The sequence below is a fragment of the Lampetra planeri genome, chromosome 1 (genome assembly GCF_965212315.1).
Source record: "Lampetra planeri chromosome 1, kcLamPlan1.2.h2, whole genome shotgun sequence".
NCBI lineage: Eukaryota > Metazoa > Chordata > Hyperoartia > Petromyzontiformes > Petromyzontidae > Lampetra > Lampetra planeri.
The window spans coordinates 20,396,168-20,468,023 of NC_136107.1; the positions used below are offsets into that span (position 1 = coordinate 20,396,168).

The 71,856-nt window shown below is 48.5% G+C and overlaps 3 protein-coding genes across 3 annotated transcripts; 2 read left to right on the plus strand and 1 right to left on the minus strand.

Moving 5' to 3' along the window:
• Positions 1-2,558: 2,558 nt before the first annotated feature.
• Positions 2,559-30,050, minus strand: LOC144719945 (polypeptide N-acetylgalactosaminyltransferase 3-like). Its single transcript, XM_078596316.1, has 11 exons — positions 28,833-30,050; positions 25,021-25,277; positions 23,160-23,332; positions 21,188-21,340; positions 13,882-14,116; positions 11,938-12,055; positions 9,942-10,142; positions 8,045-8,176; positions 6,875-6,976; positions 3,654-3,806; positions 2,559-2,792 (listed from the first exon to the last, which is right to left on the minus strand). Exons 1-11 carry the CDS (start codon positions 29,166-29,168, stop codon positions 2,679-2,681), a joined length of 1,974 nt encoding a protein of 657 aa, XP_078452442.1. The 5' UTR covers positions 29,169-30,050; the 3' UTR covers positions 2,559-2,678.
• A 5,068-nt stretch (positions 30,051-35,118) lies between these two features.
• Positions 35,119-44,251, plus strand: LOC144719954 (Golgi reassembly-stacking protein 2-like). The gene is made up of 10 exons (XM_078596329.1): positions 35,119-35,288; positions 36,341-36,421; positions 36,972-37,175; positions 38,967-39,053; positions 39,540-39,670; positions 39,842-39,956; positions 40,466-40,637; positions 40,947-41,000; positions 41,145-41,234; positions 42,274-44,251. The coding sequence occupies exons 1-10, from the start codon at positions 35,226-35,228 to the stop codon at positions 42,618-42,620; spliced, it is 1,344 nt and encodes a 447-aa protein (XP_078452455.1). The 5' UTR covers positions 35,119-35,225; the 3' UTR covers positions 42,621-44,251.
• A 2,366-nt stretch (positions 44,252-46,617) lies between these two features.
• On the plus strand, positions 46,618-58,592 carry LOC144723474 (uncharacterized). The gene is made up of 3 exons (XM_078602262.1): positions 46,618-47,805; positions 53,387-53,549; positions 58,547-58,592. The coding sequence occupies exons 1-3, from the start codon at positions 46,908-46,910 to the stop codon at positions 58,590-58,592; spliced, it is 1,107 nt and encodes a 368-aa protein (XP_078458388.1). The 5' UTR covers positions 46,618-46,907.
• The last annotated feature ends 13,264 nt before the right edge of the window (positions 58,593-71,856 follow it).

Here is a 71,856-nt window from a genome sequence, read left to right on the forward strand (position 1 = left end):
GTCATCCAGGACAGACCGTAACACAACGCATAACGACGACGCAATGCCCCGATCCACAAACACGAAGGAGACATCGCAGCGATGCACTCCGCTGCTCCTGACGCCTCAATGTGAAATTGTAGTTGTTGCTCTGCATCTATATCAGCAGCCATACGAAAGAGAGACAGCTTGCTAACCTAAGCCACTACTGCCTAAATCACCCAAAGTACCTTCCACTCACGTTTTATGCCAGCAAACAGGCCCTGTAGCGTAGAAGAACTCAGAGGGGAGGGTGGAGGGGAGGCACGACACAGTGACTGTTAAACAAACGTTAAGCAATTATTCAACACTAAACAGAATGAGTAACAATAAGATCTGCTTTTTTCCACGTGTATGTATGTTGAACTTCTTTTGCACCGTGCGTAGCCAACCGTGCTAATCAGAGGGTTCGGGGGAAGGACAACGAAACATAAATGAGGAGCAGTTTAAGAAAAGCTTCCACTGCTGCTAAATATTACACCACGATTTGACTTGATAATGTTCCTCCCCACCAACTCAAGTCCCGATCCCCCTTCTGGGATCGCGCTGCTGCCGTCACCATCCTAGAATCTCACCCAGATCTTGAAAAACGCTGCGGAGTGGAACAGCGTGGACGTCCAGCAGAAACGCCTTGTTCGAGACACAAACATTGCATCTCCTGGCTTTCACATTCCTCTTCCTCGAAGACACTGGCGTATCCATCAACCGCATCAGATTTAAGACGAACCACATAAGTGTGACTGTGTCCATGGACCACAAAAACTATGGACCGTCAAGTAAACCACTATAGTCTGCGCTACTTCAACGGAGGAGCGATAGCAAAACTACACTCTCTCTCTCTCATGAAGCCCCTCTTATCGTGGTGAGCAGAGCTAAGACACTGGAATTTGGCTCCTGAATGTCCAGTATTACCACACGCAAGAATATCATTTAAATTATTAATTCGTTTATTATTATGTTCATGTTAGAATATTTCAAATCGCAAGATATGATGGCTGCTTGGGTGATTGACCATCGCGAACAATCAGTGCCGGATTAAGCGAGTGCGTGGCCTGTAGCATATGTTATAAAGGAGCCCTGAATAAAAAAAAACACCTAAATATGATTTAAGTTGCATAGTAAGGTAATTGTATTTTTTCATTTGCTATATACTGTAGCTGGATGATACGACAAATCGCTCATCTTAAACACTCAGCCGTTTATAAAAGTTGAAGGCAGTATAATACTATAGTAATAGAGCAAGTGCAGAATCACTGAGCCGGAATTGATAGCTTGAAAGCATTTAGCGCGAGCCCTTGAAAGTGTGGGGCCCGTAGCATATGTTACTTTTGCCACTAAGATAATCCGGCACGGATAATAATGATAGTGAATGATAGGAAAGAATACAATATGAATGGCCCATGAGGCCTGAAGTTATTCATTCATTCAGTCACACTGCAAAAAGATCCACATTCATGACAACAGCAGACTCGCACACAAACCGAGGAATATCAATCTGTCTTTATTGCTGTGCAACATTTTTGTTCGATTACGATTCGTATTTACACAATGTAACACATTGGCGTTATCATTTTAAAAAATATATATACTTCTCTAAGGAATTTAGCTTCGACTCTATCATGTAAACCATACTGGATTTTCATTGTGTAACGTGTGAAGAGACGGCCGACATTCAAGTCGAAACAAAAGGGATAAAAGAAACCGGTCCTGTGATTTTTGAAGGAGCTCACACCCCTTGCCGTGGGCGCGATCAATGCATAATATGTAAGACGTCAGATTCTAGCATTTATAAAAGCAAATTTCATAGACAACCGCCTACGCGCTATGCTATAACCGTGCTACACTATCTCAGAATTCGTGTGTCAGTTGTTAAAAGAGTCCTAGGGCGGCAAGCACTATTCCGATGCTTCGTTTTCACGAAAGTTGCAGCACACGATTGGATGTTGGACATCAGTAAGCAGTTGGTGGTTTCTTCCCTCCTCACGACGTGACAGTGGGTCCATAGAGTGGCCTCTACCAGCTGATGAATCTATCTATTATGGTGAATTTAGTTTAATTGTGGATGTGGTGTGCCCGGTGCGGAAGCGAACGACCCGGTTTTAATCCTTTCTTAGGGTCTGAGATTTGCAAGGATTCCGGTAGATGTCCCATTTCAGATTATCGAGCGAGAGGTACATGGGCCCTGGTGCAATTGCTACTGCCTGCACACTCGATAGCCACAACAACCGCTCTGTCCGCACGCACGGCTTGCACAACACCAGCACGTTTCGATTTAAAGCTTTCGTGACTGCAGGGATTCATCTTCTTGGTTCTTTTGGTAAAGTCACGTAGAAGGGAAATAATAAAATAATAAAAATAAAACATGATAAAATAATTTTCACGACGTTTCGGCCACAACGCAAGCAGCCGTCCTCAGGTGAAGACCAGGTCTGTCGGGGAGACAGCGTCAGACCTGTTCTCCACCTGAGGACGGCTTCTTGCGTTGTGGCCGAAACGTCGTGAGAATTATTTTATTATGTTTTATTTGTATTATTTTATTATTTTCCTTCTACGTGACTTTACCAAAAGAACCAAGAAGATGAACACCAGCACGCTTCCTCTGAAGGCCCCGGGTAGATGGGAAGATGTAAGGTTTTGTAGAGGCGGCCCTGTTTCTCCCACTACTGCAAGACCCACCGCTGAAGGGCATCATGGGGGTTGCACGGCACCAGCGACGGGTGCTCCCCACGTGCTGTCAGGCACAGGTCCGTCAGCGGGTTGTAGATGAGTTTGTTCTGCACACAAAAAAACAACAGAGCAACGCGAAGTAGAAAGTAACGTTCGCGGGGAGTAATAAAGTGGTAACGGCGTCAGTGCTTGGATGGGTGACCACCATGAAACAGGTTGTTATAGGCTGTGGAGATGTGTGGTCGGAGAACAGAGGGCATTGCAGAAATATTCAGTGTTGTACTGCACTTCTTTGCTATGCGCCTCACCTTCACCAACCTACACAGACCAATGTGATAAAGTATGGTCAAATTGACACCCCCACGATCCGCAGGGTGTGGGGGAGGCCTTCAACAAGCAGGAGTGGGTTGACAAAATATCCGTACACGTACACATTGTCATCGTGATTACACAACCGTGAACAAGACTCACAATATGGAAATTCTATTCGTGTTCAACTTTGGCCTCTTGATTTGTGGACATGTTGCGATGTGTGTGTGCTTGCGATAGGTGCACCCAATCATGCGTGTCAGAACCAATTACGATCAAATTTAGCATGGAAGTCATACGTCAGCTCATTTCTTTATAACTGCATTTTGTGTTTAGTTTGTTGTCCCCCCACCCCCACATCCAATTAGCACGGTCGACTATGTACGCTTGTGAAAGGTATTCAACATACATACATAGTCATAAAGCCATGGTTTTACTGTGGCGATGATGATTTTCATCACAATAACAGCCACCGCAGTATTTATTTGTTTACTCAGAAAAGCCGAACAAATTCTCTCGACCCTTTCAGGATGGGGGCAGCTATGCCGTATTCCTCGGACCGCCCCGTGGGTTTGCCCCATAGCGTGCGACGCCGTCATAAGCGTGCTGGCTACATGGGGGGGGGGGGGGTGAAGGCCGACACGGTGTGCCCCCGGTACCTGCCGCAGCTGCCACAGCTGCTCGCCCGGCGTCGAGCTGTTGTGTCCACGGTATCGGCACTCCTCCAGGCACACGGCCTCCAGCGTGGCGTGCACGCACAGCTCCTTCTGCACGCTGTGCCGCAGCTCCCGCTGCCACGTGTACTCGAAGTACTGCGGGGTGGCACGCGCGCAGCAAAGACAAAGATCCCACATGAGGATGCACAGACCATCGGGAAGAAAGTTCTGACGGCGAACGCCTGTGAGGGCCGACACGGTGCGCCGTAGTGGCGTGGTGTGGCCGACACCACACCTGGCCATCTCATTTGAGGCTGAGCCAGGCTAGGAGAAGCCCAGAGCCCATGTTTGTGTATTCATCACTGGCGTTGACTGTGAGCGGTAATTGAACTCAGCTCGCCCAGGTTTGTAGCACAGTGTGCGAACCAATGCATGACTGCTCCCCGAACGCACGCACACATGCACACACAAATACAAGAGAAATATCCCCTTCATAGCCTCTACAGACTGTAGGGGCAAGTGCTTTTAGTGAGCAGGTATCAAGGCTGGTACGGTACACGAGGGGGTGGGTGGCCAGTACCACGCCCGACCGCCTTTGTCTCCCCAGTGCCGATGTTTACACACCGCACATTAGGCTAATCCCAGGACCAGCACAGAGTAATCGTCACTGGTGTTGGCCGTGAACGGGAATCAAACTCCAGTCGCTGGGTTCGTATCGCAGTTCGCTAACCACTGCTCCACCGCTCACCATGCACAAACGCACGCAGAGGCAGACGACATCGCGACGGGTGGCAGCGGAGGGAACATTGTGCCCTGGACTCGCTGCAGGTTGTCACTGGAAGGTGAGACCTGTGTCTTGCTGGTGGGGCATTGATTAAATCTCACTCCTGCTGACTACGATATGCATATATATACATTTCCATTTCACGATTGTCTATTCTCGTTGGGTTTTACAAGTATCGGTGCAGCTGCACCTTTCAGCTAATTAAGTAATCAATTAATCTATTTGTATTATTATTGCACCAACGAATTTAAAAATAGAAGTATACATTTGCATATCATTTGTATAAACAAATGAACAATATCTACACGCGATCCTCAGATGTATATATACATTGAACTTCTTTCGCACCATACGTAGCCAAGCGTTCTAATCGGAAGTGCTGGGGAATGACAACAAACTAAATACAAAACGCACTTATGAAGAAATTAGTGTTTATCATCAAGTTGATTTAAAAGTTAACAGTTCCAGTGGCTTCTTAATATCAGAAACAAGAGCGTTCCAGGCGGCCACAGAAGCACATCTTTAAAAGCACGCAATGCGGTGACCGTCTTTGTTTGATGGTTAGCCAAAAGCCGCCGCTGCTGCGAGGATGACAGGATTTCACCTGATGGTTTGTGCTCTCCTTGAGGAGATCAGCGAGGCATCGTGGTTCCCGTGTGCGCTTCCAGAGCACAATTTGTTGTGGCAGCCGAGTGGCGGGGGTGGGAATTGGCGACGTCTTTTTCTTCATTGTAGCCACGTCGCGCCGGCCGTGCACCGCGGCGAGTGTCCCGTGGGTGCCCAACATCGACAATGGCTGCTGATTAATTGTTTCTACTTTTTTTTTACTTAAAGCATGTATTATCAATTTAATGTATAAATGAATGTTGTCAGCACTCCCTGGCGGTGTCTCCATTGCGAGCAATAGAAACTGACACTTTTTCTGTCGTACATTTGTAATGGGAGACGCGCGATCCAGTGGTTGCCAGAGGGTAACTGGGTACAAGGCACTATTATGTAATCACCATCCAATCCTAAGAGGGAACAACATCTTGGCCTAAGGTGACGGGCGAGAGAGATGCTTCGGGAACCATCGGGAAGGTTCCACGTGGGGGCGTGGCTAGAGGTGGAGCCTAGCTCCGTCGGGGTGAATATAAGCAGAGGCGGGGGAGGACTCGTGGTCGGTGTGGGGAGCCCGTGGCGGGTTCCTCAGCGAAGCTCGCCTCTTCTCTCGGGCGAGCCGCCAGCCAACGGCGAGACCGGGTGAGCTGAGCGAACCTCGCTGGTGCGCCAGAGAGAGAGACCCTCGCCTGCGGTGTTGTGCAAGGGAAGCTACTGGGAGATAGAGGGAGCTGTGCAGTACCTCGGTTAATGAAGAAGTACTCTATACTCTTGGGTTTTATCGGTGAAGTCACGTAGGTAAAAAATAATAATGAAATAAAATAATAATAAATGAAAATAACTAAATTAAATCACGACGTTTCGGAGGCAACACAAGTCTCCGTCTTCAGGTGGGACTGTCACAGCCAAATTGACTATTCACTTGATACAGTAAATTTGGTTGTGACGGTCCCACCTGAAGACGGAGACTTGTGTTGCCTCCGAAACGTCGTGATTTAATTTAGTTATTTTCATTTATTATTATTTTATTTCATTCTTATTTTTTACCTACGTGACTTTACCGAAAAAACCTAAGAGTTTGAATCCTTGCAGTCACGAAAGCTTCAAATCAAGAAGTACTCTGACAAGAATCGTCGTGGAAGTCGTCTATTACACATTATAATTTGTGCTTTGTTTTAGCACTTTCTAAATAAGGTTGCGAGCATTTATGAATGAACTCTGTCCATCCATCCACAATAGGAGGGGCACTATAACCATCATAAAGATGATATGTGAACCAACCTGCAGTATAATATTTATATGCCCAATAATAGGAAAGAAACTGGCGCTAACTGTCGGCACAGCAAGTCTACGTATTTGGGCTGACCGATACACACATTCACTTGACCTCGTGAGCCTTTGCGAATTCAATTTCCGAAGAGTTCCACGAACACCGCGATGGCTTTTCGCATTGTGCTGCGCTAAATTCACACCGGGGGTGTGTGAGCAGGGGGCGGGCGGGCGGGCAAGCAGCAGAGGTCGCAACCGGGTACCCGATACCCGTACCCTACCCGATACCAGGCTACCCGTACCCGGCGGGTACGGGTACGGGTAGCCGTTTGCGACCCTGGTGCGGCCGGGTACGGGTAGGCTGTGAGTCACTGGTGACTGGTGAGTAGCCGTTTGTCACTCATTTCGGGTAGGGTACGGGTACGGGTAGGGAACGGGTATCCGTACCCGGCCGGGTACGGGTACCCATTTGCGACCCTGGTGCGGCCGGGTACGGGTACGGTAAAGGAATCAAAACCCGTTTGCGATCTCTGGCAAGCAGGCAGGTAGGTGGGCAGGCGAGGGATCTCACCTGGTTTCCGCCCATCCCGTGGCAGGTGTAGAGGATGAGCGGCTTGCCCTGGGAGCTCTCACCGCCAGTGTCCAAGCACTGGCCTCTCCCTCGGTTCAGCAGCTGCACTCGAGCAGAGCCGCGCGGCACAAAGTTCACGATGAGTTGAGTAATCTGGCAGGCAATTTCTTTAAATCGCACGCACGTTACGCCTGCACCACACACATTTTACCAAGAAGCATTTGCATCCACATGTCTGCTGGTTGCTTGTTTGTGAACACAAATGCCGCTTGGATTATATTGGTCTGGGAAGCCAATAGGCCGACGGCTAAATCGTTTTAGCTGCACGTGGTGAAAACTTGTTTCATAAATTTAAACTTCATTTCCTTAGAGCTGCTTTTTGTGGTTAGTTTGTTGTTCTTCCCCCACACCTCCGATTAGCACTGTTGGCCACGTACGGTGCGAAAGAAGTTCAACATGCATACAATGGAGCAGTGGCGGCTCCTGCAAAATCTCTCAGGGGGGGCAAATGTCTGGATGATTAATAAGGATAAGGTCCACCCATGCAATGGATAAATTAACAGCTTAAGCATGTAAAGGCAACTTCACTTCTTTAATATTAATGAAAAATAAAGTGACTCTTACAATACATCTTGTTTGTTTCTATACTCACTATTAAAACAAACCACTCAAGTTTATTTTATTAAAGATTCCACTAGGTGGCGATAAATTATATTGTTGGATGAAACGTGCTTACGTATGATGACGTTAGCACGTATGATGACGTAAGCACGTTAGTGCATGCCCTCCCGGAAGCCATAGAGAATGCATTGGAGCGCCCGCCGTTCGAAAAAAAACATCTTTGAATGTAAGTCTATGGGGCCACTCGGGGCGATTCTCAGCCGGAGTGAAATCGCCCAAAAAGAGGCGGTACTCCACAGAACGTGACATGACGCTGATTGGACTATATCCAGAGGCTGACAGTGACGGCTAGCGTGACTCTGTGGTTGAATGACATTGGTGGTGCGTCGCCCAATCGCCCTAATGAAGAAACCGCCCCTGCAATGGAGGGTTATTTATGCGTGTCATTAACTCACGACGCCCCACAGCAACGCAGAATGAGTTTGTGTACAATGACGGATTTTAGTAACTCGTTACTACGTTACGTTTGCTAGCGACGTGTCTACGCACCGCTCCAAACGCCTCCGGGTTGAGGTCGGGGATGAAGGCTTCGGGGTAGACGGAGTTCAGGTACCACGTGAAGTTCCTGCACTGCAGACGCTCTCGCAGGCGCAGTCGCTCCGAGATGTCGCCAAACTCCCCCTGCGAGGGAGGGAGGGAGGTGGGGGCCGTCCAGCTGGTGTTACCTTCGCGAACGAAATGTCATGAAAATATTCACCAGAAAAGTTGATTACATTTTTTTGTCACCAATGATCATGAGTGGACAAACATCGTCATGCGAGATGACGGCTACAACTATCCACTGAAGATAAAAACAAAGTGTTATTGACTGCGATGTTATTTGAGACAGCAGTGCAGATTTAGATTTGGTTTATTTCAGCAAGAAGGGCCCAATGAGCTGATTGGTTCGATTTTATGGTCGTCCTGCGACAGTGCAGATATTATTACAAAGGACAGATCTTAGTTCCAGTCACAGTTACATATGTCGCGATGCAAACACACACGGCGTTGGGAGGCCCTCATTCAGCAGTGGACTAACAAAAGAGCTGTCCGTATGTGCATATGTTAAACTTCTTTCGCACCGTACTTAGCAAACAATACTAATCGGAGGTGTGGGGGATGGACAACAAACTAAACACAAAAAGCACTTCTAAAGAGATGCCTTTCCAATCCAGATGATTTAAAGGTGCTTAGCTCCAGTGGCTTCCTCATATTGGAAGGAAGATCATTCCAGATGGCCACAGAAGCCCATCTGAAGGCGTGCGATGCAGTGACCGTCTTTGTTTGATGACTAGCCACAGGCCGCTGCGAGTATGACCAGAGTTCGTTGGCAAATTGTTAACTACCTCGTCTGGTATGCATGAGATCATGGGTTCGATCGCAACCCTGACTGACGCCTGTTAGATGTGTAATAAGATCGCTATCTCCTGTATTATTGTGGGGGGGGGGGGGGGGGGGTGGGACATTACCTTGTACAGTCTATGGTTTATCTATAGTAGACATTACATCTGGGGTAAAGGTGATGGGGCAGATCCACCAGGGAAGCCTCTGGAACGTTCCCGACGGTTCCAGGAGGGGCGTGGCCAGAGGCGGCGCTTAACCGCCGGGGAGCGAATATAACCCGGGGGCACGGCAACGTGAGGGGTCGGGGTGTTTGAAGATCAAGAGGAGCTCCCCGTCGCTGCTGCCCCGCCACCTCCATCTGCCACGTGGCGGCTCGACCTCCGGCCGCTCAGCCGCTCCCTAGCGCGCCGTCAGCCAGCGGCGTGTTGGCGAGCGGGGTGAGCGCCACGTGGCGCGGGGCAGCGCAGCCACCCGAGCGGGTGGACATCCGCGGAGAGAGAATCGAAGCTGTACCGAAGATTTATTAATCAACAACTTAAAGTTTACACACCGTGTCGGAGCCATTCATTACAGATGGTTAGCACATAATGATGACGACGATGCAGAGAATGAGAACACAATGGAAAAATTTCGATTTAAAGCTTTCGTGACTGCAGGGATTCATCATCTTGGTTCTTTCGGTAAAGTCACGTAGAAAGGAAATAATAAAATAATAAAAATAAAACAATAAAATAATTCTCACGACGTTTCGGCCACAACGCAAGCAGCCGTCCTCAGGTGAACAAGACGCTGTCTTCCCGACAGACCTGGTTTTCACCTGAGGACGGCTGCTTGCGTTGTGGCCGAAACGTCGTGAGAATTATTTTATTATGTTTTATTTTTATTATTTTATTATTTCCCTTCTACGTGACTTTACCGAAAGAACCAAGATGATGAATCCCTGCAGTCACGAAAGCTTTAAATCGAAATACAATGGATCTTGTGCGAATTGCGCCACAGCAAACCGAGTTCATCGTTATGATTACTATCAAACATCATGACGGATGGCGCTCGCGAAGTGTACCTGGCTGGCTATGCGCGCCGCCTCGCGGTTGCGCCGGTAGAAGATGTGCCGGTACTCGTCCATCCACACCTCGGCGGCGCGCACCAGGTTGCGCGTGATGATGGAGGCGCCGGCCGGGAACGAGTGCGGGCTCTTGGTGCGGAACACGTGGCCCACCACGGAGCACGGCACGATCTCCAGCTGCCCGCCGCACTGCCACACCTTGGGACAGGCCCGCACGCACACACACACACGCTCAGTGCGACGTGGCCGGCATGGCGAGGGTTCATATTCTTAGGTTTTTTCGGTAAAGTCACGTAGGTGAAAAATTAAAATAAAATTTTCACCTACGTGACTTTACCGATTAATTTTTCACCTACGTGACTTTACCGAAAAAACCTAAGAATATGAATCCTTGCAGTCACGAAAGCTTCAAATCTAGAATGGCGAGGGTTGCCACCCGTCCTGGTGTTTTTCCCTGGATGGATATAGCTGCTGTCCCGGCTTTTGTCAGATGTGTAGTAGTAATACTAATAATAAGACAGCTCTCAAGACAATGGATTTACGTGACGTTATTCCCTCTTCTGGTATTGCGAGGTATTCTCATTCCCATGACGTGTCCTGGTTTTTGTTTGTACCTCGGAGGTTGTAAAACGCCAGACACAGTGCCACAAGAAATAACAATCCTTCCCGCCCTGCTATCACACTGTCGTGATTAATGTCTCAGCTGGTGTGCGTCACTAAAAACTCTGCCTTGGGTTTCTATCATTATTATATAATAAAACTGAATTTGCCTATCAGTCAGTCAGTCACAGCAGTTATATGATGAATTTTCCTCACTATAGGTTATAATGAGGGACTCGAGACATATATGGACCAGAAGACTGGCACAGTAATAATACTCGTGCCCCAAAGTAGGAGCTGGGTTCAATTCCCAACTATGTGCAGAGTGTGTATGTCCTCCCCGTGTTCTGCATGGGGTCCATCCGCGTTATCCGACTTCCTCCCATAGAGAAAAGAAAAGTGCTATGTAACTGGTATTGACCAAAACAATACTAATAATTTACCAGCAAAATTACTCAGTTGAGATTACAAACAGTAAAATTGACCCCTCCTGAAAAAATTATTTGGCGGGGCCTTCCTTAAAAGAGAGTCCTGCAACTCAGTCTTTCCTGGGGAAATAAGCGAAATTGTAGTGATAATAATAATACATATATACAATAATATTAATCAGGTGTTCATCACGAGCTAACCATGATCTACGACAAAGCCAAATCCTTGACGCAAACTTTTAACCATGCAAGTGTATATTACCAATGCGTTCTTTCGTTGACAAAGCGTACAAAAGTGCCTGGGTCGTAGTTTACTCAAACGGGCTTCAGACGCAGTTTTATTTACCAATGCAATTTAGTAGAAAACAATCATCCCGACGGTAGTTTCAGCTGTTCTAGCTTGTTGTATACGAGCGGCTGCCCAACGGAAGCGGTCTGGTGACTGCCCAGCACTGGTGCGTTTTTACTGTTGCCTCATGATTTATCATTTAAAAAAAACACTTGGGATGTGTCACCTGAAACTGGAATGTCCAAGACAGAAATTGTACTCCCCTAAGTCGAGTCATGAACCAGCAATGTCCGATGCCGCATTTGTCAACATTGGCACGCAGTGCGCGTGAACTGGAGCCTCATTTGTGTCGATGTCTTGTGCACTGGTGTCTGTTTGTTGGTTGCTCCTCATCAATGCAGTAAAGACATGTTTGAAACACGTTGAAGCCGTCCCCCAGCAGTATCACAACACAGCTGATTCACAGTGATGATGACAATCATGGAGTGAGTACAGTGAGTGGCCGTGCCAATGGGTAGAATTTTCACGAAGGAAATGTCGGTGTGTTCAGGAGTAATTCAGCAAAAGTACACGTGCAGTGCCAGTAATGTATCTCATTGTTCAAGTAACTTTGGAGGTGGTAAATAATAAGAAGAAGGAGAAAAGAATAAAGATGAAAGAGACACAGTGAACTCACCCGGAATGACATTTCAATGTTCTCGCCTCCCCAGATTTCCATCTGATTGTCATAGGTGCCCAGGTACTCAAAATACTCTTTGGAGATTGAAAAGAGACCCCCTGCGAAGGTCGGAGTCCTGGCGACACAGGCACAATTCCGGTGAGCGACAATCACTTTGAGCTGCCCTTGCCATGCTTTTTAACGTTTCCCAAAGTCACGGTGAAAGCACCTATGCACTGGTCTGTCTGTCTGTCCATCCGTAAACTTTACAGTACAATTGTGTCGCGACCACATTTCTCGAATCGGCATTGCACCGCCAACTACCACAAAAATACTTTGCAGGATCCTCCATAGAAAGAGTTATGAGACTCGGGGATTCTGGGGGAATTTTTGTATGATAATAATAATAAACCCAATTACAAATCGGCCCAAAAATTCGGAGAGACAACCCACAGTCAAAATGTCGATTTGCAAATATGAGGACGCATTTCACAATGACAGCGGCTGCCATACTACTAATTAAATACTTGAGAGGAGAAACACACATTGGAAAGCATCAACCATGCATTCTACAAAATCCATGCGTATGCAGGATTTGTCGAACTTGTTCACAATTAAAAGTGCACACTCGTCGTTATTTTTTTTAAATGCAAAATGTAGCATTAACGTGAGAATTATCGAGCCCCACTGCCCCACGCTGTTTACAGGCTAGGAGGTCAATGAAGTAAATACGTCTTAAAGTACTACATTTATTATCTTGGCACGGGGGGTGGGTGACCTGCCTGAAATGTTTTGATTAAATGTGTGTAGTGCCAACTACAATTGACCAATTTCAAGATGACTCACGACCTCCACCCACGGCTGCACAAAATCCATGAAAATGTCAATAACCATGGCCTCCCAGCTCTCTCCACCTTGCACCTACAAGCGGCGACTGGAGGCAATCTGACAATTTCCACTGCTGAGTTCGTAAATCTTAATTACCCAGAGTGCTAACCCGCACAAAACAACAAAAAGGCACGCAATCGCTCGAACAGCTGAGCGGGTCCTGTTGCCACTGTTTACCAAAACGCAAGGGCTATTATTCGAATCGAAGTGCCTCCTTACATGATCGTTATTTATTACAAGCACACCATGTCAGTGATCATTCGGTTGGCACTATGGAGAAACAAAAACCCACTGCGCGGGCTTGCATATGCTATGCCATTCCGTTCCCATAACCTTTTGACCGTTCGTTTCATTTTGTTCTGACAGCCCGAGAACGTCTCCCTTGTACCAAGTCCCTGCTGAAGCCTCGCGGTGGGGGGTGGGGGGGCTTAGACGACTACTGGGTGTGGGAGGTCGTGGGAGGGTCCCTGACACTGAGGATTTAATTCTCTCACTGAATATTTTTTCCAGGTCGTTGGTTAACCCAAGGTAGGCGGCGTGTCACGAGCATCCGCAGCCACAGGGAGATGTACAGTCTTTTCTCCTATAACGCGGTTGTAGTTCCTGAAGAATATTGCATTATAATAAACAATATAGGGTAAAGCACAGTCCGCGATAACACGTGCGATGCGTGCACAGGCTGAACAAAGACTGAGGTGCGTGGGTAGCATCCCGGGACATCCAGCAGCATCCCGCCTTGTGTGATGATGTTACGCCGAGGCAGCCGTACAGCCGCTTACTCGCGCGACGTAGTTCTGTTCACTCAAACGCGTTATATCCAATTCGCATCCGCATTATAAAAAAAAAACTCCGCATTATTTCCAATTAGTGTTATGAAAACACGCGTTATAATAGAACAGACTGTGGTGTGCTGGCTGTGGAAATAGTTTTCAGCTCACCGATCTGGACAAACCCGGTTTAAAAAAACTGGGACCTATGGTACAGCCCTACGGTACAGCTCGACACACTCCTGAGTGACACCCACGCCACCGCCCCCCCACCCCCACCCCCCGCCAGCGTTCACGAGGCCCTCACTTGATGGGATCCGTGGCATCCTTCCGCCGCCGGCGCTCGCTCTCCGGGAGGGCCTCCCAGCCGAACGTGAGCGTCCAGTCGAAGTTGCCGCGGCTGGGCTCGTGGCCGCGCGGGGCCGGGCGCGACACCTCGAACGAGTCCAGGTCGATGGTTACGATCTCGGGGCTGACGACGCGCCGCGGGTCCTCGGCCACACGCACCAGCAGGGCCTCCAGCCAGCCGGAGAAACACTCGCCTTGCGCCGACATGGACCGCGGAGAAAACAGGATGCGCCGAATGGAAACCACAGGGCAAGTGGCGGTGCAAAGGTTTCGAGAACGAAGTCAAAGTATAGACCCCCCACCCCGCCACCCCCCAAGTAGATCAATGGGCACCGAATTCGATATAAAACATAGGGACACTAAATCTAACTCAGATGCTTATGGTGTGAAAAGAAGCTCATTATTCTAATGATATCACACACAAAGTGCTTGCCACAAATGAACACAGTACCTTGCCGATCTCGTCAAGGAGCCTAAACCATCACGCGAATTCTGGTCATCCTCACTGCGGCTGTTGGCTAACCATCGAACACTGCAACGCGCTTTCAGATGCGCTTATGCGGCCGTCTGGAATTCTCTTCCTTTCGTTAATAGGAAGCCACTGGAGCTATGCACTTTTAAATCTAAATTGAAAACTCATCCCTTTTGGAACTACTTTTCGTGTTTAGTTTGTTGTCCTTTGCCCACACCTCAGATTAACGCCTTTGGCTACATATGGTAGGAAAGACTTTCAACATACGTACATACATAATGTTTTAAAAATGTAATTAGTCTATTAATAAATCATGAACAACCAACAATTAGGCACGATTTGATGCATGTATCGTAATCGTAAGAACCGAAAGTAATCGCTGAAGTGATGCAAAATGGAATGGAGGCTATACTCAAGTAAAGACCTCATTACTATCATGGGTGGCTCAAAAACACAACATCATCATATTAGCCGGCTACGTTTGATTATTTCATAAACGGGCCACACCCTGACTCAGTGAAATGGAAACTAGCCGGTGTATTGCTTTGGCTAAACAAACACGGCTAGGATACATTGATCAGTTCGAAAGGGAACCATTGGTTCAAATGATTTTCATTTTAGCCGGGCAGTGTCGCACAGCTGCGACCCAATGCTCTGGAGGCCAGTGCTGGCGGATCACGCAAATTTGTAAAAACTCCCCACGATGGGCTGGGTGGTGGCCGGGAGATTACAGCACAGTACGTGCATGCATCTGTGTGGAGCATTGGGTGTAGTCCTCTCACATGCGTGAGTTTTCTCTAGGCGTTCCCATTAATTAGTTGCTTGGCACTCATTAATGGAACCTGGCCAAACATGGCAATGCAGACCGCTCATCACGGACGGTGTTGCTACTCAGGCTTTTTTAAATAAAGGGCATTACTGATGCAAAATTTAATGTCTGTCATTGCACAAACACTCTGCCTGTTATTTGTATGACTAATCACAATTCCCAGCGCCTTACCAATCAACCCCCCACCCCATCCTCTGACAATTTCATGAATCCTCACAATTCACCGCCGCACTTCGATGCACAAATGGGTTATTTTTTGTTCCCCCGTAGGGAATGCAGTCACCTCCAGTGGCTAGAGGGGGAAGATGTGAACTCTTTACATACGGCGCAACAATTCAAGGCATGTAGGATGAGCTTAGGAATTAGCATTGAGGAATTGATGCATCGTTACTGCACACCATGAACCGCATTCACTGCACAAACTATGGCAGATGCGGATGATACCTGAAGCACAAATGGAAATTTAAAACTCTCCAGTGTGCGACTGTGGCCATCCAGAACAAGACTACACAACTTATAACGACGCAATGCCCGATCCACAAATATGAAGGAGACATCACAGCGATACCCCTGATGTGGTTATCTGGCTTGACCACTTGAATGTGAGATTGTCGTTCTTGCTCTGCATCTACATCAGCCGTACAAAAGAAGAAGGCTGTCCTAGTACTTCACACCGGGTGGGCTTGCTACTTTGAGGCTTTCCTCAGGCGAGAGGGGGGCTCTATCACCATCTAGTGGTATTTGAGAGCATGCACAACATTTATCTTCTTGGTTCTTTCGGTAAAGTCACGTAGAATGGAAATAATAAAATAATAAAAATAAAACATAATAAAATAAATTCTCACGACGTTTCGGCCACAACGCAAGCAGCCGAGAACAGGTCTGTCGGAAAGACAGCTGTCTTTCCGACAGACCTGTTCTCCACCTGAGGACGGCTGCTTGCGTTGTGGCCGAAACGTCGTGAGAATCTATTTTCATAATCAACGTTTTTGGGTTTAGATCGCGTTATTTATAAATGTGTCGTAACCCTCCACCACCCGACACGGCCAATCAGTAAAAAAGTGTCACGTTGACAAAGGACAAATAGTTCACTGCTTTAGCCCACCGGTGTGTTGAAGCGTGAAACCACAACATTTACAAAAACAATTTTTGTTGTGGTTTCACGCTTCAACACACCGGTGGGCTAAAGCAGTGAACTATTTGTCCTTTGTCAACGTGACACTTTTTTACTGATTGGCCGTGTCGGGTGGTGGAGGGTTACGACACATTTATAAATAACGCGATCTAAACCCAAAAACGTTGATTATTAATAATATTGGTCGCGAAAGCCTACGTGTTAAACAGAATTTATTTTATTATGTTTTAGTTTTATTATTTTATTATTTCCATTCTACGTGACTTTACCGAAAGAACCAAGAAGATGAATCCCTGCAGTCACGAAAGCTTTAAATCGAAATGCACAACATTTGTTTCGTACAAAATAAATACACTACCCCCCCGCCCCCTCCGATTCTCTCAATCATTTAGAAAAAATGTAAGCAATTATGGGAAATTATAACCCTGCAATGCATCAATGCACTCATGACAGGTCAGTGCAACTTGCCCGTTGATGCGCGCGCGTGTACGATACACACCGGATCTGATTAAAAACGGGCAAAGGGGTCGTACGAATGAATTCTAATTTTCATTCCAAATTTTTTTTGCACGTTTGTGTGTGTGTGTGGTTAAGGTTGACTAGTGGGGATCGGTAGTGTGCCGAGTTCGATTCCATGCCCACGGCCAACACCAGTGACGATTATGTGAACTGGTCCTGGGCCTCCCCTTGGTCGACTCAGCCTCAAATGAGTACCCGGTGAGGTGTGTAAACATCGCCACTGCGGAGACAATGGCGGCTAGGCGTGGTGCTGGCTACCCACCTACCACCGGAGGACCCAGAGAAAAAATCTGCGTGACGGTGGCGAGATGTTATTTATGTCGCATGGAATAGAGGAGGTTGTGGGTTCAATCCCAACCCTGACACCTGTATATTTAGAGCTAGCATGTTCCTCCGTAGTTGTGTGGATTTTTTCTTTGGGTCCACCGGGTTTTCCCTCCACATTTAGAAACACGCGTTTAGATTATTTGCTGCTATAAAATTCCACGCGAAAAGCCACTTCGTTGAGCTATCATTTCTGGGCAGGTCGCTTCTGAAATAAGCTAATAACTCAGTGGGATTTACCTGGTAAGATCAAACATTATTTCGTTATATTCGTATATTTTTAAGTGATTTGTTTACCTTTCCTATACTATACACTTTTATCGTGTTTTTGTACTGTTTGTTGTTGTAACATTCTGACCCGCCCCTTCTGGACATCTATGAAAAAGAGCTTTATAGCTCATCGGATTCCTCCATTATAAATAAACATTTTTTATTCCCATTCAGGATAGCGCTATTTAGTTTATTTTGCCTCGTACAATGTTTGAATGTGGATGAGGGTGGCCTAATTTTTGCAGTCAATTCTATGCATTTGTAATAAGAGCCTATGTCCGGCTCACGTGGTGATCGGCTCTGCCGGTCCTGCTTTACAGCCAATGGGGGGAGAGCCTGGGAGCATGGCCCTGGCGTGATCGAGGGGTGCCAGCTAGGGTGATTGGTTCTGCTGGTTTTGGCCTCAGCCAATGGGAAGACAAGTCAGGGGCGTGGTCCCGGGAGTTGATGGGGAATCTAGAAGATCCGGCGCAGGCTACCAAGGATTGGCTGGAGCGTACCACGTGACCCAGGCATTAAATAAGGGGAGAGATGAACGACACGTGGTCAGACGAAGAACGAAGGAAGAGAGGGGCCACGCGCGAGCGGGGCTCCGAGTGCCACGTGGCGGTGCGTCTCTTGTGGTCTGTCTGCCCACTTCCCGTTGCCTGCCAGCAGCGGGGCGTACTTGTGAACTGGAATAAATAAAAGGACCGATTCCACAAGTCGTCTCCAAGAGTATTATTACACATTTATTGTGTAATGCTGCGTGGGTCGCACAGCATTAGCATGCTCTCCCGCGCGCTGCCTGCCAGACAGGCAATTCTGAGCATGGGGCGCACGTGCAGCTGGTGCATTGGATCCCATTAGAAATCTACAGAGATGCTGTACAACCAAATTCAGATTTTTGACTCTGGTGTTTTCTGTGTCAGGCGCATTACATACTGTCTTGTGTTTTTTTTTGGTAAAGACAACGATTGGACTTGTACGAGTCTGTAGTTGTGTAAATGCTTCGTCGAGGTGGAGCGGTTACGCGGTGGAACCGGGCCACGTGAGTTTGATAATGGGAAATGGCTAACATGACTGGCTAGGGATATTCTATTTGGACCCCGGGGCAACCTTCACCGACCCACACGTGGATGAAGTGCAGTCAGACGACCCCCGAGACTGATAAAAAGGCTGATAATTACCCTTTAAATATATGTATTTAAAACACATACGTACTCCCAAAATACATCGCGCTTTGTGAGAATGAGCTGTTCAGATCCCCTGCATCATTGTGCACGTGAAGGACTGAGTCTACATTTAGAAAGTTTACATGTTTAAAGTTTACATTTTCTTTCCGGCCTCTCGCTCTCCTCCTCCCGTCCAAACCATCTCCTTCACTCCTCTCTATCACCTGCGTGTTCACGTTTGTCACCGTGGCGTGCGCGATGACAATCACCACCACCACGTGACTTTTCTTTCGTGTTGTGCACGCTGCATTTAGCGCCACAGCGCGTGGATTTATAGCGTTTATTCGTTTGTTTGCTGGCGACTGTGTATTTCATATCGGAATCGCCTCCAGTGCTATTGCTGCTGGCGGCAATAAAAGTTGTTTAAAAGTCAAGTCTCTCTCACCTGTTTCCTCTGCCATCAACCTAAGGTGTCACCTATTTTTATTTTTGTCTAGCCGCTGAACAAAGACGGTCACCGCATCGAGCGCTTTCAGATGCGCTACTGCGGCCGTCTGGAATGCTCTTCCTTCCGATATAATGAAGCCACTGTAGGGATGCACTTTTAAATATAGATTGAAAACGATATATTTTTAGTTTGTTGTCCTTCCCCCACAGCTCCGATTAATTATCATGGTTCGCTACGTACGGTGCGAAAGAAGTTCAACATACCTTTGACTTTTCCCTCAGTTTTTTCACCCACATCACCGCTACAACTCGCAACTGTCGCTTTCATCAGGAAAATCCGCCCTTGTCATTTAAATTTCTGCTGTCAAACCCCTGGTTCATTATTTGATCTTCACCCCTCTGCACTACTGCAATTATCTTCTACTCGGTCTCCCTGCCTCTCTCATCACTTCCCTCCAACAAATTCAAAATGCTTCTACACCAGTTATTTTCAATCTTCCCTTTAATTCTCACACTTCGCCTTCCAGTTTCTGAACGGCCTTGCCCCACCTCATCTTGCCTCTCTCATCTCCTTACAATCTCCTCTTCGTTCCCAATCGTAGAGGAGTTGTACACCCCTAGCTGCCACTGCAATTCAGTGGCCTAAATACGATGTTTCGCTCCGGATGATCGCTGCAAAGTATGATCTGTGTTTTGATTTAGTGTGCTGATCTTAAAGGTGCATTGACAAATGTTGACACTCCGATTGATGCTCCTGCTGTTGTGGAGTGACTCATGCAGCCAGCTATGGCTGCAGAGTTTGGTAGTACATGTTGTTTATGTCGTTTATTGTGAAAATTCGGTCACAGTTCCTATGATCACTGTTCCATTGCTTTTATGGCTTTATTTTGGTGATTTTTGAAAAGTTTTTCGGTTTGGCCATGTTTGTTTGTTGTAGTACAGAGTTAGACTGATGGCCTTAATCTAAGTTGTCTTGTGGTTGTTGTTGTTTGACTTGCATCCCACTGGGATTATTGCACACAGTGTTGGTGTACGGGGCTTTTTCTGCAATATTTTGCTGTCTTTTCTTGGATTTTCTGTTTGCACATAGTCACTTTAAGATGTTTTCTTGTTCATGTTTTTTTTGTTTGTTGCGGTTGCACCCGATTCAAGAGCCGAATGGCTCACAGGGCTATACCTAATAAATGAAACTTGAAACTTGAAATCGTCGGCCTGTCTCTTTCCGTCCCTCCTTCTCGCTGTGCCCAATCCCATTGTTTCGGTCCTTCTCCCTCCTTGCACCCCTCCACTGGAATAAACTTCACCTGAACATGAAAGCAGTCCCCCTCCTTAACCGCCTCCCATTCCTCTCCTAAAGCCTCACCTCTTCTCTATTGCCCATTCTCTTCCTTCCAGTCGCCCCTCCAGACCTTCCCGTCCCTCCCCTGGCCATTCGTGATCCCTAAGCACCACTCTATTGCTCTCGTTCATTCCTCAACCATTGTAGCATGCGCCTGTCACGTACATCATTCCGTGCTGTCATCGCCTTGTAAGGTATGTCGAGCGCCTTGAGTGAAAGTACTCTATGTATATATACAATTAGACAATTAGAAAGGAGTCAACTTGAGAATGTATGTATGTTGAACTTCTTTCGTACTGTACGTAGCCAACCGTGCTAATTGGAAGTGTGGGGGAAGGACAACAAACAAAAAACATAAATGAATTCGAAAGAAATGAGTTTTCAATCTAGATGATTTTAAAGTATACAGCTTCAGTGGCTCTCTAATATTAGGAGGAAGAGCGTTTCAGGCAGCAACCATCTTTGTTCGATGGCTAGACAAAAGTCGCTGCTGCGAAGATGACCGGAGTTCGCGTGATGGTTTACAGTCCTTGACGATATCAGCAAGGTATTTTGGTTCATTTGCGGCTAGCACTTACGAAAATATTCGTTCAGCGAACGGATGCCAACGCAGCTCGAAGAGCACTGGACGGGCACGGTCGGAGTTTGCATGATGGCGCACGAGTAAACGCGTACAATGATGTTACACACCTGCTCCATAACTCCTAACGCTATTGTTGTGTTGTGCGTCGCGTGTGTGCGGCAGAAACAGTGGTGGTGTCGCGGTGGCGGCTCACAGTGCGCATCCAGGAAGGTGAGGACGTCCCCGCGAGCCTCACGTGAACCCAGCAGCCGCGCGGCCGTTAAGCCGCGGCGCGGCTGCTGGCGCAACACGCGCACCAGACCGCCCAGGTGAGAGACATGTTCCTCCAGCCGCGCGCCCAGGTGCTCTGCCACACACGCATGAGCACGGAGGCACACGACAGCAGCAGCATGGTGATAATCACCGTCGTCACGATGAATAACCATCGCCAATATCATTGTCATCATCATAAGATGAAATCAATATCAATGTATGTCCATCATTGTTTGCGATTTATCATAAACTAAAACTGAACTACGTTTTTTTAACAGGTAAGGCCCACTGAGCTATATAGCTCGTTTTAAGAAGTGACCTGGCCACAAATTTTTGCTCAACGAAGTGGCTTATCATCATGTGGAAATGTATAAATGCCAAATACTCTGAACGCGTGTTGATTCTAAATGTGGATGGAAAAACAGATTACCAGGAGAAAAATCCACGCGACCACGGGAGAACATGCAAACCCCAAATATACAGGTGTCATGGTCGGGATCGAACCAACGACCTCATGTATACCAGGCGAGGTAGTTAACATCTCTCCACCGTGGCTATCTGCATCATCATTTGCATCACTATGCCAGATCAGTAACATAATTTTAGCAAATTAATCATCAAGTTGATGTTTTTCTTTTATCAACATCAATCGATTCTCACTTTCACAATAAATGCATCGAATTGTGTCTCTGAAAATGTTTTGCAGGCCTTTTTAAATCCACTGCCGGATGAAGGTCTACTCAAGCCAAGCCTGTTATATGGGTTTCTTTTTACCATACTTCACGGATTGGTGAAGGAGGTGCCAGGACCGGTTCAAACTGTCACTCGCTGCTGATACTCGGTATGCTGGGTTCAAAGCACAGCACGCTAACTAATGTGCCAACACTCCCGTAAGATGATTTATGACTGTAGTACATGACATGCAAATGATATGGTGTCATTACATTTAGGATAACGGAGTGGACAAAATGTTACAACGAGACGGATTAAATAAAAAACGAACACGTGTGAAATAAAATAAATATAAAATGAACGTGATTCTATAAACAAATCGCAACCCAAACATCAATTCATTGAATTACAGGGCGTGGTGAATCTTTACAATCAGAGATTCATTTCATCCGTGCTTGTCTGGATCAGCGGGCCAGAAATTATTTCCACCCCCGGCATACCACATCCAAAATACCTCCTGCTATGGCTGCGATTGCTCTTCACGTGCCACCTCCGAGTTTACCGACGACCCATGAAGTATTCAGTGAGTAAATAACTACATGAACTATTTTTTTTATTTTATCAGGAAAGGCCCACTGAGCTGTATAACTCTTTTTCAGAAGTGACCTGGCACACAAATGACAGCCCAATATTAGCGTGGACATTTTTTTTTTATCAGCCAAATTCTTCTTCTTGGTTCTTTCGGTAAAGTCACGTAGAAGGGAAATAATAAAATAATGAAAATAAAACATCATAAAATAATTCTCACGACGTTATTATTTTATTATTTCCCTTCTACGTGACTTTACCGAAAGAACCAAGAAGATGAATCCCTGCAGTCACGAAACCTTGAAATCGAAATTTAACCGCCTCTACGGGGAGGGATTCCACATAACTTTGAGATCCTTCAACAAACTCCCAGATAAGAAGGCTCAGCTAATCGAGTAAGAAAAAAGTATGAAAAAAAAGTGAGAATTTTATTTTATTATGTTTAATTTCTATTATTTTATTATTTCCCATCCACGTGACTTTACCGAAAGAACCAAGAAGATGAATCCCTGCAGTCACGAAAGCTTTAAATCGAAATTCAGCCAAATTCTCTCAACGCACGTCGATTCTAAACGCGGAGGGCGAAAAAACCGTAAGGGACCCAGAGGAAACGAAGCCGCGGTGGCCACCCGGCACGCGCCCGACGCTGCCACCTTCCGTGCTGGCATCGTCCACCAGCAGCAGCTCCACGAGCAGCAGCGCGGGTGCCGTGTGGAGCACGCTGTACACGGTCCGCAGCAGCGTGCTCCACGCCTCGTTGTGGAACACCACGATCACGCTCGTCGTGGGCAGCGGCGGCGTCCGCGGGAATCTCTGCTGCACGCACCTGGCCATGGAGGGGGCATAGAAGGAGGAGGAGGGTAGATGACTGTGGATTTTGTGGTACCAACTTTGAGCATGGACTTTTGTAATACTGTGCCAGTGGTGAACTGTCCCCCACTCATGGAATATGAGGCATGAGCGCAGGGGTCGGCGAACTGCGGCTTCAGAGCCGCATGCGACTCTTTAAGGACTGCTTCGTGAAGTTATTTATTAAGGACTCGCCGTCTCGTATTCACCACACAGTGCATTGCGGCTCTTGAAATGTGTTTTTTACTGAATTAAAAAGAATGACTCTTCTTGTTGTTTCTGTTGTCGACCCCTGGACTCGCGAGAAGAAAACAGCAATCACCATTGTCTGCTCTAGACAAGTGATATACAGCAGAGGCTGCATGTAAGCACACTTCTTGGGACCAAGGCAAAGTGTGTTTATATCTGAAGAAGTGTGCTTGTATCAGAAGTTGCCCTTTAACACCCCCCACCAGTGTAATGTAAGCACGTGTTGCTCGTGTCAGAGACGTGCTTTTATGAGGTGTGCTTATATCCAGCGTCTACTGTATATGTGCCAAATGCCAGAAATATTTGGCAGACTCCATTGTCGCATGTGAGGGCGGTATGTGTGTATGGTGAATTTCTTTCGCACCGTAAGTACCCAACCGTGCTAATCGGAGGTGCGGGGAAAGACAACTAAACATAGAAAGCAATTCTAAAGAAATTAGTTTTCAATCTACATTTAAAAGTGCATAGCCACGGTGGCTTCCAAACATCAGAATGGAAGAGCGCTCAAGACGCCTGCAGAAGCGTATCTGAAAGCGCGCGATGCGGTAATCGTCTTTGTTCGATGGCTAGCCAAAAGCCGCTGCGAGAATGACTGGAGTTCGGGGGCGAGGTGTTAACTACCTCGCCTGGTATGCAGGAGATCGTGGGTTCTATCCCAACCCTGAATCCTGCGGTATATTTGGAGTTTGCATGTGTCTCTCCCCTTGGTCGCGTGAATGTTTCTCTGGGTCCTCCGGTTTTTCCCTCCACATTTAGAATCAATATTTGTTAAGAGTATTTGGCTGCTATAAATTCCCACGTGATAAGCCACTTCGATAAGCTATCATTTGTGGCCAGGTCTCTTCTAAGAAACAGCTATGTATCTCTCTGTGGGCCTCACCTGGTCAAATTAAACATAGTTGAGTATAAAACTCGTTTAAGTTTACCGATTTCACCGACCATTTGCAAATCACAAAGGCTTGCTTTCTGTGATGAAAACTCATCAGTTTAACACGTAGGCTGTCACCTGATGAGGCTGGTTGTAATTACTAGTGAAACGTCGTACTCGAATTGTACATGTTGTGAGTTTACTCTCCAACACAAAACCGGTATGCTGGTACGGGTACCCGTTCCCTACCCGTACCCTACCCGAAATGAGTGACAAACGGTTATTCACCAGTGACTCACGGCCTACCCGTACCCGGCCGCACCAGGGTCGCAAACGGCTACCCGTACCCGTACCCGGCCGGGTATGGGTAGCCGGGTATCGGGTAGGGTACGGGTATCGGGTACCTGGTTGCGACCTCTGATACTGACTCACAGATGGACAAAAGAAGCGAAACGTGATTTCGTATTATAGACAGATAATCAAAGGGCAGAGGAAGAAGGCCTTCGAAGCCCCGCGACGCAACCATAAACCCGCCCCTGAAGTCTCACTCGGGCGGACGCGTGTCGGGCCCCAGGTCCCTGTGGAGGGAGATGCGGTCGCTGACGAACACGTTGAAGCAGTGCTTGGCAAAGCCTCGCTCCTTCTCGTCCAGCTCGTCGGGCGACAGTGCCCCGAGCCGGACAGCGGCCCCGCGGGCGCCGGGCGCCAGCGGATCCTGCGAGGGCCTCCCCAGGTGAGGCTTCAGCTCGTCGGGGCCGTAGTGGTCAGAGCGGCTGCAGGGCTGAGAGCTCCTCGCTTCGTTCGCCTGCTCGTCGTCCGGAGGCAAGAAAGAGAGAAACCAGCGCCGGCGATCACGCACGGGTCATTCGCAGTGGACGTGTAAAAGGTCACAAAGCCATGTGGAGCAGGGCCTCTCCAATTGTGCAGTATGTCGGGAAAACCGAAACTAATTCAATAATGCGACGCTCAAAGATAAAGGTGCAGATCTGCATTTGCTCGCTCGCTTGCAGCCCTTTGTCGGATGAATGCCTCCCTATGTTGTGCAGGTCACGCCGGATTTTTGACCATACTTCACCACGCTGGTCAGTGTATGTTGGTAAATAGGGACTCAACAACTGGTACAGATGTATGTGTGTTCAACTTCTTTCACACCGTATGTGGCCAATCGTGCTAATCGGAGGTGCGGAGGAAGGAAAACAAACTAAACGCAAAAAGCAGTTGGAAAGAAATGTGTTTTTTCAATCTAGATTCTAAAATGCCTAGCTCTAGTGGTTTCCTAATATCGAAAGGAAGAACGTTCCAGACGGCCGCAGAAGTGCATCGGAAAGACTTCACTGGCCACTGATATTAGCCGTGGCCGGGAGTTGAACCCAGGCGGCCGTGTTGGTAGAACAGTCCTAACCACTGCACGACCACTGCACCCCACCGGCTCACGTCAATGCGCAAGCTTTACAACCATCTCACTGTTTCATGCCAACGTAGGGTACGCGTTCGTCAGGTTATTTCGTGATGAACAAAAATAAATAATATTTAAAAATACTTTTTTAAACACGCTTTAATGAAATATACCGTACTCGAAATGGCAGAACTCCACGACTCTAGGAAGTGGCCCCAAAGCTTGTGATAACGTAAGGGGCAGTGGTGATTTACAGCCAACGTGAGTTGACCGTGGACAATTAGACCCAAGCCGAAACACAACGTATAAAAACGAATGTATTTTTTTTTTATATAGAATATAGTATTGTCATCAGTGTGCCATAAGTACAGTATGCCAAGTTTGCAGTCGACACCAAATAGATAAGTGGGTTAAAATTGAGTTACAAGATTTGAGGATACGACAACAACAATAACAGACAGAGTTAAATAAAAGCGTGAAAAACAAAAAGTAAGAAAATCCACACGGTCAGAGGTAGGTCAAAAACGATTGTGGTGTACGCGCCATGAATATAATAGTGCCTTCTTTTTAGGACGAGCTACTTTTTACGCAACTAGGTGGACACAAAGACAAATCCTTGGCGCAATTCGGTGAGAAAGGCGATACAAAGAAAACCACATATAAATGAGAATTAACGACAGCAGCAATTACTGTGTCCTCAAAAATGGATCTGTAGCCAGCGTGAGGCGGCTGCTGCGGCTGTTGGGACCCACGGTCTGAATAAATTACGCGCAGAGCTGCCGGATCTTGTCGGATAATAATTATTACATAATTGATCATTAGGGCGCACGGAGTTGCGGACTTCACTCGGCTCTGCGGGGCAATACGCAATATTCGGATAGTAGGCGGCACGCAACAACAACAACGCAGTGAAAGCCCGTGTTGGGGGTGAGCCTCCTCCCGCCTCCACGTCGACCACCCACGTCCAAAGGCAACGTACGTTGAACTTCTTTCGCACCGTACGTAGCCAACCGCGCTAATCGGAGGTGCGGGATAGCTCTCACCGTCTTCAAGATGCCCCACAGACTCGCCCCTCCCCACTGCGTACCTCTCCCCTCCCTCCATTCTCCCCTCGCTCTGCTCCGCGCGCTCCCCTGATTCACCAACCGAGGTCTCCAGCCAAAACCCTCAAGTCAACCTTCACGCGGTGGGGTTCACTCCTTCTCCTGCTGCTGCCAACGGAATCTGGAAACCCCTCCCCCTCCTCCTCCGAAGGTTATCCGTGCTTGTATGTCATTACCACGATTGATTCAGTCAATGCGCAAGCCCTTTCTCTCCTCTTCCTTTATGACCGACTGTCTTATTAAACAAGTGCGTGTGCTTAATGTATCCTTGTAATGCACATCTCCACTCTGCGCACATCATTCTAAGTAAGATACGGTTGCATATATACATACGCGACCAGCAAAATCATCGTCACCACCACGATCTATCCGCTGCCGGATAAAGGTCCGAGCCACGCCGTCGCCAGCTGTCACGCGATGCCACGTTCGAATCCACAACTTGCACGCGAACTAATCGCGTCGCTCCCCCTTCTGCCGTGCGTCGTCTTCTTTGACGTGTTCCCTCCTGCCCTGAGGCTGTCATTCAGTCACCAGCCTGGTCCATCCTCCATCACCCGTTACGGTGGTGCGTCCTGCCGAAACCCCACTTAAGGTTTTTTTTTTCTTTCAGAATCATAATCTTTATTTAGACTACAGGAGGCATCCGATGACATATGAAGATGTCGAGTATGGGCGGGTCAGCGAGTTACAACACCACAAACGCGAACCCCGTTTTAAGTGTGTCCAATCCAGTACTGTACATCCAAAGTGTACTGTAATTGTATATGTTGGGCAGCAGGTAGCAGTGACGCTAAATCAACCGTTGTACTGGACTTTATATGTCTCCACGTCTTCAGCGCTCTCTTGCCATTTACCGACCAGCACCAGGTGACGAAGAGGTCAAATAACCCCCACCATTTGACCCGCGCGGCGTTGCAAGCCAACATCCAGAAAGATGTTAACTACCTCGCCTGGTATGCAGGAGATTGTAGGTTCGATCCCGACCATGACGCCTGTATATTTCCTGTTTTCATGTTTCTCTCCCCGTGGTCGCGTGGATTTTGCTCCGGATCCTCCGGTTTTTCCCCTCCACAATTAGAAACACGCGTTTGGAGGATTAGGCTGCTCTCATATTTCCACGCGATAAGACACTTCGTTGAGTTATCATTTGTGATGGCCAAGAAGCTTCTGCAAAAAAGTGCTATAGAGTAGCTCGGTGGGCCTTACCTGGTAAAATAAAAATAGTAAATAGCACATGCACGGCATAGGCTGGGCGTTAATGAACAACGCCCATATAGGATGGAGACCGTATTGAATTAGCGTAGGCGAGTGGTCGTGGCGCGCACACCTACACACGTACAATACAGCGAACCCTCTAACCGCGTTAGTTACGTTCTTAAAACGCTCGCGGATGCAGCATTCGCGAATGCAGAAACCTTGTTGCAATGGGGAAAATATGTTTACGTTCCAGGGTACGAGTGAACATGGGGGTGGGTAAATGTTTAGTAATAATTACTACAATACATCAATAATTCGTTATGAAGAATAAGGTGTTGTTTTATTACCTTTGATGATGATTTGACGACGATAAAAGTGGTGGTGATGGTGAGGAATTCGCGAGGACTCCTCGTGAGGTGCAAGTGTTTGATAACAGCGCCGCACAGTTCTTTTCAATGTAGCACTTTGGGAAGCGCTCGCCGCAACACTTTCCCTGATGACATTCGCGTTCTTTTTTAATGGACCGCACGCTCGACTCGGTGATCTGCCACCAGGCACACTCGCGACTACTAGAGTCGAGCGGTTCGCGAATAGGGAATTAGAACGCGAAAATGCGAAGCTCGCGAATCCACAACTCGCGGCATGCAGAGAGGGTTTCCCGTACCTGCTTCTTAGCGGGGGCCCTAATCTGCAGGCGCGGCACGGCTCCCACGCGCGCTGGAGCCCCGGGATTGCCCTCCGCGTCGTCCGCGGCGCCCTCGAGGTCCCCGTTCCCCGGCGGGTCCCCGGGCTGCACCTGGAGCAGCTCGGGCCCTCCGCCCGACGGCGTGGCGACGGGGAGGGGCAGGAGGAGGCGCGGAGAGCGGCGCGAGATGTCGGCGCGCAGCACGAGCGCGGCGAGCAGCAGCAGAGCGAGCAGAGCGGCGGCGCGCCACGCGGTCGCGGGCCGGGCTCGTCTCGCCTGCAGCAGGCGGAGCGCCGTCAGGGCCACGCGGTACATGGCCACAGCGAGAGAGAGAGAGACGAGGGGGTAGGCGACCGGCCACGGCGGAGCCAGCAGCTACAGGAGATGGCTAGCGAGGGAGAGATGGTTGCGGTGGGGAGACGGAGGGAGGGAGTGATGGATAAATGGATGGACGTAAATGACGAGAGGGATTAATGGATAGGTGGACGGAGGCGATGGACAGATGGATGGAAGAATGGCAGAGGCGGACAGATAGACAGAGGTGATGAATGGGTGTTGAGATGGATGGACGTAGGGACGGATGCAGGGAGTGATGAAAGGATCTTCGGCTGGCCTCGGGAGCCAAAGAGAGGGCGCTGAGTTGCGCTCTCACTGCGGGTCAGTCGGCGTCCTCATCCCACGGCGTGCACCCCGAAACCCGGAGGAGGCTGTCTCGCAGAAATACAGCGTGCGATTAATGAACCAAATCCATCACTTAAACGCGCGTCTTCGGTTGGCAATCCTCGCAATCAGCCTGCAAAGATTGCAGCGCTCGCGCTGAAGCTAAAGGCGCGCTCGGAGCTCCTGTTGAGAGCACAGATCAGGACAAATTACGCGTCAAAGCGGAACAAGTTGAGCTTACCGATTTGCAACAAAGAACACGAAAGTGTGAGCGCCTGCCGAGGTTAAAATGCAGGCTTGCGTTAACCAACGACGAATACCTGCGTTTGAGTGGGGCGCCTAGTGGTCGTTCCGAGCTGTAAGCTAAAACGACACCGACAACGTATCTTCGAAAATCCGAACGAATCCCAGACCGGGCGAGTGTAAGACTCGGGCGCCTCGCGGCGAAGTGTTATATCTCTGTGGCCACAAACGAGCGACAATGAAGAGGCGACCGGGTAAAAGTGTACCGTAGTCGCGACGGGGCTAATGGGGGAAGGGATTAAGTTACGGAGGTGCGAGACAGAACCCCCCCCCCCCCCACTGAGGAGGTCCCGCAGAGCGAGGCAGGTGCTGTTAGGAGTTCGTGGGGGGGGGGGGGGAGCGGTCCGTGGAGGGAAAGCGGATGGGGGAATTTCGGGGTCGCACGGGAAGAGAGCCGGTGGTGCAGACACCTCGACACACTTGAGAGGAAATAACACATTCTCCCCCTCCCTCTCTACGAAGAAGAAGGAAAAACAACACGCAGGGACAGCTGTGAAAAATCGACTTAATTCAAAATGTCCTTACCGCTCTCAGGCCCGTGAATTCTGGAGATTTGTGCGGAAAATTTTGCGCGATTTGCGCACCGTCCCGTCCGTCATTCCCGTCGAGCACACAGAGCGTGGGCGTCTCTCTCCTTGCTGTGGCGATCTGGCGATGCCGTCTGTCCCACGTAATGGGGGCGAGGGCTTTGCTAACGGCGTGTCAATGTCTGTCCCGTGAGTTGAGGGGGTTGGGGAGGGGTGGGAGTAAGGAGGAGAGGAGGCCACACATTCAGGATCTTCGCGCGCTCCTAGACGGATGTTGACAAAGCTGATCAAACATCTAACACTGCAGTCAAGCGGCGGGTGACTGATGAGCACAGGGCGGCGGTGAGTTTTGTGTTGTTTGTGTGTGCGTGTGTTAATTATTGATATTGTGACTTAAAGCTTTCGTGACTGCAGGAATTCATATTCTTGGGTCTTTCGGTAAAGTGACGTAGATTGGTTCAATCTACGTGACTATCTGCGTGACTTTACCGAAAGTCCAAAGAATATTGATATCGTGTTTGCTTCACGCACGCAATTTACGAAGTGCACATAGACAATCGATGCGGAGGCCCAACGGGTGGAGAGTTGGGGAGATGGAGAGGTGGGTGAGATTGTGGCGGCGCCCGGGGTGAGTAGGAGGAGAAGGGGTTATACATCGAGGTGATTGATCGACGCCTGGTGTCACCATCGACAACTTAACCTGAAGTGTCCATTCACGAGAAAGCCTTTATAATTGTGCTTTATATATATATTATATCATGTGCACACAGGACGCTCAAAGTATCCCAGTGTATCCGCCAGCCCGTTAACTCTCGCCACAATCTCTCTCTCGAGAGAGAGAGAGCTATGACCAATTCGCGGGTCATTAAATTAACATTTTGATCCTGAGAGATTAGCGCACGGATTTGCATGAATGGGGCTGTCGTAATGAAGCGGGGTGGGTTTCTCTCTCACAATATATCTGCGATGCTTCCTTCTCGTAGTCGACGCTTGCAACCCGTTATATAAAGCCTCATTAAGTTCATTTATGCCACGTAAGTATACATGAGGCGCGCTCATCACGATAACAATGGGACATCAATGATAATGACATCCGTTTTTTTTATGTTTAACATCAAAATTAGTGGCGTAGTGGTTAGGGCACTGCTGCCATAAACACGATTGTCGGCCACGGTTAACATCATTAAGTGCCGAATGAAATCTGAACCGATCGCGCGCCTATATCCCCTTCATCAAACTGCAATGACCAACATGGCGAAGGAGGGGTCAAACAACTGCCATGTCCGACACGGCTGGAGATGCTTTCATTCAGCAATTGATTGACAAAAGGGCTGTCATTTGTTATTTTACTGTTCTAAAGTAAACGTACATGCCTCTGCTCCGATTAGCATGGTTGGCTACGCACGGTGCGAGAGAAGTTGAACGTACACGAAAAGGGGCCATTGCCCGAAACGTCGCCGATTATATAATTTCCCTTCTTGGGATGTGGAATTGACGAATGTGTGGAGATTGTATTAGTGTTATCATTGCGCCGGTGGTGCACGCACCAGTGCCAACGCAGCAACTCAATTTTGTTTAATTCCGAATGAAGAAGACCAATCAGTTCCACGGTGTCCCGGCGAAGACGCGTACCGGTCAACGTAGCGACCCGGGAGTGGATTTGCATGTTACCACTGCAACGCGACCGCGTGTGTGCGCGCCTCTGTTACCTGCAAAGGGCGGCGCGGATGACCACTGCCTCGGTGTCTCTAAGCTCCCGCCGCCGCCGCCGCTGCTGCTGCTGCTGGGATACGCCGAGCATGCGTCTCGCTGACGTGAGGAGGGTGGAGTGCTACGGGACGCACGGACCGCCGCGCGAGGGCTCCCACCTCCGATCTCGCTTTTCTCTCTTCATGTGAGCGGAGGGCTTTTCTCGCAGTCAGCGTTTTCAGAGTGCAGGCGGAGACCGCTGCACTGTAGTAACAATGCAGCTTTGAGCATTCATCCCTGTGAAGTTTCCAGGAGGGTGGTCTCCTCTTTCCTCTCCCCCTTCTCGTCCGCCTTACTCCTCGAGAGAAGCCACTGCCTTTGCGCAGCACGCTTCGTGAAGAGCAACAGCAACAACGACACGAGTAATGTTGTTTCATTAGCAAGTGAGGTAGGCAAGCCTCTTGCATACGATAAAAAATAACCCCAAGTGCGCCCGATCTCACGACACCGCGTGAAGCTAAGCGGGGCTCATCCTGCTTCGTAGTTTCTGTGAATGGGAGACCACCTGTGGTTACCAGGTGTTGTAGACGCGGGTCGTCGAGGTGCCAGAGAAAATGCAGTGCAACAACGCAATCCATCCGTGCGGAGCTTTTGATTGTTTATCTCGTATTCGTGATGGGATTTGTTTTTCTTCCGGGCACTCCGGTTCTATCTCGTATGAAGCCAAAGACTTTTTTTTATGGAACTGACCAAACTTTCCAACGCAGAACCCTCCTTTAAAAAGAGGTTTAATGTCAGTGAAGCTTTTCTGTTTAACTAATTGCCATTAATAAGACAATTTTCAAGGGAGAGATTCGTTTCTAACAATGCCAACGGCTACAAATAAACTGAAACTATGTGACGCACAGTTTTGCAGCTGAACATATTCACACATATCCATAATACAGCAGTTCGACATAGAAGGCCAATGATTCTTATCAATCACATTCAGATTGTCCGACCAATGAATTCTACCGAAAGTAGAAGACCGATTGTAAGGAAACAGCCGTTTAGTGCCAAGGAAGACGCGATATTGTTCCCGATTCGCGAGACAAAGTGAATGAAGGCGCATTATTTGAATTCTACGCAGACACACGCTTGCCATCTTTAATCATAGCACACGCTCTTTTTGCCCCGACACGTACCTTTGATGCGACAATCTCGGTCGTAAGAGCACTTTTGAATGCTGATGGCGCTTGTTGTTGCTATTATTGTATGTAGACTGTGATATGACGCATCACATTCATTTTCAGCCCTTACACAAATTACAATTACACCCTGCGCATGGTATATGCACCTGATATAATGAAGCTCCGGAAATAGCAACGCATATCTTAAAGGGGCCCCCCTCGGCGAGTCTGGATACTACATAATTAATCACTTTTCATTCAACTTCTTCTCGGTCTTGGAAGCGCCTGGCAGAAACTTCCCACACGAACGCGCACGCATAATCCGAATTTTAAACGCGCCGGTTACCACCAGGAGACAGAGGAACAGATCGAGACGAGCATAGAGAGACAGAGAGAGAGAGAGAGACAGGAGCCAGATGAAATGTCGGTGGGTAACAGTCGACACTCCGATGGTCGTTTGTGCTGTCGAGATTGTGCCGGGGGACGCCGCCGAAGCGAGGAGGCCTCGCCGCTGGCACGACTTGAAGTGACAAGAGCCGCGAGCTCCTCACGCCCACAAAGGGGAATGTTTTCGAGACAAAAGACCCGAAGGTCGCTCCGCAGGGACCGCTTTGTGCGTCGCTATGGGAACTTTGCGAGCGAGGACCGCAAACAAAGCCGGGCATTGAAGGGATTTTTTTTGTGAATAAAGAAAGCGTCAAGATGTGCTGCCTGGCTGCCCGGATGGCTGAGTGGTACACTCCGAGTGACTTAACTGGTTGGTACTTGGTCCATGTAGCTGCTGCTCCAAAGTTTTGGAACCAACTGGGGTCTTCTCTGGGGATCATCACTCTGCTATCACTGGACTCTTTTAGACAGACATTATTGAGGTCGAAAATAATGTACGTAATTGTTTTGTAACATAATTTGGTTTAATTTTACATTTTTAATAATTTATATCTTATTAATTGTTGCTGCTTGGCCTAGTCACCCTTGACAAAGAGCTGTATAGCTCGAAGGGTAATTAACTCGGATAATAGAGTTATGACCTCCAGTGGTTAACATCTGTGATAAAGAGCTTCACAGCTCATCGGAATTCCTCCTGAAAAAATAAATATTCTGATTCTGACGTGCCGCCCATAATCACGCCCCCTTTTCACTCCCCACACCCCTAACCCCGCCCCTCACCCTTCACTCCAACCCCCCAACCCCTCCCCTTCCCCCCACCCCCCGCCCCTCACCCTTCACTCCAACCCCCCAACCCCTCCCCTTCCCCCCACCCCTCACCCTTCACTCCAACCTCTAACCCCGCCCCTTCCCCCCACCCCCCGCCCCTCACCCTTCACTCCAACTTCCCAACCCCTCCTCTTCCCCCCACCCCCCGCCCCTCACCCTTTACTCCAACCCCCCAACCCCTCCCCTTCCCCCCACCCCCCGCCCCTCACCCTTCACTCCAACCCCTAACCCCGCCCCTTCCCCCCACCCCCCGCCCCTCACCCTTCACTCCAACCCCTAACCCCGCCCCTTCCCCCCACCCCCCGCCCCTCACCCTTCACTCCAACCCCTAACCCCTCCCCTTCCCCCCACCCCGCGCCCCTCACCCATCACTCCAACCCCCCAACCCCTCCCCTTCCCCCTACCCCCGCCCCTCACCCTTCACTCCAACACCTAACCCCGCCCCTTCCCCCCCCCACCCCGCCCCTCACCCTTCACTCCAACCCCCCAACCCCTCCCCTTCCCCCCACCCCTCGCCCCTCACCCTTTACTCCAACCCCCCCTCCTAACACCACCCCCCTTCCCACCCCACCCCTCTCCTCCCCCCGGCGTAATTCTCCACCACTCCCCCAACCCTCCCACGTAGCCAGCGCCAATCAGCACGCGTCGTTATCCGCGTGGGCACCGCCCCCTCCGCCCCCGCCGCCGCGAGGCGCCACGTCAGTCGTCGCCGACGTCTCGCGCCTCCCGTGCGCCTTCTGTGAGAAGGCCTCGCCGAGAGCGGATTAGAGAGCGGCGCTCTCCGCACGCACACCCCCCCTCCTACCACCATGGGCGGCTCGCAGAGCGTCGAGGTGCCCGGCGGGGGCAGCGAAGGCTACCACGTCCTCAGGGTGAGGGGGACACGCGCGGCTTGTAAGACGCCTTCCCGATCGCCGAGGACGCCCGCGGAGCCTACCTCCCAACCACCCCCTCCCCGCCGGGGAAAGCACGCAATGCCCGGCCGGTCCGGGTCAGGCCAGGTCGAGGCTTCGCCGTTAGGCCTCGCATTTTTTTTGCGTGATTTTAACGCATTTTTAAATGCTTTGGCGCTAATAGATGGACAAGTGTGTCGATTTAACCTCGATTTAAAAACCGCTTAGCTTCGAAACACGCATCAGACGCCGCCTTCGTGATTCCTCCGACGCCTTGACAGCTCCGTGTTGACTCGAGCAAGCCGCGGCCCTCCTTCAGTGCGTGCAAATGTTTAAAACTTCGCACAATGCTTGAATGATGCCCCCCCCCGACCTAATCTTTCCCCATAGGTTTGTTCACCCCAGTCTGTTATCAGTATTGTTGTTGTTTTAGTGCTTGAGATCCGCCTCGTTCTCTTAGCAGCCGCCACCGCCATGGCAAAGGTGACAGGGAGTGGCTGTACGATGGACGTACCATAAATGCTTTTACGTTGACGCAAGGCCATAATTCACCTTAAGGACTGTCCATCTGGTTACCAGAGAGAGCTCTATGTGTTGCTACAATGCCTACGTCTCGCGAAATTTACCCAACTATATTTACACGCGAAATGTAACATTTGCACAATTATTGATGGTGCGGCTTATGGCAACGGTAGTGGTATGGTAAACTTCTTTCACACCTTTCGTTGCCAATCGAATGTGCGGGTCTCTACTTACCTGATTAATGCATGCTCACCAGGACTTACCTACCCAACCGTGGTCACTACCTACCTGATGCCGATGACTACCTGATGTAAACAGCGTGGTTGTCCTCTTGATGTGCTGAACAATAATGAGCTTGCGCATGCTTGCATAACGTGTGCCTCTGGTTGTTTTCAGAGGAAAACACGCTATGTGTCGTGTTTAACCACCATTCATTCAATATGTGTCTGTATGTATTTTGAACTTCGTTCGCACCGTACGTAGCCAACCGTGCTAATCTGTGTTTACAGGTACAGGAAAATTCTCCAGGACATCGAGCAGGTCTGGAGCCCTTCTTTGATTTCATTGTATCAATTGGAAACACGAGGCTGGTGAGCTGATGTTATTTGAATGAATATCAATGTCACGAGCTACTCATTCAGCGTTTGAACATTACAACGTTTTCGTTCACAGTACATGTGAAAACATTATTTGTATTCGCGAATAACATAACGTTGATAGATCAACTAAGTTTGGAATAACGCCAGAAATTAACGTATCAAAGTGAACCAAGATTGTTAGGTTCGAAATGTTTTGTTTTGAAAAGGTTTTTAAATAAGATGTTTACAGTAAGCTTCATTCTATGGGGTACATGGGGGGAGTGATGGTTACAGTTAAAACAAAAACAAGTGGAAAAACAAAAGTAGAATGGGGGTTAAGACGTAGAATGCGTGGTCTGTTTTTGTTCTTAAAAGTAGAGTATTTAACGGGTGAGAAGCAGCTAATAATAAAATGTGCAATTAAAGCCATGAATGAGTGTAGAATACCATTCCTCCATTCCTTTCTCCCTTTTTCGTAAACACAGTTTTATCTGCAACCTCCGTAATCTGCGCAGGAATAGCGACGTTAACCGTACTCATTGTTGCGAATTGATGTGGCCAGGACAGGGACAACGAGACACTGAAGGACCTGCTGAAGGCCAACGTGGAGAAGCCGGTACGAATGTCCGTGTTCAGCAGCAAGACGCTTAAGGTTCGCGATGTTTCCATCACTCCCAGCAACCTGTGGGGTGGCCAGGGCTTGCTCGGCGTCAGTATCCGCTTCTGCAGCTTTGAGGGTGCCAACGAGAACGTCTGGCACGTCCTGGTGAGCATGCATTGCCCCCACACACTTGCATGGACCACATGGTGCATGAGCAGACATTTGAATCTGTGGATTAGTGGGATTACGTGGATGAAGTATATGAACTACTGGAAGTATTTATGTGGCTTATGTGTCAAATGGGACACACATTGTGAGTAGCTCAGCCACATGTGGCTTTACAGAGTTGAAGCCTCTCAAACATGGGAATAGTGGGAACTTATGATTTCTCGAATAACATGATAGCTATTTAAGAATCTAATTTGTCCTTCAGTTAGTCACAGTTCTTGAGCATTTTTTGTCAAACAAAATTGAGTGGAGGCTCAATCTTTTGGAAGTAACCAGAAATGTGTATTGATGGTTATAACTGATGACCTTTGAGTTGGGTAAAAGAAAAGGTGATTGACAATGGTCACCATGCTAATCACTTGGGGAAGGCTTAATCCTGCAGTAGATAGATCATGGTTGATGATGAATGAGTGGTTTCCCACCTCACAGGCAAAGCAGTCTTGCAAGTCATGTAAAAAGTGACCGGGTGTTTGGAGCACCAAGCCAATCAGTCTTAGGTGACTCATGCATTTTTATCTACTATTTTAGAATTACCTACTATAATCACTCAGAAATGTCTGTCTGTCCCGCGCGTGACATCACTCCACATGAGGCCCACCCCCCCTCATTAATTTTCATGAGTGGGTGGATGTTTACACTAACGCAGAGGAAGGTTGTAAAATTGCTTCAAATATGACGTTTTTTTACAGAAAGTGACGGTAAAAAAGAAATATTCGCAGCACAGTGCTACATCCGTGCGTGACGTTACTGCAAAAGAGCCCCCCCCCTTCATTAATATTCATGCCCGCGTGGAAATTTACACTAACGCACAAGAAGTTTGCACACTCCACATGCCCCCCCCCCCCCCCTCATTAATAATCATGAGCTGAACAATTTTTCTATTGAATATTTCAGATTTTCTGCAATATATACCCGTCCTTGGATGGGCAAAAAAGCTCGTAGAAATAGAATCATCGCATTGGTAACATGGGCTCATAGCAGTGTGTCTTTTATTACTACTATAATGAGCCAAGTAGGTCTGTTTGTGTGTAACGTCACTCCACATGCCGCACCCCCCCCCACCCGTCGTTAATATTCATGAGCGGGTGGATTTTTCTACTCGTGCAGAAAAAGGTCGAGCGGAAATATTTTTTTTCGCAAATTCACTTTAATTTTGGCGTTTATTTAAAGTGAATCTAATAAATAATTATACGCAGCAACAAAGTGGATTTGGTCTCTATTTATTTCCTCAGCACTTGAGACAAGAGTTAAGTCTAATTTATGCTTATACGCTATGGTAAAATAGACATTTCTCGGTGATTTTCCAGATATTGTATCGAATTCCAATTTATTTCAACCCCAGCGACCGAAAGCAGAAGAGAATAAAGTATCAGAGCAGTGAATTTAAACAAATTGAAGGTCAGTTATATACAGTGCTACAGTGACATGAAGTGAGGTGTTTTATGAGGTATTTTGTGCAAGAATCACTGCCATTAATACAGTGCTACAGTGAAATGCAGTGACGTGTTTGATGACATACTTTCGTGCAAGATTCACTGCCATTAAATTGACACAAGATACAATTATACTCCGCTCAATTTTTTAAAAAATATTACAGCTTCCGTCCTAGGACGGGCAAATATTACAGCTTCCGTCCTAGGACGGGCAAACAAGCTAGTGTATGTATAAACACCGTCTTCATATATTATGGAGATTTATAATTGTAAAAAAATGTACCAATGTGTTTAGGACTTGGAGCCACACTCACCAGCTGCTCTGGCAGGACTGCGTCCTTTCTCAGACTACATCATTGGAGCCGATGCCGTGTTAAATGAGGTAATTGTCTTGACCTTTTGTACTGCAATTATCACGCGTTGTTGATTCGTCTTAATATTAGTGATAACCTTTGGTGAATATGAAGAGCAACATAGGAATAAATATAATAACCTGCATTGCTAAAGTACATTGCTAAAGTACAGGAGCTCCACGGTGGCAAGATGTTAACTACCTATGCAGGAGATCGTTGGTTCGATCACATCCCTGACATTTGCTGTATATTTGGACTTTGCATGTCTCTCCCCGTGGTCGTGTGAATTTTTCACCGGATCCTCCGATTTTTCCCTCCACATTTAGAATCAACATGCGTTTAGAGTATTTGGCTGCTGTAAAATTCCACGTGATAAGCCACTTGGTTGAGCTATCATTTGTGGCCAGGTCTTTTCTGAAAATGGGTTTCATACCTCAGTGGGCCTCACCTGGTAAAATAACAAAATTGTTTTAGTTTACATTGACATGCGTATCCATTCTTTGCATCTTTTTTAGTCCGAGGATCTGTACACTATGATCGAATCCCATGAGGGAAAGCCTCTCAAGCTTTACGTGTACAACAGTGACATTGACAGCTGCCGAGAGGTGGTAATCACACCCAATGGGGCCTGGGGTGGTGAGGGCAGGTGAGTTTATGCATTTGTAAACTATGTTGCAAATAATGAAATAAAACAATGGAGATAAATTCAAAAGGAGAGAAGTACGGAATGATGCACAGTGATATATTTTATTTCATTTTTATATTGTAGATCATAGTGCTGTACATTGTGATTATGGTGTTATACTTTCCACGACAGTCTGGGTTGTGGGATTGGCTACGGATACCTGCATCGGATTCCTACACGGCCTTTCACTGAGGGCAAACTCATCAGCCCTTCAACCACAACCAGTGCAAAGGACGGCTTCACTGAGGTGTGGTCAAGCTTCCTTCCCCACTGTTTTATTTGCACTTAATTTTCCTGAATATTGGTACCAATAAAACCCATTAAATAACGTGCACATATAGCTGATTAATACTCTTTGGTTTTTTCGGTAAAGTCACGTAGATAAAAAATAAATGAAAAAAACAACTAAATAAATCACGACGTTTCGGGGGCAACACAAGATTACTGTAATTTTGCTGTGACGGTTCCACCTGAAGACGGAAGCTTGTGTTGCCTCCGAAACGTTGTGATTTAATTTAGTTGTTTTTTCATTTATTTTTTACCTACGTGACTTTACCGAAAAAACCAAAGAGTATGAATCCTTGCAGTCACGAAAACTTAAAATCTAGAGCTGATTAATAACTGGAATATTTTTCTGACTTTTTATTTAATAACCCTGCATCAATAATACATTGAAATGTGCTGTAAATGGAGATCATATAAACCAGTGTAATGAAAACAAAGCTTACTGTCCCTTTGCCTGTGGATTTTTTGTAGGTGTCCCTCTCAGCTGCCAACTCACTGCTGAGCTCCCCAACTCCAGTAAACGTTTCTTCTACCCCGACCATGCTTATCACCATGTCCGGTTTGGAACCAGGAATGGCCAGCCTGCCGCTCAGCACCATGGCTTCCTCCACGCCCCCGTCTGTCACCAGTGCACTGAATGATGGTAAATAGCAGGCATGCACATTTGAACAGTTTTGTAATATAAAAACAAATCTGACGTATCCATGCTTTCTGTTACACAATGGGCCCAATGTTCATGGCGGTTAATGACATTTTATTGCTAATTTCTTGGCTGAAAAGTGGTATCTGCTAAAAGGGGTGTTTTGCCAAAAATGAAAAAGGTGTTTTCCCGTGATAGAAATAGAACTGACGACGTGTTGAAAAACCAAAACACGCTTAATATTCATACAAACAAGTTGGCAGTGAACTTGACCTTTTCTAAAATGTTGCTGTCTTGCATGTCACCCTGCAGGTGTACTGACAATGCCACTCATACCAAGCCATACGAATGCCTCCCTACCTCCTGGTAATTTTTATATATATACACAATTCTGCTCAATAAAAACGTGCGCACCATAACATATAATTACAAAAAAAAAATCTTTAAATAAAAATTCTATTCATTGTAGTCATCGACAATATACCGTTAAATGTGTTTATCTTTTTGCAGGTGTCATGCCTGGCACACTACCAGACTTTCCTTTTACACCATTAAACCTTCCCATCAGCCAGCTTGGAATTGCTGATCCAAATGCAGCAGGTAAGAGGTACACGTTGTTATTCTCCGCTGGAGGATGATATGTATACATCATGCAGTCCGATTAGTAATCAGTTAATTAGTATGTGATTCCTCTATAAGGAATTGTATTATGTATTACTTAATAACTAAGCCTGTAGCTATCAGAGCGGTTAAAATTATTTGTATTTCTCTCTGAGTGACAACCCTTACTAATTGGCTGTTGGGTGGTGGCGGGTTTAACCACGCATATTTACGCGATCTAACCAAAAAAAACCTGTATTATGAATATTGGTCGGGAACGCCTTCGTGTTAAAGTGAGGAGGTAGTCACGGGATTTTCATTTAAGAGCACTGTGCCAGTAACCACCAAGATCTCGTGATCGTATTTATGTCGCCACTCATGATTAAACCGGTTTCTGAACTATATCGGGGTTTATGGCCTTAGCCATCAACCAGCATATTAGATTTTTCAGTTAATTTGCCAAAATTTTCAGATTATGGAATAAAAAAAAACTATTATTTTTCCTGCCATGATATTAACATCTTAATAGAAGGATGCATGGGAAAGTCCAGCACCCCCTATTTGTGGATAAGAGATCACTGAAAAGGACCTGAAAGGTGGATCTATTTTGTCATCTTACCACGGGGACTTTCTCTATACAGGGCGATGCACTGCTCTGAGAGAGTTCTAATGGACATTCCATTTGCGCATGACATGACAACACAATTAGAATAAAATTGGGATAAAGGCAAACAAATATAAATTCCCACAACATTGTATAAACCTGCGAAGCCTATAGTAATTCAACCAACGTGCTTTATTGATTCCAAGACTTCACTATTGAGGTTCCATACAGAATCAAGATAGTCAGTATTTCACAAATTCCAAATGAGTGCAGTGGTGTTATATGCAACGTATGGTCTTTGTTTTTAAAATTGTCCCCATCCCATTGCACAATGTTTGCAAGTATCAGATTATACATCGACAATTTAGGTGTCCAGAATAATAAAAAAACAGAATTCTATTTCATTGAATAACAACACTGCGTTATGCCTTTCAGGCCTCCCTGCCCTGCACTCATATCCGCCAGTGGTGCCCATCTCCTTCGCGGGCGGCCTGCCCGCATCACTCTCTGCAGTAATTCCTGCATTCCCGACAAGCCTGCCCGATGTGCCGCCGACACAGGAAGCCTCGTCAACCTCACTGCCACCCCCACCGCTGTACACAGCAGCACCAGGCCTGTCCTCCATGCCACCGCCAGAATCGGCCAACACGGACACGCCTTATACGCAGAGCTCGTCATTGCCACCACTGGATGTGGAAGAAACACCCGCAGCCACACTTCCAGCCTCTGAGATGAGCGGAGCAGCGGCTGATAACCTATTATTAACGGAGGAGTCGGGGTAATGGTAGGGCGTCCGTGGATAGGCTTGTGTGTGTGAGTGCGGTATGCTTTTGGTGTAGAGGGTTGTCGCTGTATACATGATATATTTCTACTGTTTGCTGCATTTGAAGGAACGCTGTGTGTGCAGAGCCGCATCTTTGCAGGGGTACGGTGTGAAGATAAAAATGTAATTTTGAGAATGAAGTTCAAATGTTGCTCTGCTGATACATAATAACTGGCATGTTTTTAATGAAAGAGAATGTAGCCTTGCATTAAAATACAATCACTTCTTTTGGTAATATTGAAAGCCCAACATGCCTATCTTTACAAACATTGTTTTAACAGTTCTGTCAAATATTATTTTTTTGCATTCTCAACGGTGCACTTTTTATTACACAAACTGTTAACTTGCTGTACAGGAGACCGTTGAATATCGCGGCAGTTACGTTCTTGTGAAGTTCCGCGAAAGGCAAAACCGCGATGTTCAATTCTTAAGCCTTACCTAAATAATGGGGTTAGGTATACGGCAACCAAAAATAGACACCTCACAATTGAAATACTGCACTGTATGCCAAATAGACTAAAAACGAAATCCTTGAAATAAACATGTAAAACCCTATACAAATATTAAACAACAGATACATTAAATACTGAATACTGCACTTACCGATGATCTAAACCAGGTGTGTTCGCAAGTGGGGAGCGGTAGCGTCAAGGTTAGCGCGCTGCGCGAGGAACCCGGCCATCCGAGTTTGATTCCCGCTCACGCCCAACACCGGTGACGATTATCTTAATCGGTCCTGGGCATCCCATAGGCCGACTCGGCCTCAAATGAGTGCATGCCTGGTGCGATGTGTAAACATCGCCACTGGGGAGATGAAGGCGGCTGGGCATGGTGCTGGCCACCCCCACCCTCTTTGTGTGCCATGCCGGCCTTCATAAGTGCTCACTAATACCCCAACAGTCTGTTAAGGCTATGGGGGGGGGGTCTTTGTCCGCAAGATTCTTGCACGGCAAAGGTTGATGGTGCCACTGACTGACTTGCGTCGCTCGCCCGCCCAGCACCACGGTATCAGCCAATGATACAGTCCTTACAAGTCCAGTCGACCCGCGAAAGTCCAAAGCTGACCCCACGATAGCTAAATTGGTATACAAAGAGGTTGGCATGCGATAGGTCGAAGCTGGGAACGATATGCCCGCGATATTCAATGGTCTTCTGTAGTAACACCCATTCAAAGCAAGGGATCGACCTGTTAACTCTGTGTTAAAATTGGTTAAATTAAATCCCCCTCCTTATTGTAAGCAGCCTTAAATACATTACAGTTGCAAAGCTTGTACTGTATATAGATAACTTGAAGATTTTTATAATGGTGTTGTACAGCAATAAAGATGCTGCTTTATGATGTGGGATAAAATAAGAATACATTTTGAATGTGTTTTGGTGATGCCTATTCCATTGACAGCTCGTTTTACTTCATACAATATCTAAGGCATCACATCATCTGCAAAACAAACACGTAGCCTGCACTACCTGATCAAAACTAGTCAGCAATTGTTTTTCTACTGTGGAGGCAGAACATTGTTCTTTCGTTCTCGGTTGGGATTGGTTTAATTTGTTGCTGTTGGGGAAAAAATAAAGCTATTTATATCTTGATTTGTCTCGGTGTTATTCCTGCGTCGGTGTTAACGATAGTGACGGAATAGAAGGGTGTAGTCGACCAGGAACGCTGGCGTGGCTGTATACGACGTCTTCTAGCTGAATCTGATACTGCCACAGCTGTTTTGAATGCTGTACAATTCAATTCACTATTTGATCTGCTGTGGACGTTTGAGCATCCTATACAATAGCAAATGAATAATTTTTATACACTGCAAAATAAGCAGTCAAAAAGCTAAATTGTTACTTAAATCACGACGATTTCGGAGGCAACACAAGCTTCCGTCTTCAGGTGGAACCGTCAGCAAAATTACTGATACAGTAATTACTGATACAGTACTGATACTGATACAGTAATTTTGCTGTGACGGTTCCATCTGAAGACGGAAGCTTGTGTTGCCTCCGAAACGTGATTTAATTTATTTGTTTTCTTTTTTAACCTACGTGACTTTACCGAAAAAAGTGTTACTCTTGCAAAGGCACAATTCGTAGCACATTATACAGATCAATCTCAACTTGGAAATGCCATTTTCAACCAACTGCTGGATGAAGAAGGCCTTCCCAAGCAACTGCCATTTTCTGTGATCCAGCGAAGTCGAAATCCGCCCAGCGCTTGTGCATGAGGTGAACTAATCGCGCCATCTCGGTTAACCCAAGGGACCCGTTCCATTCTTTGGCTGCCACTCCGTCACTATTCTTGACCATCAAGTTGCGCTTTCCAGAATAATTCCAACCTGCTGGTGTCTGCCTCTCATTTAACTGGTTTAATATTCGTACAACCTACTTGTACGTTAATAGAGATGTTAACTCCATCGCCTGGTATGCAGGAGGTCATCGGTTTGATCCCGACCCTGATGCCTGTATATTTGGAGTCTGCACGTCTCTCTCCCCTTACGACAGTGCAAATCTTTCGGTCGTTTTTTAACGCACTTCCCGTGATCCAATCGAGCTGACATTTTGCACACAGACTCGTTGTGCGTGACAATTTATTTTCGTGAAATTTTTTTTCCAAAATTTTACACTTTTTAGGATTTTTTTTTTTATTTAATTACCAATTGCTTAATGGTGGCAGGCAATCATCTGACCCATAGGTGGCAGCCATCTCAAGCCAGAGGACGAGAGGACTCTAGCCGCCCGTTTCAAAGACCAATGTGGACTGGGTTGTGGCCCATTGAACACGTACTGTAATTTAAAGGATTTATAGTGAAAAACTTTGTTTTTACGGGTTGCATTTTTCCCCCTCCACATTTAGAAACCTGCCATTAGAGTCTTTGGTTTCTAAAAATCCCAACAATAAAAAGCCATTATGTTGAGCTTTAATTTGCGGGCAGGTCGCTTCTGAAAAGAGCTTTATAGATCAGTGGGCCTTACCTGGCAAAACAAATATATATAGTTTAGTTCATGATACATCGCAAACAATGATGGGAATACATTAATATTGATTTACCTGGGCCTTACCTGGTTACTGTTTTAGTTTAACCGTGCCCAAGTGCAAATAACATTTCATCATACCACCACGAGAGGTCACCATTGGGGGCTATATTTGACCGCTGATTACATTTGTGTAGCCCTTTCTCCTCCCACTGCGAAACAACTCGATATATTGTCCCGTGTTCGTCGTAGGGGGTGCCCGGGGGGTGGTTGCCCCCATGCTTCACCACGCTGCCCAGTACGCGTTGGTGAAATGAAAAGGACCGGTTCAGATATCGCTGGCACGCCGAATAACATAAATCTACACTTGAAATTGTACGTGCAAAAGTGACATAATATTAGAGGGAAAAAAAAACATTCGAATGCCCAAAGACAGCCAGGTTATGAAACTAAATCAGCCTCTTAAAGATGTGATATCTACAAAAGAGGCACGTTGTATTAATAAGCCCCGTAAACGTAGAAAGTCATTGGGTACGTACGGTGCGAAAGAAGTTCAACATACAGTACATACAATTGGGGTCAACTATGCCCATCCATTTAAAACGTTTTCCAACTCGGGGTTGAAATAAATAACAGCGCATTAACTGCGCGTGCCTTTCTGTCTGTCTGCAACAGTCGGTGCACAAAGACTCCCGTAAAGATAATGAATCAATCGAACTTGAATGAAACTTTCGTCCAAACTCGTTCGAAACACGATTCAAACAAGAGGGGTGCCATCAGCCAAGCGAATGTTTGAGAGCACTATCCGCTGTGGTCTATCACACCAATGTGCGCACGTAGCTGGATCGGGCCGGGAGACACCGGCTAACGCTTCGTGAATAGCTGAACTCCGATCCACCCACGCCTCGCTGTCCCCCCGACCCCTCCCCCTGCCATCCTGTCGGCGCATGTCACAGGCGGACTCGCTCGGCCGTCCAGGTATGAGCGCACTTCAAGTATCTTTTACCGGCGTAAAGCACACAGCCCCGTCCGTCAAAACAATCCGGGCCGCGTCCACCACTCGTCCACCGCCACTTTGCGAAGGTCTCAATGACGGCGAAAGACCTCGGGCAGAAGACTCGCGATGGACACCGGGCGACGGCTAAGGCGCGGCTCGCAGTCATCATCGTCACCGCCATCTCATCATACTGGGCAGGAAGGGGGATTGGAGGGATGCCCAACACGTACTCAATGGTGACGGTGCGCGTGTTTTAGGCTGTAGCCGAGGCTCAATTGAAGAGCGATGGACATGGGAGCGAGACGGGAGCGCGCCCGCAACGAGGACGCGCGCGCCTCTTGCAGCAGATCCGACAGCGCGCGCAGCCAGGCGAGCTCCGGCTCCCGGCACCGTAACGTGGAAGGGTCCAGCACGGGCTCTAGCAGACGCGCCAGCGCGGAGGGAGGCTGCAGTACAGGGTGCCAACATCCCCACGGCGCGACGGGGTTCGGGTTATCTTCTGGATGTCACAACGTGGAAGGCGCTTGCCTGGGGTCGCGTCCACACGGCCGTCGGGGAGAGTCTGGCTTTGACTCTCGCTGTCCCAACGAGGACGGCTCTAGCTGGGGCTCACGGCAGCCGAGCGCGGAGAGCTCCAGCCTGCGCTCTCGCCTCTCCTGCGAGGAGGACTCCAAGCTTCGATGCCGACACCGCCACCACAACCACCAGGACGGCGGCGGCGGCGAACGCGACCGCGGCGCCAGAGGGGAACGAGGTGAATCCATCTCGGGGTCCGGAGGCACGTCTTACAGAAGCGACGATGACGACGAAGACGACGACGAGGAAGATAACGATGTCGGTGGCTGTCGACGCGTCCGGATCGGCTCCTGTGCACCCTGCGACCACACAGACCTTTCCGCCATGAGCAGCAGCAGCCAGCCAAGCGACAGCTGCTGCTGCTGCTCGAGCGAGTGCAGCACGGAGCGCACTGGCACCAGCACCCCGTGCTGCTGCTGCACTTGCGGGGACCAGCAGGGCCAGCAGCAGGGCCAGTTGCAGAGCCACAGCAGCGACTGCAGCAGCGAGCGCACGTCGTGGCACACGCAGGGACCGGGGACTCCGACTCGGCAGGAGCGCGGTCACCGGCTGAAGGATGTCGGCACGGGCGGAGGGGTGGACGGCAAGGATCGCAAGGCTAAACGAGGTCTGGTGGTTCATCTTCTTGGTTCTTTCGGTAAAGTCACGTAGAAGGGAATTAATAAAATAATAAAAATAAAACATAATAAAATAATTCTCACGACGTTTCGGCCACAACGCAAGCAGCCGTCCTCAGGTGAAGAACAGGTCTGTCGGGAAGACAGCGTCTGAATGAAACACCCCAGGCTTGGAGAGTATATTTAAGCTGGGTTGGAGGGGGAAGAGTGCCTTGACAAAATAATTTGCATTTCAAGATGAATTTGCATGTTTATGGGAAATGCAGATATGGGATTAGTACTACTTGTGAAATGCGTAGGAGGTGGACGGGGGGTTTCAAAGTCATATTATGCCCGTGCATTATGCAGGATTAGCAGCATCAAAGGGAGGGGATAGGGGTAGCATTAGGTCTGGTCTGGTGGTGTTGGTTGGTGGTGGGACTGTCGATGTGGAAAGCCTCAGGGTGGCATAGGCATTGACACATTCGTGGCGAGACTTACGCCGTCGCCCACTCAATGTGGCAATTTTTTGGGAACGAATGATGGAGACCTTTTTTAAATTAGCGTGGACAGGGAGCCGATGGGCAGTTTTAACTGTAAGAATTTCGCATTATGGATGAACGCAATTAAATGCGTAAAAATTTAAATTTCTATTGATTAATTAATTTCATTCCAAACGGCATCACTCGGTGGAGAGACGCCGTTCGCCCCATCCACCCCGCACGATACGAGGGAATTCTCCAGGTCGGTGCCTCCTCTTTGCCGTGACATACGATCACCGCTGCTGATGAAATGTCTCGCTGAGTGGTCGTGAGTCGTTTGTATGTATAGTGAGTACATTCAACTTCATTCGCGAAGTACGTAGGCAAGCGTGCTAATCGGAGGTAGCTGCTGCCTTTCTGACAGAATGGTTTATCCTACACGTTGAACAGCTCTTTGTCAATCCGCTGCTGCATGAAGGCCTCCCGACTCCATATTATGCGTAGAGGTTGCTGGTAAGTGCAGGGTGATGAACATGGGACATCAGTTCGATATTACTCGCCACTGATGTTAACTCTGCCCGGGATTCTAAATTAGTCTGTTTGGTTCATTGCACAGCGTGCTAACCACTCGGGCACTGTTCCAATCCTCCTGAACGTTGTGATCATCGCTTAATATGATACTGTGACTTTTTTTTCTGTTCATAACGGAGGAGATGATCCACGCCCAGTTAATAATTATTATATTATTTGTTTAATAATGAATGGGCCTTCCACAACAATGTTTCTCACGAACATTTGTATACACCAGGTGAACCCTCCAACCGATTCTCTTCCTCTGAGTCCCAGCAGCATGTCCAACGATTGTGTAGCACTGCCCTTAAAGCACTGTCCAAGCATCGTGCGCATTCCGAGTGATATCCTCATGTCCCTGCAATAATTGTCTGGGGTATACGTAACCCGGTGTGTTTTTCACCTCCAACAAAGTGAACTTGTTTTTCCTTGGTTGTACTCGTAATTATGTTGAACCCGACTATGTGGCCTTGTTTATTAACAATCATATTCGACCATTTCACGGATTTAATTGTTTGCTAGATGACTATGTCATGGGCACATCTGAGATGGTTAATTATTTATCCATTCATCTTTACGCCTTCATTTGTTCCATGCGCTTTGTGGCAAAACGTCCTCTAATGATGGTGAAATTAATAGGCAAGCGAGAGCAGGTTGAAATGCTTTTGGAACATTGACCTTGATAATGAAAAAACACACAAGTGTCTAAAGAGTAAGGTTATCACTCGATGGTATATTACCTACTATTACATATGGGTGAGCAACATGGACACTGAACATTTTGCAGAGAAAAAAAATGCTAAAATGTTGTGGAAAGTAGTACGAAGAGGTGCATGCTAGGAATTACACCGAAAGACCGTACGAGGAACACGTAGATGAAGAAGAAATGCAAGTTCAGATATATTGACCTAATACAAATCTAGAATGACCTAATAACGTTTTAGAGCGCTTGGGTAGGACAAGTCTCTAGAAGGAGCGATGGCCGATTTGAGAGACTAATGATGAAGTGGCCTGATACAGTTTTTTTGGGTTACATCGCGTAAATATATAAATGTGTCATTAAACCCGCCAACACCCAACACAGCCAATTAGTAAGATTTGTCACGTAAACAGAACACGCCAATTCGTTTACTAGTACAGCACAACTGGTGTACGAGTACGACACTTCGCCAGTTCGGAGAGCTTCAGGCTTAGTGCTGCTTTGAAGCGAATCATCAAATAATACATTGTTTAAATGCATGCCTATAAGGTCACCATACATAAATGGGAATTGCCTGTACGCAAACAGTAACAGGTACTGCAATTTTATTGCACGCAAACGACAGGAGGTACAATAACAATGTGCCTGGATAAGGTGCGTGCATAATGTACGTTGATTACCATATAAATAACCCATCTGGCAATGGGTGCCAATTGTAATTTATATGCATTCATTAATCCCCCTCCCCCGTCGCACGTCATCACATCTATCCCTCTATTTAAGGAATGAATTAAGAGGATTTCTACACAAATCTGGCTGTCGCCTGATTAAGCTAGTTGTAATTACTGGCAAAACGTTGTTGCTCTACAACACACCGGTGTGCTGGACTAGTAACGAATTGGCATGTTCTGTTTACGTGACAAATCATACTAATTCACTAATTGGCTGCGTCGGGTGGTGGCAGTTTTACCGACACATTTATAATAATAGGGGTTTCCCCCTTTTTTCTGGCAACAAAACTGAAACCTTTTTACAAGGATTCATGTCTGCATTAACCACAATACTTGCAGTCAAAATGCAAACAAAAAACACACTATGATAATATATGCATTGTCCTTGAAACGGATTGGTCCACACCAAGGGACGGCTTTCTTTTGAGCCTCGACCCAATTGGTGCTCGACCAGAGGACGCCAAAAGGCGTACAGAGATGAGACACATTTATATTTACGCGATCTAACCCCCCCAAAAAAACCTATAATATGGATGATATTGGTCACGAAAGCTTGCTACGTGTTAAACTGATGGAGTGGCAGCCAAAGGGGGTTGTTACATATCTTGTGATACGTTCGTCGTGACGATGGAGCGATGAGGTCAGCTCAATGGAAAGAGCTGGATAGATTGTTGCAACACGAGGCCGTGATGGGATGGCGACAACAGCTGTCTCCCCGACAGACCTGGTCTTCACCTGAGGACGGCTGCTTGCGTTGTGGCCGAAACGTCGTGAGAATTATTTTATTATGTTTTATTTTTATTATTTCCCTTCTACGTGACTTTACCGAAAGAACCAAGAAGATGAATCCCTGCAGTCACGAAAGCTTTAAATCGAAACAGTGGATATGTATCATGTATGATGATAATATGCAATTGGGTGGAATGGCTACACAGTGCTTAGGGCACTGCTGCTTATGAAGGCGGCGCTAAGTTAAATTCCTGGCCACACAGAGCAGCGCGGTGTGGAGGCCTTCGCAGAGGGCTGCAAATTAATCGATTGTGAACATTTAAATAGGCCATGCATGTCTTCTTACGAAATATAACGTTAATAACAATAGGCTCTCTCACCTGGTTAAATAGTAAATCAAATATAGCCATGTCCCTTGCCTCGTGGTGTTCATACGCATTCCGTACTTACCGAATTCACCCTTAACTCTTAAGCTTCACAAACCTTGTACGAGCATTACAAACACAACACACTCTCACGCAAACTCTGAGCCAACTTATCCTCCTCCCAATGACGGTGACGATGTCTCTTAACACCATACTCCAAAGTCGTTTCCGATTACACTGCAATCACATACTTTGTTGTGTTTTGAATTTCGGGGTTTCTTTTTTTTCACGCGACCCCTCGGTCCCTTGCGGCGAGAATTTCAGAACGCTCTGTACATCACAGCACAGGTAAGCACACATCCACGGTGCGCTGACACTGAGGAATCTTGAGGAGGAGTGGGGGGGGGGTGTCGCTACCCCGAGGAAATTCCTGAGGCAGGGCAGTGGCCGCCCCTTGGATCGCTCAAGTCTGCACACTGTGGGGATCAATTGGCTTTTTCATTCAATCAAAAGTACTCTGGGAAAGAACTGCTAATTATGAGTTAATTTTCTTCCGCCGAGATGGTGGCAATTTACTTTGAACTTTATCGCACCGCACGTAGCCAACCGTGCTAATCGGAGGTGCCGGGGGGAAGGACAACAAATTACGGTTTATATCGCGCATTTCATAAAATCTCAAACACATGGTTCACATCACCACAGCTTAAGATTTCACGGTCTGCATGAGCCTGGTCTGCACACGGCTGCCCCTTTAGGCTGCTGAATGGGGATTGCTGGCGCATCGAGAGAGCATCTGCGCCGACTTGTCCTTCTAACACGACTGCACCACCCTATCTTGTGTAAATGCGCAACTGGCAGTGTTCCCAACAAACGTTCGTGTTGGCTTCGAGTAATGTTTTGTTGCAGTGGATAAACAGTGGTGATTGGGTCACGTTAGCTCGAGTTCTTCAGCAGCAGCGGCGACCACGCTCCTTCTTCCACTCTTGACCTTTGAACTTCACCCCCATGGAACCTTCTTGACTCAGAATGCATTATAGACATAGCAAGTCGTATTGTTACGCAATTTGTTTAGTGTTGAACATTTGTTTAAAGAGTTTGTTTTAAAATTGAACGTGTCGTGCGCCCCTTGAGTTTATATATGTTTTAAACAAGGTTCACACTCCAGGGCCGGCTTGCAGAGTGGACAAAACGCAGTTTATTCATCACGCAGACAACGCTTGTTCTCCCTCTAAAGGACGTTAAATCACGTTTAGTCTGTCAGCAGAAGCTAAAATGCCAAATCGACAAGCGGGTCAATGTGTCAATTGTCATTAAAAAACATGGCTCATCTCACCAACCTCACCAGTCGCTATTCAATGTCATCTGTATATTTTAAGCTAGCACTGGATGAAGGCTTAAAGCCATTCCCCATGGTATAGTGCAGATGTGGTGAGGCCAAATCATTTAAGGGGCCTGGTCTCTCTCCTCCAGCATCCTCTGCCACACATTCCAGTATCAGAATATGTATTTATCCTGGAGGAATCCGATGAACTACAAAGCTCTTTTTCACACATGTCTAGTATTTTGCCTACGACCAATTCACCCTGCACGTGCCAAATCTCGCAGAAGTCGGATCCTGGTTGGCAGTCGAATGGGAGGCTACCTCCAAATACCGCATGTTGTAGGCGTGGGCCTTTGAGGTGGCCATGAGATGGGCAGTACAACATTCGATTAGATTTGTGTCGTCTTATTGCTTTGGTTTTCTCCGGGCACTTTCTCGCACCCCAAAACACTTATTCATGGTATTGTGTAAACATTGCCAATGCAGGACTCTTCTAAAAAGATGCCTTGAGATTTAGCAATATTTTTTTTCAGGATGAATAAAGGATATCGTTATCTTGAAACTTAAGGACACATGCACACATCACAGCTCGTTTTCACAGATGTCCAGCATTTTCACAGATATCCACTCGGAATGGAAGGAGGTTAACATACATACGCACGTGCACCTGCTGTGTGTGTGTGTGCGTGCGCAGGAAGCGTGAGCAGCTCCCAGGACGACCAAGAGGCGGCTGGACGCGCAGTGGCGTTGGTCATCAATGGGGCGCGCCGCGGCTTCGTGCCGCTGTGCGTCGACGTAGCAGGCCTCCTCCGTTCGCAGCGCAGGTACCAGCGCCAGCGGCCCACGGGGCAGACCCAGTACTCTTATTTTTGTGAGCACAGCAATGCTTTGCCAACTGCCGGGGGTTCATCATCATCATCATCACGATCCATGGGGCAGATAGCAGAGGTCGCAACCGGGTACCCGATACCCGTACCCTACCCGATACCCGGCTACCCGTACCCGGCCAGGTACGGGTACGGGTACCCGTTTGCGACCCTGGTGCGGCCGGGTATGGGTACGGGTAGGCCGTGAGCAACTGGTGAGTAACCGTTTGTCACTCATTTCGGGTAGGGTACGGGTACAGGTAGGGAACGGGTACCTGTACCCGGCCTGGTACGGGTATCGGGTACCCATTTGCGACCCTGGTGCGGCCGGGTACGGGTACGGGTAAGGAATCAAAACCCGTTTGCGACCTCTGGCAGATAGCCCGTAGTAGGTGTCCACTCCACATTTCGTTATTTTTTTCCACTTTCCTCTGTCTCGTGCATATATTGCTCAAGTAAGTGGCCACATCTTTCTTGCATGAATCTCTTATGTGTCGTCGTCAGGCCATTGTCTGTGAGGTATTCCTTTCTTTCCGGTTCCTTCCATTTTTTTCATCCAACACAACATATATGTCCAAATAGTGCCAGTTTCGTTCTCATCACTGCCTGCGCGGAGTTAGGTGTCCTGAAAATGCTGGGGGTTGGTAAGTCCACAGTTGGCTAGGGATTGCGGTACGTTCCTGTTCACGGGTACTCTGCGTTGATGCTTCCGGATTGACTGGGAGGCTGCACCGGTATTTTCCCCCTTGCCTCGGTCAGCCCCACCTGCTCGTGCATAGCCGCATTGACCAACGTGGTGAAGTATGGTCAAACAAACCCCCTCGAGAAAAACGTGTGGGGGAGACCTTCATCCAATAGAAGATGGACAATGGAGTGTGTTATTATAATTATTAATAAAAACAACGCTGTAATATTAAAGTAATGAATCATTATGGCAGATTATTGAATGGTTGCATACTGATATTCATGGTGAGATTGACATGATTATATGAAATATGCATGGCATATGACCCAGTTGATAAAGCAGTAGGACTCTTGATCATGAAATACGTAATAATTTACCATAGCACACTGTTTCTATATAGACACGTGCATATACTTTGTTTATAAACTCGGGTCTCTACCTATCTGCTTAAATACATACGTACATTATGCCATCTTTTGTGTTTTTGAGCACATGACACACGTGCGCCAACTTGCTGCTTCCAGCATGCACCTCAGTTTTTTTCCGCACGCATTTCGCACCTCCGATAACCACGTTTGGCTACGTACAGTGCGAAAGAAGTTCAACATACATACATACCATACGGTGCGATGGGTACTCGAGTATTTAGCCTGAAAGACTTTGCAGAGATTTCTATCAGCATACACCCTTTCCAAAGCATTGCACGGCATCAGAAGCATCTCATCGGAAGCGGCGGGCTAAATAGAACTTTCACATACCCATGGTGGCTGAAACATTGCTTGGCATTTCTGCTTCTTAAGATTTTAAAGAAGCAAAGTATAAACACGGTTTCGGAAAGAAGCTGAAAAGAAATGGGAACAAGAGGGCAGCAGTTTTGGCATTTCATTGTGTCTAAACGCCATTGTGAAGACTGACGTCTCAGTTACTAAAGAAGGTCAACATGACATGCGGGAAGTATTTTAAGTTGTTACTTCAGTCCTGCTGCGGGTTACCGCCGCCGTGGTGAAAAGGTTCGCACACCGGACTTGCAATCCAGGATCGTCACGGGAGTTCAATCTCCCGGTGGGTGCAACAATTAGCAAACTTTGTTAAATCCCCCCCCCACCCCCCACGGTTCTGTTTCGTCAATGCAAGTCATTCATTCCCGTTCAACCTGATGCAAGGCAGCAACTTGTTTTGTTTTTTTGCCCTCTCGTTAAAATGACACAAAACGGACCAGACCCATTTGTACGATGTAAAACGCCAACAAAGTCAAGTGCCAGACGAATGCACACCGCGCATCGGGGACATGGTTAGCCGTGTAAACCCATGCCAGTGGTGCCATTTCCTCTCCCGCTTGAACCGCCTGCGTCTCGAATGGGCCGCGTGTTACCTTCACTGTGGGGCCCCTTTTGCTGTGTCATGGGGAAATGCTGGTCCAGGCATTGACCGAGGAAGCCAAGGAATGCAAATTACCCAGGGCCATCTCTCATCTGGTGGCGTTGAAGCCAGCGCAGGCACCTGCACGTTCATTCGCTCTCTAACAACCCAAGCAGAATATAAGCTCGTTGTTGTTGAGCGTCGGCATTTTGAGAGAGAGAGAGATAAATCATTGGAGTTTACTTCAGCATAAAATCAGCAGGCTGTGTCATACAGACGTTACACCTACAGTGTATACGTAGGGTGGGTGGTGGCAGTGGAGCTTTGCACACTGCAATTTGGACCAGACGAACCAAGTTCGATTACAAGGCTACGACTAACATTGCGTGGTGTCTGAACCAGTAATGCCTCTCACCCCCTTCACTAACCCGCACTGACCAATGTGAGGAAGTATGGTAAAATAATTCCCATGTCCGACATGGTGTGTGAGGAGGCTTTCATCAAGCAGTGGATTGACAAAAGGGGTGTAAATTATTGTTCTGATATGTAGGAAAGGCCTGCATTTAATTGCTTTTATAAACTAATATTTAAATCATAATGCAGGTTTTTTTTTTGGGCTAGATCGTGATCTAAGCGAAAAATCCTATATTTTGGATAATGGTTGTGAAAGCCGACGTATTAAACTGAATATTTAAGTCAATTGGCCAATGGGCCTTTTGAACCAGACGTGGATATTATTTAATTTTGGTGATGAAACAGAGACACCGTTACTGTTCATGAATGCATTCATAGGCTTCATTCTACTCATTGGTTCTATCGGTAAAGTCACGTAGGTAGAAAAATAAAATAAAATAAAAAATAATATATCACGATGTTTCGATCGCAACACAAGCGGTCGTCCTCAGGCGGAAAAAGGCTTCATCCTGCTTGTACATACGGTGCGAAAGAAGTTCAACACATGTCCATATATGGGGGTCTCTCACACACCATTCTTCTAGTTGTGCTCGTCCCTCTCTTCGCTCTCAACAAAAACATTCTTTAAGATTCCATTCTTGGCAATGACCGTTCTGGGCCTATCTCCTCTCACTTGGAAAATGTCATCTCCAGTTTTCAAAATTGGCCACAATTCCTGCGCTGATGACACTCAGCTCCGCACTTCCATTGGCTCCTCTGACCCAGCCCGGGGTGTGTTACTGTCCTATCTTGATGCAGCCTCGGCTTGAAAATTAGACTCCCTCCTGGTATGTTGGGTTGTCACGTCAGACGTGGTGCGAAACATCGGGAATCATGGCAACCCAAAAGCACATCGGATAGTCATCCTGATGTGTGGTGACACGCAGATGCTTCGTGTATACAACTTGTGTGGCACATGTGTGTGTTTTAACCCGCAGGTGATAACCCATTGAGATGAATCCTCTTTTGCAAGAGAAAGCTTGCAAAACAGACGTACCTTGCAATTACACATATTTTGTGTTATCACAACCATCTTTACATCATCTTGTAGGTGAGGACATTATTAAAAGTTCCCTGCTTCCTTCAATGAAGGCTATTTGACTGTCCTGAGAGAACAAAACGCAACTCGAGGCAAGTTATTTGAACAACTAAATATTGGCTGACTTGGCTGACGTTGCTCGTGGCTGCGAGAAGATAATTGCAGACAGTGATGGACCTATCCCCACTCACAAGGCCTGACACATGCTCCTAAAGAACACTATAATCTTATTCTTTGGGTCTTTCGGTCAAGTCACGTAGATAGGTTCAAAGAAAATAACAAACAAAAAACTATGACGTTTCGATCGCAACACAAGCGGTCGTCATCAAGAAAAGGGGGTTAGCTTCTAAAGGCAAACAGTTTATAAAAGGTTTGAAATGAGCGTAGCCCAAATGTCAGCAGCATGGGTGGGGCAGCTGATGTTAATGTGAGTGGTGGGCGGCGACCGCGACGGTGGTGGGTTTTCCACCAATCAAAGAGCTGCCAGGTAAAAATTAGCATGTCAATGTAAGATCGGTGAGTGGCCTCCACAGCGAGCGCGCTGAGGTGGCTATGTTAATGGAGAGATTAGCATGTTAATGGGAGATCGCAGAGCCGTAACCTCTAGGTCGGCGCGCGAAGGTGGCTGTGTTAGTGTGAGAAAATTAACCTGTTCATGTAAAATCGGAGAGCCAAAAATAACAACTAACATCAGATGCTGGTAGGATGAGAACATCACAGCCAGTTATGACTTAAACTGGTTGATAACGTACTTCCAATGATTGCTCAGTTTGTACCCATCTTCTCGGTTGAAATTGTGTTTGTGTGTATATGTTGAGTAGTTGTTGAGTAGTAGACGGAGGTACTCGGAGACGTAGGTGAGTTAGTGGCTTCCGCCAGGGTTTATAAACACATATCACTATCCCTGGTTCCCTCTTTACCCCTTCTACTATCCCCGTTCCTCCAGTGACCCCGCTTACGTCACGGGGTCTCCCTTAAATACCCTAGGAGGGGTGACGTCACGTGCACTGCCCAGCGCGTGCGACCCCACGTCCCGTGATGTCACCGCACCGGACAGCGCACACGACGCCACCACTCTCCTCTACTCCTCTACATCACCCCCCCCCGTGAAAAAAAAACAGCCGACCCGGCTGCAATCACCCCGCAAGCGGGGCCCCACACTGGACCGAAGACCGAATATTCACGAGTTTGTGTGCCTGAAGGTATAACCGGCTGCTAGAAAACTAAACCTTAGGGCAGCATGGCCCCTCAAGCAGAACAGCAACAACAACCACAACAACAAAAAAATAAAACAAATAGAGCCCGAAGGCCTCATCCGCCGGATAGCGCCGAATGGGCGCCAGGGGCTGGGCCCGCTGAACGGCCATCAAGGCCGTCACCGGAGCCGCATCCCCCTCGAGCGGGTATGCGCTGCTGGCCCGCTCCCCCATACGGTGTCCGCCACCCATGCAGGTGGCCCGTCAGCGGGCAACAGGCCCACCGCCGTGGCCTCCGGTGACCGGGGGGTCTCTGTCGGCCTCACTCGGGAGGGGCCTGGGGGCACACACACAGGTCGGACGTCACTTCCGTCAACGAGACCCAGCCGGTCAGGCACGCCGGATACATCATCGGCCGGCCGCTCCGGAATTGGGGGTGGATCCCCCAGGGTAGATGGAACATAACGTTTGAGCCAGGACGGGTGCACTATCCACTGCCAGCGACCGAACCGAATCCGGACGCATTGCGGCCGGCGGACCTCAACAACCTCCACGGGTCCCTGCCAAGGGCGATGCAATTTGGCCGATGTGCCAACGGGGACCTGGGGACAATGCAGCCACGCTTTTTGACCCGCTACCCACGGGAGGCCAGCTGCCTGGTGTTTGGGCAGCCGCTCATTAGCCGCCTGCCGGCTTGCGGAATTCTCAGCAGCGGCCTGTCGCGCCTCGCGCAGCCGGTCAAGTGCGATGGACTGCAGCGGGGCCCGGTCCCGGACAACTGGGGCCTTCCTCCGCGCGCAGTCGTGGCAACCCTTCAAAATCAGTGCCACGTCACCCTCAACACCCGGCCAGTAATAGTCCCGCTTAAGGGTCAATAAGGTCTTGTGGTAGCCAAGGTGCATAAGCTTCTCGTGAATGGCACGGGTTAATTTACCACGCAGGCTAGTGGGCACAATCACACAATAGCGTTCCAATTGGGCATCCCAACGCATGAGTAGTCCGTCATGCACGGCGATCGCCGGGGCAGCCGACGAAGCTGAGCTCCGGGCCTTATGTCCGACACGGTGCCGTAGCTTCAGCAGAGAGGAATCCTCCATCTGCAAGCCGGACCATACCTCCCGGGGAAGTCCAAGGCCGAAATCCGCGGGCGACGCCGCACCTGGAGGGGTGTCCGCCTCGGCCGACGCGACCAACTGGGCCACGGCGTCCCCTGGGGCCTTGCAACGGCTAGAGCCCAGGGCGCAAGCACACCCGCCGCCTGCCGGCAATCGGGATAAACCGTCCGCATTTCCATGCTGTGTCCCCTTCCTGTGGATTACATCAAAGGGGTAATCCTGGAGCACTTCGAGCCAGCGAGACAGCTGACCCGAGGGCTGACTAATCTTCAGTGAATATTGCAGGGCCGCGTGGTCGGTTTGGACCGTAAACAGCTTACCGTACAAATATGGTCTATACAACTGAACAAAATAAACTATGGCCAAAAGCTCCCTCCGGGTCACACAATATCGCTGTTCTGTCGAGGACAGAATGCGACTGCCATAGGCTACCACCCTCTCAACCCCGTCGACCACCTGGGCCAGGACAGCCCCAATTCCCGTGTCGCTGGCATCGGTATCGAGCAGGAAGGGTTTCGTAAAATCCGGGTACCCCAAGGGCGGCGCATCCGCCAAGGCCGTGCGAAGCGCCGCAAAAGCCGCCTCCTCCTCCGCGCCCCAGTGAAACCTTTGGCCTTTGGCGGAAAGGGCATGCAGTGGCTTCGCAATTGTCGCAAAATCGCGGACAAACCGGCGATAGTACGATGTGAAGCCAACGAAGCTACGCACCTCCGCGACAGATGTGGGAGTCGGCCACGTCCGGACACAAGCCGTTTTATCCGGGTCCATGGCGACACCTGACGTGCTAACAATGTGTCCCAAATACCTCACCAATGGTCGTAGCAAGTGGCATTTCTGGGGTTTGAATTTCAAGCCAGCAGCACGCACTTTGACGAACACCGCCTCAAGGCGTTGCAAGTGCTCGCCAAATGTACGGCCAAAAACAATAACGTCATCCAAGTAGATTAGACAAGACTCCCACTGCAGCCCCGCCAAGACCATCTCCATGAGATGCTGGAAGGTGGCCGGGGCCGAATGGAGACCCATAGGAAGCCGATTGAACTCGAACAACCCCTGGGGCGTGCGGAACGCTGTTTTGGGTCTAGAGGCCTCATCCAGTGGCAATTGCCAGAAGCCGGAGAGCAAATCTAAAGTCAAAAAGAACCGCGCGCCCGAGAGGGCGTCCAGGGAATCATCCATGCAAGGCAATGGATATGCATCAGCCACCGAGATCTTGTTCAATCTACGAAAATCGACGCAGAACCGGAGACTCCCGTCCCGTTTCTTGACTTACACAATGGGGGCACCCCAAGGGCTAGTAGATGGGGAGATGATGTCCGCCGCCAACATTTCCTCGACAGCCGAGCGGACATGATCTTTTTCCGCTGGGCTAAAGCGGTGGGAATTAAGTCGAATAGGGGCCATGTCGCCCGTGTCTATGTGGTGGTCCAAAAGAGTAGTGCGACGCAGATCAAACTTACTTTGGCTGAACACATCGGTGAACTGCTTGATGAGGTCGCGGAGTTGCCGACGTTCCCCGGAGGACAACGAGGCATTCTCGTCGCACAACGTGGCGATCCATGATGCGTCGGGGTCCCCCGTGCGCATCACGCCCGCCACGACCCCTCCATCCGGGGCAGCGCTCTCGGGTGGAGGAGCCGGGGTTGCGTGTGCCAGGACGGCGCCGGCCGGGACTACGACCGGCAAGGGTCCCGAATTGAGGACCTGCAAAAAAAGGTCCTGGCCCCCCGACACGGCTGTCAAGGCGCCCACCAACCCCTTCGTCCTTGAAAAGTAGCTTGACGGGGACAGGAGGATTCCCGTCTCCGTGGAGCCCATTTCGAGCGGTTTGCGCAACCTAAGGGGTATCAGGATTTGTGACGCCGGTGGTACGGTCACCGGCACATTATTCAAGGCCCGTACACCGGCAACCAAGGGAGACAGGACGGTAGGCGATTGTAGGAATTGCAGCCGCCTCCCTGACGGCATTTCCACACAGCCCTGGTCAACGAGAATTCGGATGGGCATCCTAGACAAAAAGTCGGTCCCCAAGAGGCATGGCACTGCCAAGGTCCTGGAGACCAAAATCGGCCCGGCCAACTCAATCTCGTCAACCCGAACCGATGCTGCAACGTGGCCCAAGATGCCCAAACTGCCGCCGTTCGCGGCGACACAAGCCCCGCGAACCGGCCTTAACGGACCCACGCTGCGGGGTAGCAGCCCAAAAATGGCCTCAGAAATAATGGTGGCCGACGCCCCCGTATCCACCAGGAGGCGAACGTGCACCCCTTGCACATATCCTGCCACCGCTGAGGAGCCGGCAGCTGCCGTCACCATCCTATGCGCAAGCGCATCCCAGTGGCGGGTCTGTCTGGGCCATTGAGGGGGTGATGACGATGGTGCACCCGACCCTTCGAGGACAACCCCATGACGATGGGCCCTAGCCCCGCTAGATGCATGAGGTGAAGGGAGCGGCCACGCAGATGATGCGTCGCGACTCGCCTGATGCCAAGGAGGGTCTGGGAGAAGGTGGAGTCCCTTTTCCAAAGGCCCCTGGGGCATTCCGGCAGCCCCGCTCAATGTGGCCCCGCTGACCACAGCGGAAGCAGGCCACCGTGTCCGCCTCCTGTGGACAGGAAGGTCCCGGCCGCCCCCGCTGCTCCGGACGGCGACCACCCGCCCCCCTTCCTCGACGATCGGGCATCGCCAGGGCCGCGAGGGTGTCCACCCCCTGAGAGGTGGCCCCCCCGTCCGGCGCCGGGACCCCCGCACACGCCGCCATCTGAGGCCGTTGGCGGAGGGAGAGGTGCGCCTGAATGTTTTCGGCGACCGCCAAGGATGTGATCTGCCGATTATTGTTGATCGACAGAGCAATTCCTAGCTCCCTTGCCAGGTCAAGCACCTTCCCCAAGGCCATAGAATCAAGTGCCCTGCCGTACAGGTCAGGGTATGCAGCCTGCGCCAGGGCCAGGAGCGAGCAGCGGAAGGCCAGCGGCAGTTCCCCCTCCTTTAATAACAATGAAAACTTTAGCTGCGCGGTGGACGGCGGCTCAAAAACGTTGGCCATTTGGATACAGGCCGCCGGGAGTGTAGCCCGATTGGCCGGATGGATGGACTTGAAGGCCTGCAGAGCCCTTTCATCCAAGCAGGTCGGAAGCGCCGGCAAGGCCTCCTCCATGGACCAGCCGACCGACATGTATGCCGCGTCGAACCGGTCCTGGAAGGCCGACCAGTCGCCCCCTTGCGCGACAAACGGCGCAACGTCGGGTAACCAGCGCTGCTATTGACCGCGCGGCGCCGCGAGGTGTGGAAGCCAAGCGGCACCTGCGGGCCACCCGGCGGACGCGACGTGGTGCGGCGGTGGCAGCATTGCGGCTCCCGCGGGCCATGCCGAAGACGCGGAAAGGTGCGGTGGTGCTGCGGCCCCCATGGGCCACGCCGTAGGTGCAGCGAATTGTGGCTGAGTTGCGGCCCCCATGGGCCACGCCGTAGGCGCAGCGAAGTGTGGCTGAGTTGCGGCCCCCATGGGCCACGCCGTAGACGCAGCGAAGTGCGGCTGAGTTGTGGCCCCCATGGGCCACGCCGTAGACGCAGCGAAGTGCGGCTGAGTTGCGCCCCCCATGGGCCACGCCGTAGATGCAGCGAGGTGTGAAGGCGCCTGCGCTTTCGCGACCCACCTGTCAGCGGCGGCGTACGAAGCCACGGCATCGTCCCGCGACGCGCGAGGGACCACGGCGTTGCAGCCTCAACGGGCCACGCCGAAGACGCGGCGGTATAATTCGGGCCTGCAGCGGCCCCCGCGGCACACCGCGCCGGCGCAGCGAGGTGCGGGACAGCGGCCGTAGCCGCGGCAACCTCTCGCGACGCGGCGAGGCACCACGGCGTTGCGGCCTCCCCGGGCCACACCGAAGACGCGGCGGTATAACACGGAGTCGCGGCGGCCCCCACGGCCCACCCCGCCGGCGCAGCGAGGTGCGGGACAGCGGCCGCAGCCGCGGCAACCTCTCGCGACGCGGCGAGGCACCACGGCGTTGCAGCCTCCATGGGCCACGCCGAAGACGCGGCGGTATAACACGGAGCCACGGCGTCATCCATGACAAGGGACGCAGGCACGGCGAGGTGCAGAGCCGCGGCATCGCCGGTGGCCGGCCCCGTGAGCGCGGCGACAGGTTGAGCCGCGGCAGCACCCGCGGCCCATTCCAGCGGCACGGCGATGTACGGGGCAGCGGCAGCCGCCGCTGCCCACCCCGGCGGCCCGGCGAGGACGGCACGCGCGTACTTACCCGGGGCCCTCCCGGCGGGCGCGGCTTGATGTAGAGCCGCGTCGTCGCCGGCGGCTGGTCCCGCAGGAGCGGCGTGCCGAGAAACCCCGGCCGCGTCGGTGGAGAGACGCGGCGTCGCGGTCGCCATGGCAGCCATGGCGCCGACTTGCGGCGTCGCAGCAACAATGTCCGCCGGCCGCCGCGTTGCAGCCGTAGCAGCGGCCGCATACGGCTCCCGAGCCAACATGGCCGCCGCGGATTGCGTCGCAGCCAACATGGCGGCCATTTCCGGTGGAGCGGTCGCTGGGAAAACGGCGGCGCTTTCAACGTTGGCAGTTGACAGTTGCTCCCGTCCCGAGTGCGGGGCGGTTGGCTGCGTCCGTGCCTCCACCTCGGCCAACCTGGCGGTCAGCTGCCCCACCGCCTGCAGGAGCTGCTGCAGCAGAGCTGCGGGGACGCTCTCCGTCTCTGGCGGCGGCGGTGAGCTGGCACTCCCCGCAGCCGACTCCTCCCGCTCCGGCCCGCTCGTCTCCATGGGGACCGTCACCGGGGTCCCGGGCTCCGGGGTCACTGCTGGAGTCTCCTCTCCGCCTTCGGCACCCTCCAAGTCATGTGCCGGTGGGTTCTTACGCCGTGCGCCCGCTTTTGACATGTTGTCGACGGTGTAAACTTTTGACACCAGTTGTTGAGTAGTTGTTGAGTAGTAGACGGAGGTACTCGGAGACGGAGGTGAGTTAGGGGCTTCCGCCAGGGTTTATTAACACATATCACTATCCCTGGTTCCCTCTTTACCCCTTCTACTATCCCCGTTCCTCCAGTGACCCCGCTTACGTCACGGGGTCTCCCTTAAATACCCTAGGAGGGGTGACGTCACGTGCACTGCCCAGCGCGTGCGACCCCACGTCCCGTGATGTCACCGCACCGGACAGCGCACACGACGCCACTACTCTCCTCTACTCCTCTACATATATATGGATGGCTTCATGAACGAATCTTTGTTGATAGCCAGTCTTAGAGAAATCAATTTTGTGTGAGCACACCGCATTCAAACAATGATCAGCCACAGCCAAAGTATTGGTCCTACCGTGTTTCAGATCTGCCTGATGTTCACGAACATGGTCCGAGACATGTCACTTAGTTTCCCCAATGTTACTACTGCCGCAGACACAGCTTAGTTTGTAGACGCCGGGGTAATGCATGTCAGTTATCACATCCTTCACAGATGGGATCAGATCACAAATGTTATGTATTGTGTTAAATCGAACCTGGATCTTGTGTTTGCTCATGATTTTAGAAATATTTTTGGTGACCCCTGCTATGTATGGCAAGGTGATGGTTTTGATTGGGTCCTTAGATGGTTCTTTCCTAACGGTTGGGGTCACTTACAGATTGTGTAGTCTGAATATCCATTCATCTTGAGAGCTTGGTATACGTGTTCCAGTTCACAGGCTAGGTGATGATGGTCAGAAATACATCGAGCTGTATGGTGTAGAGTTTTGATGATGGAATTATGGGATGGATGGTGGTGGTTGTCAGGTTTTAGATAGGCATCCGTATGGGTGGCTTTCCTGTAGACAGTGTCCCATTGAGCCATCTGGTCTCTTTTCCATTAAAACTTCCATCTTAGTGTACGTTCCCAAAATGCGACTGCATCTTAGGCATGCATTATATATATTTGTTAAAGTTAAGTCAGAAATTAGGGGCAGCAGTTTCATTGGGATGTACGTTGAACTTCTTTCGCACCGTACATAGCCAACCATGCTCACCGGAGGTGCGGGCCAAGGACAGTGATGACCCAGACCCAATCACTTGGAATGTGCCTGGTCTCAGCAGACCTTGGAAAGTGAACAGTGTTGAGTCTGGATAGTGAATAACGGGTGTCCACCATGCACCGTACATGATAGGTGTTGTAGGCTGCCAGGATAAGTTGTGGATAGCAGAATGTCGTGCAGCAATATCCGCTGCTGTATTGTACATCTATGATGCTCCCCACCTTCACCAAGCTGCATTAACCAGTGTTGACAAATATGGTCAAATAACCTCCATGACCCGCATGGTGAAAGGAGGCCCTCATCCAGCAGTGTATTGACAATGGACTGTGCATATCCATGCCGATCAAATAATTTGGACAGATTCTGATTTGGACAAATAGAAATGGTAAGCCGTAGGCCGAGGAGAAGAATGTATGTATGTTGGACTTCTTTCGCACCATACGTAGCCAACCATGCTAATCGAATGTGCGAATATCTTAAGTCTGGAACATCTTAAGTTTGGACTTAAAATGACAGATGTATCAGTCAGCAGGTGGAGAGCAAGAGGGAGTCCCAGGTAGCATTATTATCAGCAACAGGATGAGGAGTGACCTCCCATTGAGTGGAGGCTGACTGAGGTTTTCACTAGGATTGACGTAAGAAGAGTTTGCCGTAACTTATAGTTCACTTTCATCGGTCAACAAAAGGGTGGGGTGGTATCGAGGCGGTTAGTCCACTGTGCTATGGACCTAGCAACACGAATTGGGAATCCCAGCCATGAGGATCATATCTGGGACAAATCCTGCCGGTCACTTTCCTTAACCAACCCACACTGACCAGCGTGGTGAGGTATGGTCAGACAACCCCCATGACTGTCACAGCACGGGGAAGCTTTCATCCAGGCAGTGACTTTAAAAAGGGCTGTAAATATGAATAGGTTAACGAAAGCGCAGACATTTGGGATATAGGGGATGTGTCACTGGTCTGCACTGGATATTCCAAAAAGTTTAATAATGCACTTATATCAGCTGGGAATTCCAAAAGCTCTCACAATTCTTGATTGTTCTCATAACATAGATAGGTCGTTAGTTATTTATTTATTAGAAATGTTACCATATGCATGCCTTTGTAAGCTACTTTTTAATGTTATTAAAGTTATAATCAGCCACGGAACTAATCTGTTACAAAGCATTGTTGCACTCGCAGTCAAAGCTGCATTCTTGAGAGAACCAACGCTGATTGAGAGATGAAGGGAGGTGCTTGCACTGGCATGTGTTTGCATGTTTTGCATGTGTGCATGTATCCGTGCACACATGCGGTAGCGTAACGGTCAGCGTGCTGCGCGACGACCCAGGTTAGATTCTCTCCCACGGCCAACACCACTTACAATTATCTGAACCGGTCCTGGACCTTCCCTAGATCGACTCAGCATCAAATTAGTACCTGGTGCGGTGTGTAAACATTACCGCGAGGGAGACAAAGGCGACCGGGCGTGGTGATGGTCACTCACCCCATTGTGTGCCGTTCCGGCCTTCATATGTGCTCGCTAACAGCACTTGCCCTAACATTCTGTTAAGGCTATATGAGGGATCTTTGCATTTGCTTGTGCACCACACATTCGCGACCCAAGTTCGATTCTTGGCTACGTGCAACATTGGCAGTTGGCATTTGAAGCCGACTGGGCTTCTCCTAGGTTAGGTCAGCCTGAAATGGGTAGCTTTTGTGACGTATCAATTTCAAGAATGGGGAGATTTAGGTAGCTGTGCATATATTCTCGGCAATTAACAATTCACCTTCCTATATTGATAAATTCTTACGATTCAGGGACCATGATTCAATTCAAGAATCGATGTTTTTTTTAGTTGCACTGACCACACTACCCCTTCGTGTGCCTTGCCATACCTCAATAGGTGTCCACTAACTGCATTATTAGCCCCCTCCCACATCAACGTTAGCTGTGGGGTCTTTGTCTTGTTACAGTACGTCCGTGTGGTTAAACTGTGGCAAGAGCAATGCTCAGTGTGACGACTCTGCGCCTGGCCAATCACCAAATGTCAGTGAAGTTAAGACACACCGAAAGCAGGTTCCGCATTGAGATTGGGGGGAAAAATAAAGGTACGGGAGGAACTGATAAGCGTCCTACCTTCATTGCAATCAACGTGTTTGTTTTGTGGTTGTGGTTTGGTCATTGTGCTGTGTGCAAATGCTGTCATTTTTTTCCGAACTGGACGCGTCTTTTTTTAAAGGATTCCTGCGCGTGTGCGCATGCCTATGTGTACGTCATGTATAGCAACATACAGTGGATAAAAGTTGTAGATATGACGGAACAATATTCTCTCTCTTTACGTGGGCACAAATTATAAATTTGTGGCGTTTCTCCAAAGCATTTTTGCACAGCGCACTTTTATTTACTGCAATGAATGAAATGTCAGGCACAACTTGCCATGTTATAGAACAGAACAGTTTATTTAGAATTGCCCTGCGAGCTAAGAAGCTCTTGAATCGGGTTTCATCAACAAACAAAAAACAATTAAAAACACGTTTGCAACAGGTCGCATAAAAATTATGAATACAAAAGATACAGCAATGAAAAGAGTCAACAAATTATAATTTTTTACAATATATGACTTAATTATTAATTAAATATTTTACTAAAATGAACATTAAGATTCGAGAAACATATTACAAAATAGTGCATCTAGAGTGAGGAATAAGATTCGATAAAATATTGCAAAACAAGGAATAGAAACGCCTTTGGTAAAATAATTTTCCTGTGCAACAACAAATGTTATTTTAACACTTGTTATTTTTCGTGACCAATATTATTCATGATAATAGTTTTTGGGTTAAATCGCGTTATTTATAAATGTGTCGTAACCCTCCACCACCCGACACGGCCAAACAGTAAAAAATGTGTCACGTTTACAAAAGACAAATAGTTGACTACTTTAGCCCACCGGTGTGTTGAAGAGTGAATCAACATCCTTTACAATTTTGAGTACGACGTTTCGCTGGTAATTACATCCAGCATCATCGAGCAATTTACCAGAATGGTGAAGCCCTCCACTTGCTCCCGGTCTTAAATAGAGCAACACTGTGACGTCATCATTTAACCCAATCCGGTGCAGTGATTTGAGGTGAAGGGGGTTATTGTAATTATATAAGAGATTGGTAATCAATCTAGATTGGTAATCATTCAATTGTTATTAACTAGTATTTGTTTCCCCTATAAGGAAGAACATGCTTGTCAACAAGGACACTCAATTGATTTTGACAACGTTGAAGTGTTGTGTAAAACTAATTATTACTGGCCAAGACTAATTAGAGAATCCATTGAAATTGAGAGAAATACAAATAACTTTAATCGCTCTGACAGCTACAGGCTTAGTGCGGCCTGGAAGCGTATTATTAAATGAAATATATATTACAATTACAATTTTTTGTAGGGGAAACAAATACTGATTAATAACAATTGAATGATTACCAATCTATTATATAATTACAATACCCTCCCTGCCTAAAATCACTGCACCAGATATAAACAAATAAAAAACAGGTCTGTCCAGTTTACTGAGATTTTTAAAAACTGTAACAAACATACAGACATGCGGTTCAACAATGACAGCGCATGCATAGCGTTTGGTAAAGAATAGAATATGAACCATGCGATTGTGACTTTGGCCATACACATTTTTGCGTCGTGTGTTGTAAGGGGTGGATGAGCAGTGGCGTCATGGTTTTCGCAAGGCACTATTCACGATCGTACTATTTTAATTTTTACCAGGTAAGGCCCACCGAGCTATGCAGCTTTTACTGGTAGGAACCTCCTGGTTACACCAGCCCACAGGGGATTATTGTGTCCGTCCGTCGTGCAGGGAGGGGCTGGGTGAGGAGGGGCTGGGTGGGGAGAGGCTGGGTGTGGAGGGTGGGGAGGAGCTGGGTGGGGAGGAGCTGGGTGGGGAGGGGCTGGGTGGGGAGGGTGGGGCTGGGTGGGGCTGGTTGGGGAGGGGCTGGTCACCCCGTGGTGCCCTTATAAAACTCAACGTTTAACCTACTCACGCCAGCTTGTGCCCCCCCTCACAGTCGGCCATATTCGCGGAATACACCACGCCGCCGTTGACCCTGGCCATTGACCGAGCAACCCAACGTTCCTACCAGCTCCCCCCGCAGGAATGTGTTTTTTGAGAAGCGACCTGACCACCACAATTGATAGCTCATGTGGACATTTAGAGCAGTCAAATACTCTAAACGCACGTTGATTCATTATAAATGTGGAGGAAAAAAACGGGGAGAATCCGGAGAAACAAAAATCCACGTGACCACACAGAGAGAGACATGCAAACTCCATATGTGAATCCGGTTTGATTCCTGGACCCAGCTGAGAAGCGGTAGCGAGTGATATCTGAACTGGTCCTGGTACCTCCCCCTCATATACTAACCCTCGCTTACCAGCGCGTGTGAAGTATGGTCAACCCTGCCCCCTCCCCCCAAATTGACCACGGAATCCAGAATTGCATTAGGCACCAGAACTCTGATTAATTATCAATTCATATAGAGAACGAAATGACACTGGACTTTAAATGCAAGCGCCCTGTACAGCCGTGTAATGTAAAGGGTGGTCCAGATGTCTTGTGACCTCCGATGAATTGACCCCTAAAATGTTTTTCGTTTGCATATTCATTTATGTTTTAAATAAACCTTAGTTTAAAAAAATATGAAGTTTCACAGAATTAAAAGGGGGTCACAAGACATCTAGACCACGCTCCATTACCCACGCGACTGCTGGCGGAAGGACCTCCAGCTGCGGGAGGTCTCGGAGATGACCTCTTGAGGGTGATTTTGGCCTACTCTTCCACGCTGATCAGACATCTTAGAAGATGTGGCAATAACCCACGCTTTACCCCATCACACGCGACCTGGCGATAGACAAATTGTAGTGTACCCATGTATGTGTCTGTGTAAATAGAGGCGGGAGATAAACCCCAGTGACCTATGACCTTTACACTGCGGCAGCATCTATCGGGCCTCGATAAAAAAAGTATAACACTTTTCTTTTATCGACATTGATACATTATTATTGAACAATAAATAATATTTAACGTCAAAAATAAACATCTCATACTGGACCCTACCATCGAACCTCCCGGTTTCAACCTTCCACGTCTTCCAGTGGTCGACCATCAACCGAATCGGGACCGGGCCATGTGGCCGATGGGGCCACCTGATGCCACAACTGGCGCCATCAAAGATTCGGCGGCCTGCGAGTGCGGACACGAATCCCAAACCACATCGTAAAAACTCCGTCGCTGTTTTCACTCCTTTAAAGGAGGAATGGACGAGATCCACTCTGCGTCTGAAAAGACAATTGATTGGATGACAAATCTAAAATGGCATCTTTATTCTGCTGCTATTGATCCATACGAAAGAAGGAGAATTATTATTTAAATAAACATCAGCGCCTTGCTGAAGCTTAATGTTTTAAGGTGTGCTCGTTGAGTCACCATATTGTGTCATTGTCATTGTGCAGTTTGACCGGTTCTCTGGGGTGGCTCACGTGACAGATGGAGCTGTCGAAACAGTAATTGTTACTTTTATACCTAAGGAGCCAAGGCTGATTTTGTAACGCAGCACGTGCCAGTAGTACGTGTCCATTTAAGAAGTTCAACATACGTCCATACACAAGTACTATTTTAAATCTAGATTGAAAACTAAAATTATTTTTAAAAAGCTTTTTGTGTGTAGCTTGTTGTCCTGACCCCGCACCTCCGATTAGCACGGTGGGCTACGTACGGTGCGAAATAAGTTCAACACACATAACACATTCTGATAGCAGTCTTGTTCATGTCCTGATGAAATCTGCTGCTAATAGAAGACCGCCCCACGCCTTGCGGACTGTGAGAGCTATATGACGATACTTCAACACGTTGGTCAGTATGCGTTGATGGACGTGGGCGAAATCCGGAACAATGTTTTTTTTGCTGCACTGTCCACAGTGTCGATTGCAGCCTTTTATAGATGGTGGTCGCCCATCCAATCACTATCCAAGCTCAATCAACTGCTTAGCTTCTGAAATCTGATTAAATGAGGCATATTCCAGATTGCATAGTGCTCGGTATATTGAACTTTGTTTGCACCGCACGCAACCACCCGTGCTATTCGGAGGTGCGGAAGAAGGAAAACAACATAAACACAAGAATCAGTTGTAAATAAATGAGTTTTTAACCTAGATGATTTTAAAGTGCGTAGCTCCCAGTCGCTTCCTAATATCGGAAGGGTGTTCCAGATATATAAACACACAAATGCCTGATATTAAAACAAAAATGCAAGTGGATTGATGCGTCAGCCAAGTGGTTTTCTTAAGGAAGCTTCAACGTGAACCGTTCCTTGAGTATACTGGAGAGATTGCGTGTTGCTTCACACAACACGAATTATTAGGCAATGTGACATTACGTTTTTCAA

Bases quoted from the DNA above. Each gene is read 5' to 3' on its own strand.
- LOC144719945 (XM_078596316.1), bottom strand. From the start codon at position 29,168: ATGTACCGCGTGGCCCTGACGGCGCTCCGCCTGCTGCAGGCGAGACGA. The intron at 25,278-28,832 runs GTACGGGAAACC...GACGACGAGCAG, and splicing joins GGGCCCCCGCTAAGAAGCAG to GCGAACGAAGCGAGGAGCTC. The intron at 23,333-25,020 runs GTGAGACTTCAG...CTCCATGGCCAG, and splicing joins CCCGACACGCGTCCGCCCGA to GTGCGTGCAGCAGAGATTCC.
- LOC144723474 (XM_078602262.1), top strand. From the start codon at position 46,908: ATGGACATGGGAGCGAGACGGGAGCGCGCCCGCAACGAGGACGCGCGC. The intron at 47,806-53,386 runs GTCTGGTGGTTC...GTGCGTGCGCAG, and splicing joins GGATCGCAAGGCTAAACGAG to GAAGCGTGAGCAGCTCCCAG. The intron at 53,550-58,546 runs GTACTCTTATTT...CCACCCATGCAG, and splicing joins CGGCCCACGGGGCAGACCCA to GTGGCCCGTCAGCGGGCAAC.
- LOC144719954 (XM_078596329.1), top strand. From the start codon at position 35,226: ATGGGCGGCTCGCAGAGCGTCGAGGTGCCCGGCGGGGGCAGCGAAGGC. The intron at 35,289-36,340 runs GTGAGGGGGACA...CTGTGTTTACAG, and splicing joins AAGGCTACCACGTCCTCAGG to GTACAGGAAAATTCTCCAGG. The intron at 37,176-38,966 runs GTGAGCATGCAT...CAATGTGTTTAG, and splicing joins AGAACGTCTGGCACGTCCTG to GACTTGGAGCCACACTCACC.